We start from the raw sequence: 72,089 nt of genomic DNA on the forward strand, positions 1-72,089 counted from the left end.
TTTGTATGTGTGTGAGTGTATTATGAACAATGTAAGGACAATCTGATGTGAAACCTTTTTTATATACATGACATGGCTTTTAATCAAATTGTAAAGTGTCTTGACACTGGCTGCGTTTACACAGGCAGCCCAGTTCTGAACTTTGTCCACTAATTGGCCTTTTAACCAATCAGATCAACTCTTTTGCCAATCATTTGGCAAAGATCAGAATTGGCTGCCTGTGTAAACTAAATGTAATACTCCTTGTTCTTAGTATTTTAGTTTTTGTCCAACCATTTGTCTGTTAACAAGTGTTTGTTTTTTAAGCTGTTTTTTTATTTTGTGAATTTCCTATTAAACCGACTATTGCGTTTACCCGCTGCAGAAGATGTGATATTTGGAATCGGACTCTAGGTGGGGACATAAATTGTAGGTCTTTAAAAAATATATATATACATGTCTGGTATAACAGACATATAAAGGACATATAAAGGTGGTTTTGCACATCTATTTTTTCAATCAAGGTCATCTTCATCTAGTTAAAATCTAAACTGATTGACTTTTTTTCATGTTGCATCAGTGATCTGCTATATCTAGAATGTGTTTGGCTCTATTGCTCAATGTCTAAAATGCTGCTGTAGTTTAGCATCTGTAGTATCATGACAAATCAATTGAAATGACTACTAATATCTGTGTAAACATAAGTAATGATCACCATAATAATCAGGTGTCAGTAATGCTGTGAATGTCATTAAATCGCTCGCTGGTTGTTTATCGTTTTCAGCATGTTCACCATGTCTTGTTTGTTCATTTTGACTTGTTTGTCAACGTGCCAATAATATGATGCATTCAATGTAAATATCTACATCATCCAAATGGAATAAATATTTTTTTGTTAAATCTCTTGCTGTAGTCTTCTGCTAAAAAAATGTCTCAGTGTTTCATGTAGTTATAGTCAGAGCCATATTTATAGAGTCCTTACTCAAGCCTTGGCCTTAACTGTCCAGTGAAAGTCTCACTTTTAAAAGCACATCTTAACTCATACCCAAATAATAGTGTTTTTGATTCATCCTATACTTGTATWTGTGGCCAAAKCATAAGTGAGAGAAACACTTCAAAAACCCCACCTCAAACKTGTATCTCAAACATACGGTTTCAAAAATGCTTGCTATCTTCTCAGAGGATGCTGTCATGTTTATGGCTTGAGACATGTACTTTTTATTGACCAGTATATACGCCCACACCGTTTTGTTGTTGGGGTATGCCCACAACATTCAAACAGAAAGCTGTTTTTTAAACAGAAACAGCTGCTTTGGTCCTATCTCAATATCAAAAAAAAATGGGTAACAATTAAGTACCTCACTGTGATTGTTTTCAATTAAAATGGTAAAAAAGATATATATAATTATAGCTTCTTAGCAAAGAGCATGTTCTCAAGCAACACATGCACTAGGACAGTCTGGAATTTGTCTGAGTGGAGAGGGGGGAAAACTGAAAATTAGCTGTTGGAACTTTCTTATTGGTCTGTTAACTAATTTACCGCTTGGTGATATCACCAGGCAGGCCAAAACTCCATCCCACCAAAACAGGCTGAAATTTCAGGATGTCTTTTCAAACAGCTCTTAGGGTTCTATTCAATCCGCATTATGGAAATTCAGCTTTACAGCGTAATTGAAATTAAAATGCAATGTTCCCGCTTTAGCAGAGACTGCATTGATGGTAAACACTGCTTATGTTGTCTCAATCCAAAATTACATTTACAGTACCAGTCAAAAGTTTGGACATACCTACTCATTCAGGGGTTTTTCTGAATTTTTGTACTATTTTCTACATTGTAGAATAATAGTGAAGACATCAAAACTATGAAATAACACATATGGAATCATGTAGAAACCAAAAAAAGTGTTAAACAAATCCAAATATACAGTTGAAGTCGGAAGTTTATATGCACTTAGGTTGGAGTCGTTAAATCTCGTTTTTCAACCACTCTCCACAAATTTCTTGTTAAAAAAAACTATAGTTTTGGCAAGTCGGTTAGGACATCTACTTTTGTGCATGACACAAGTAATTTTTCTAACAATTGTTTACAGACAGATTATTTCACTATATATTCACAATATCACAATTCCAGTGGGTCAGAAGTTTACATACAGTCACACTTAGTGTACCTTTTAACAGCTTGGGAAATTCCAGAAAATGTCATCATGTCTTTATAAGCTTCTATAGGCTAATTGACATCATTTGATTCAATTGGAGGTGTACCTGTGGATGTATTTTCAAGGCCTACCCTCAAACTCAGTCTCTCTTTGCTTGACATGCTAGGTAAAATCAAAAGAAAACAGCCAAGACCTCAGCAAAAAAAAATTGTAGACCTCCACAAGACTGGTTCATCCTTGGGAGCAATTTCCAAACGCCTGAAGGTACCACGTTCATCTGTGACAAACAATAGTACGCAAGTATAAACACCATGGGACCATGCAGCCGTCACACCGCTCAGGAAGGAATGCGTTCTGTCTCCTAGAGATTTAACGTACTTTGGTGCGAAAAGTGCAAATCAATCCCAGAACAACAGCAAAGGCCCTTGTGAAGATGCTGGAGGAAACATGTACAAAAAATAATATATCCACAGTACAACGAGTCCTATATCGACATAACCTGAAAGGCATCTCAGCAAGGAAGAAAGCCACTGCCTCAAAACCACCATAAAAAAAGCCAGACTACGGTTTTCAACTGCACATGGGACAACGATCGTACTTTTTGGATAAATGTCCTCTGGTCTGATGAAACAAATAAGAACTGTTTGGCCATAATGGCCATGGTTATGTTTGGAGGAAAAAGGGGGATGCTTGCAAGCCGAAGGGCACCATCCCTACTGTGAAGCACGGGGTGGCAGCATCATGTTGTTGGGGGTGCTTTGCTGCAGGAGGACTGGTGCACTTCACAAAATAGATGGCATCATGAGGTAGGAAAATTATGTGGATATATGAAGCAACATCTCAAGCATCAATCAGGAAGTTAAAGCTTGGTCGCAAATGGGTCTTCCAAATGGACAATGACCCCAAGCATGCTTCCAGAATTGTGGCAAAATGGCTTCAGGACAACAAAGTCAAGGTATTGGAGTGGCCATCACAAAGACCTGACCTCAATCCTATAGAACATTTGTGCGCAGAACTGAAAAAGCGTCGTGAGCAAGGAGGCCACAAACCTGACTCAGTTACACAGCTCTGTCAGGAGGAATGGGCCAAAATTCACCCAACTATTTGTGGTAAGCTTGTGGAAGGCTACCCGAAACGTTTGAACCCAAGTTAAACAATTTAAAGTGATCCACCAAATACTAATTGAGTGTATGTAAACTTCTGACCCACTGGAATGTGATGAAAAGAAATAAAATCTGAAATATAAATTCTCTACTATTATTCTGACATTTCACATTCTTAAAATAAAGTGCGTGATTCCTAACTGACCTAAGTCAGTAAGTCTGACCTAAGTCAGTAAGTCTGACCTAACTGACCTAAAAACTGAGTTTAAATGTATTTTGCTAAGGTGTATGTAAACTTCCGACTTCAACTGTATTTTAAAGTAGCCACCCTTTGCCTTGACAGCTTTGCATACTCTTGGCATTCTCTCAACCAGCTTCATGTGGTAGTCACCTGGAATGCATTTCAATTCGTTTTTTTTACAATCTCTTACACATTAAAAGGGGTACTTGAGGCACACTCAGTGAAACCATTAACTCATGTACCTAATCCTCAGACCAAGTCTGCAAAACTGCAAGCACGTTATCTGCTTTACACTCAGTTTTCATTTTTAAAACACACTTTTTGCTAAACACTAAACACAGTTCTCTACATTAGACACATCWTTCAAAACTAACAGATCCTGTGTTTCGATTGGAAAACACTGCCATTCAAAATGCCACACTCATTTACCGATTACCTATACCCAGTGCTCACGTGTGAAAACACTTATAGCTAATTTCTTCACTTCAGAGAAGAAATTAGAGATTGAGCGCTATAAATAGGCTTCAGGTTGGCGTTCTTGGTTTGGACAACAATGGAGGCAAATTTTGGAGAGAGTAAGAGGGGGATGAGGACAAAGAGGAGGCCTGTGGTGACATAAACGAGGGGGCATGYCAGGGYTGGATACGCCACTCCAGATGCTACYTCCMCCRCTGTTTAGCCAGAGAGAACATCGCTTGTGATGTTGATGAGGTGCTGTGGCCAGACCCACATAGGAGACCGGATGCACCCTAATAGTTTGTTTCTTTATAGTAACAAGCCTATTTCTTTATCTTGTACTGTATTTGTTTTGTCTGTTACTGTTCATCCTGAAATCTGGATGAAAATACAATGTTTTGAGAAAGAAATACATTTTATTTTCCCCCTCTTACATTTCTGTTTATAGTGTAAATATATACTGATATGCATACATACTGTATATATTTGGTGCACATACATGTACGTGTGAGTGCTATGATGAACTGCCGTGGACTCCACTGCACACTGAACATGCAAAAGACACAAGATGGTAGTGTTTTTAMATTTTTCAAATCTGTGTGTAGTTGGCGTGTATAAGAGCTGATCATTTTATGGTTTGTGTGTAGAGTTTTGGTGCAAAAACACAATTTTGAGAAGAGTTAAAATTGTTTGGAATTAAGTGTTTGTTTTGCAAGAGATGTGTGACGTTTTGCATGTTGTGTGTGTGTTTTGGGGTTTTGTGTGTAAAGTCTAGAGAAAAGAAGCCATAGTTTCAGATATCATGTGTAAGCATTGTTCAAAAACTGTAACAGGTGTGCCTTGTTAAAGTTTTTTTTAAATATATATATAATACCATGCTATTGTTTGAGGATAGTGCACAGCAACTGGTTTGATATATTCACCTCTGAGGCTAAATAATGTACTTACATTCAGTAATCTTGCTCTGATTTGTCATCCTGAGGGTCCCAGAGATAAAATGTAGTGTAGTTGTTTGTTTGAAAAAATGTAGGAACTGAGTTCTACGGTTTGACCATACTGCTGTCTCTGGCTCCACACCACCCGCACAGCCATCTAGATGTGTCTTTTCTGTAGGGAAGCTAATGATCCATTATATATGACATTCCTGGGACTGTGTAAACTTTGAATTGTTTATTACCATAGCATTTGTATGTTCTCTATAGTTATGTACTTGTAAATGTATAAATTGACTAATTCGGCACATTTGGGCAAACTCCTGGCAGACTTGATGCAAAATGTTGTGTAATCAGGTAATTCTTCACTGGATCAGTCTGAAACTTTGCACACACCTGCTGCCATCTTTGTGGACAGATTCTAAATTACACCTAGGCTCCTATGTTAGTGTATGTATTTCAAAGATGATGAAACAAAAAATGTTGGGTTTGTATTATCTTTTACCAGATAAAATGTGTTATATTCTCCTATAATTCATTTCTAATTTCCAACAACTTCAAAGTGTTTCCTGTCAAATAGTATCAAGAATATGCATAGCCTTGCGTCAGGTCCTGAGTTACAGGCAGTTAGATTTGGGTATGTCATTTTAGGCGGGGGGAAAAAGGGTCCGACCTGTATGAGGTTTTAAAAGGTGCGATTTGTAGTTTGTCCACAAAATTGTACCCACATTTCTATAGACCTTTTCAACTGTCAAAACAATAACACATTTTATATGCACGCACATCCAAGAGGTTCCCCACATCTGGTGCTGCAGTGCCATAATTGCATTACAAAATCGTGATCTAACCAAAACAACTGAACAAACAAGTTATAGAGTGCCTTCGGAAAATATTCAGACGTAACAAAATCTGAATACTTTCTGAAGGCACTGTATATACTGAACAAAAATATGAGAAGTGTTGGTCCCATGTTTCATGAGTTGAAATAAAAGATCCCAGAAATGTTCAATATGCAATAACAACAAAAATGTTCTCTCAAATTCTGTACACCAATTTGTTTACATCTCTGTTAGTGAGCAYTTCTCCGTTGCCAAGGTAATCCATCCACCTGACAGGTGTGGCATATCAAGAAGTTGATTAAACAGCATGATCATGACACAAGTACACTTTGTTCTGAGGATAATAAAATGCCACTCTAAAATGTGCAGTTTTGTTACAACGCAATGCCACAGATGTCTCAAGTTTTGAGGGAGTGTGCAATTGTCATGCTGCCTGCAGGATTATCCACCAAAGCTGTTGCCAGAGAATTTAATGTTTATTGCTCTACCATAAGCCACCTCCAACGTCGTTTTAGAGAATTTGTCAGTACGTCCAACCGGCCTCACAACCGTAACCATGCCAGCCCAGGACCTTCACCTCAGGATCATCTGCGACCAGCCACCCGGACAGCTGATGAAATTGTGGGTTTGCACATCTGAAGAATTTCTGCACAATCTGTCATAAACCATCTCAGGGAAGTTTATCTGCATGTTCGTCTTCCTCACCAGGGTCTTGACCTGACTGCAGTTTGGCGTCGTAACCCGAAATCAGTGGGCAAATGCTCACCTTCGATGGCCACTGGCACGATGGAGAAGTGTGCTCTTCATGGATGAATCCCGGTTTCAACTGTTCTGGGCAGATGGCAGATGGTGTATGATGTCATGTGGGCGAGCAGTTTCCTGATGTCAATATTATGAACAGAGTGYCCCACGGTGGCAGTGGGGTTATGGTATGGGCAGCCATAARCTACAGACAACGAACACAATTGCTGACCATTGTTGTGGCAATCATCGGCCGCCAACACCTTGTGTTTCAGCATGACAATGCATGGCAACATCTCGCAAGGATCTGTACACAATTCCTGGAAGCTGAAAATGTTCCAGTTCTTTCATGGCCTGCATACTCACCAGACATGTCACCCATTGAGCATGTTTGGAATGGTCTGGATTGACGTGTACGACAGCGTGTTCCAGTTCCAGCCCATATCTAGCAACTTTGCATAGCCTTTGAAGACGAGTGGGACAACCTTACACAGGCCACAATCAACAGCCTGRTCAACTCTATGCAAAGGAGATGTTGCGCTGCATGAAGCAAATGGTGGTCATACCAGATACTKACTGGTTTTCTGATCCACGCCCCTACCTTTTTWWWAAARATATCTGTGACCAACAAATGCATATCTGTATTCCCAGTCATGTGAAATCCATAGATTAGGGCCTAATGCATTTATTTCAATTGACTGATTTCCTTATATGAACTGTAACTCTTTAAAATCTTTGAAATTGTTGCATTTATATTTTTGTTCACTGTAGATACATTCATGATAAACAGGAGGAGAGACTACTTCAAGTCTCAGGTGGATGACATCACACCACAGTGGCTACTACAACTCACCTGCATCTCACCTCTGCTAGTCACACCCCTTTCACCACCTCTTACACCACAGACAGTATAACTCAGCCGCCGACTGTGTGATCTGAGTCAATGTAGAAGAATTAAATACCCACAAAATGAATTCTGTGGGTGCTAGATTGACTCAGTTCACACAGTGCTCTGCTGGCTKCTGAGGTTGATGCAGAGAAGGAGGTCAGTGAGTGTAGCAGAGGGGTGAGTGCTAGGCTCTTTCTCAATTCATCCTTCCTCGATTCCTCTCATCGCCTCCTTCTCAAAACCATTTGGAGAAGGTCAAAGGTGAGGGACCTTGTACCTTCTCCTCCAATACAGTTGCTATACAGTACAGGTGAGGAGATAGGATGCTAGGAATCAAGGAAAGACAAAGTGAGACAAAGCCCTAGTAGCCATCGTGTGGTGATGTCACCCGCCCTAAGATCTAAAGTACTTTTATCCTAGCCCAACCAAGATCATGGTTTTGGTAGGATAATGGACACTGCTTTGTGGGTATGAAGTGCTGTTGTGGACAGGGGTTGCATCCTAGGTCAGCCATACAGGAATACTTACACCTGCACAAAGAGTGTTGGGCCAGTAACTGAAATGTCGCTGGTTTGAATCCCGGAACCGGCAAGGTGGAAAAATCTGCCATTCTACCCTTGAGCAAGGCAGTTAACCCCCAACAACAACTGTTGACCGGGCGCCGTGGAAGCCCCCACACYTCTCTCATTCAGAGGGGTTGGTTTAAATGCGGAAGACACATTTCGGTTGAATGCATTCAGTTGTGCAACTGACTAAGTATCCCCTTTCAAGGACATCAGCTTCTGCTGCAAATCTGTGCAATATCAGACAAAATGAGGGTGAGTGACAACCAAATAAAAGACAAACAGGGAATGTTCAATGACAAAAAAAATAAAACTATACTCAACACTTTATTTCATGTCATACAAAGAACACCTATATAAATGGTTAGTGGGTTTAGACATCCATCTTACTCCAAAACAAGAGATGATTGAATAGTGTCTAATACTTGTTTACGTGCTGCTGTGCGTTTTTTTGCTAACCTTACTTTGCTACCTGCCAACTTTACGGTTTTTACTTTTTAATTGCCGTTTTATATTTGTATTTTTTCCATCAAATTTTTTCATTCAACTTTTTCACCCCGGACGCTTTATCTGGACGTGGTTTCTCAGGACCTCCACCATCCGAAGCTAAGTAGTAACATTAACATTATGACTTCTAATTGCAGTCGCTGTACTCTTAATATACAGGAGAACGATTGCCTTATGGCGAGGATAGCTGTGCTGCAAGCCCAGCTTCAGACGCAATCGTTAGGCAAGGGTAATTTAAGTGTAGGAATATATATTTTACCTCTTGGTGATGTCATTCGGAAACATAATGTTAACTTTCACCGATATGCGGACGACACACAGCTGTACATGTCGATGAAACATGGTGAAGCCCCAATATTGCCCTCCCTGGAAGCCTGTGTTTCAGACATAAGGAAGTGGATGGTGGCAAATGTTCTACTTTTAAACTCGGACAAAACAGAGATGCTAGTTCTAGGTCCCAAGAAACAAAGAGATCTTCTGTTGAATCTGACAATCTTGATGGTTGTACAGTCGTCTCAAATAAAACTGAAGGACCTCGGCGTTACTCTGGACCCTGATCTCAATTTTGATGAACATATCAAGACTGTTTCAAGGACAGCTTTTTTCCATCTACGTAACATTGCAAAAATCAGAAACGTTCTGTCCTAAAATGATGCATAAAAATGAATCCATGCTTTTGCCACTTCTAGGTTAGACTACTGCAATGCTCTACTTTCCGGCTACCCGGATAAAGCACTAAATAAGGTCCTATGATTGAGTGTAGTCTGGCACAGGAGTGTGAAGGTGAACGAACTGCCCTTGCTGTCTCTGCCTGGCCGGTTCCCATCTCTCCACTGGGATTCTCTGCCTCAAACCCTAATACAGGGGCTGAGTCACTGGCTTACTGGTGCTCTTCCATGCCGTCCCTAGGAGGGGTGCACCACTTGAGTGGGTTGAGTCTGATGTGATCTTCCTGTCCGGGTTGGCGCCCCCCCTCCCCCACGGTTCGTGCCGTGGGTGAGATCTTCGTGGGCTATACTCGAACTTGTCTCAGGATAGTAAGTTGGTGGTTGAAGATATCCCTCTAGTGGTGTGGGGGCTGTGCTTTGGCAAAATGGGTGGGGTTATATCCTGCCTGTTTGGCCCTGTCCGGGGGTATCATCGGATGGGGCCACAGTGTCTCCTGACCCCTCCTGTCTCAGCCTCCAGTATTTATGCTGCAATAGTTTGTGTCAGGGGTCTAGGGTCAGTCTGTTATATCTGGAGTATTTCTTCTGTCTTATCTGGTGTTCTGTGTGAATTTAAGTTCTCTCAACTCTCTAGAGACAGCAGGAGCGGTAGAGATACTCTGAATGATCGGCTAAGAAAAGCCAACTGACATTTACTCCTGAGGTGCTGACCTGTTGCACCCTCTACAACCACTGTGATTATTATTATTTGACCCTGCTGGTCATCTATGAACATTTGAACATCTTGGCCATGAAATATGTTAATTAGCCAGCTAACATTGTTGTTTTTAGTAGATCAAGCTAATGTTTGTGTCATTAAAAAAACTAATATTGGATGGCAGTCTATCCTATTTCTATGTATGTAGCTAGCTACCTAGCTAACTACCTAGCTAATATTTTTGGATTTGATTGTAGCTTTGATCAGCATGAAAATTCTAACCTGATGCTACCTGAACCTGACGAGCCATATTAAATACATTTTATGAAGCCTACATTAACGACATTTAGTGAGCTCAAGCCCAAAAAAGCTCAAATGATTGTGCCGTTATCCAATACATGTGAAATAGGCTACTGCATATTACGCACAACAGAAAAACAGAAAAGCCCATAGATGTAGCAAGCTATATGCTCTCTTCAGTGTAGTGTTATGCTTTATGTAAAGAATCCAGAGGCGAATATCACTTTGGGTGACTTTAATGAAAGAACAAGTAACATAACACAGGAGACGGATGCACACGGACCAACTTGCTCAATCCCCTTTTATATGACGTCATGAATATACTTGCACTATAATAAAATAGTTACAATACAACCCATTGGGTAAATAGATTAGACTAGCTCCAGTAGGCTAATCTTTGAGTGTGAACTGTATTACTGTACTGTTTTATACTGTATTATATGGACTGGAATTACGCACATCATTCAAACCATAACAAAGCAGGGAGAGAACATGCGATTCTGGTGCAGCACATGTGGCCTACAGTTAGAAGTAGCCCTATAGGCTAGCAAATTTGATTACATTTTTTAAATATAATAGGGCCTATTTGGATAATTAGTGGGCTGACGCATATATACCTTTCACAATATTTCCCCTAATGTTATTAGTTTACCTCTTTCTCTATTGTTGCTTCATTCCTTCCTCGCGTTCAACAGTTAAATGAAATAAGTTTTGTTGTCCTTATCTTCTTCATTCTAATGACATCCTTGAATAATATAGGACTAGAATTAGACACAGAAGGCTTTCACTTCTCTTCACAAAGATTGAAAGAGCAAACACGCGATGACGGTAGGCGATAGCAGTTATTTATTCAGACCCATAACCATTCAAACTACCTGTGAGTTCTATTGGCTGCTGTATTTAACATTCAGCAAAAAAGAGCTTGCGTCCCTCTTCAAATAGTCTATTGGTTTAGGAAATGCTACAAAAATAATGTGCTATATATATGTTATTCTAGTTGAGCTTTTCCTGCATGGGATTCCAAGAGTTAAGGAGAGGCCAGTGGAGCACAGGTGCTTGCATATTGTGCAAGAGACAGCCTATAYGTTAGAAACGTATTATGCATAACCCATCATTATTTTTGCTAAATATAAGGATAATACTGCATTGAATGTATTACCTGAAAGAGGTAGGCTAGGACATCTATATATAGGGCTATATATTGATCTAGTACGGGATTATCTATTTTGGATGCAATTTGGGAGAGAGAGAGACTGCAGATGCTATTTAAAAAAAATGATAGTCTTTACAATTAAAGAACAAGGTGGCCCAGCGAAAACCAGATGGAGATAGGTAAATTAGACACTCATTAGGTCTTTATATTACTGTAGYATAGGCTGTGCTGCAGCAAATGTARGCCTACAAGAAAAACTTTTACCATGATGAGATGATAGGTCTACATGCATTGTGAACTGCGCTCAGTACTCAGATGGGCTGTCTGTCCCCACCCTGAGCGTTGATTCATCATGCAGAGGCTGTAGAGAAGCCAGATTTAGACATTACATATCATTTAACAGTTCCAATTCATGCAATGCTATTCATATAAATCATTTAWTATAATTTACCTGGTTMTCACAGTTATTTATCCAAGGAAAAGGGAGTGGTTTTGGATGGTATATCCTGGTAAATCTCCGTAACCGGGTTCCAGCCATTCAACCCTAGTACACATCCTGGCGCTGTCACTTCCTGCTGCTAACATTACTATCCATGCAGGCAAAGCAGCCCGCTGAAATGCTTCTTTGGGAAATCTATAAAAACATAGATTTTCAAAAATATATTAATCCGACCATCCCACCCGCAAATACTATGTTAAAAATGCTMATTTTGACCTTGAGAAAACTAGACCTGGGCTCTCCAAACCTGTTTCTGGAGTTTCCTTCTTGTAGGTTTTTGCTCCAACCGTAATCTAGCACACCTGATTCTAATAATTAGCTGGTTAGTAAAATTAATCAGGTTAATTAGAACTGGGGTTGGAGCGAAAACCTACAGGAGAGTAGCTCTCCAGGAACAGGGTTGGAGAGCCCTGAACTAGACTAAATTAGCTAGCTAGCTGTTGTTTACAATTACACTACTTTCCGAATGCACTGTATATTATTTAGGCTAAGGAATGTATTTATGAATCTACCTACATAAAAAAACAGGTTTGGAGAGCTTTCACACCYGAATTAAGTGTGTAAATGGAACTTAATTCCTTTTTTTATGCACTTTTCTCTCTGTGGGTATTCTGACCTTGAACTTAAGAATGGGCCCGATTCATACTTAGGAAATGTATGCCTTTCCTACGCACTCCTCAGTAGTTGGTATTCAGACTTACCTTAAGGGCTTTGCAGGCGTAGTTCCCTTGCACGCTGAATACATTTAATTTAATCGCTGAAAACCCTCCCACTTGCTGGCCAACAGAATTTCTTGTGCCATTTTCATTCAATAGGGTTTTCATTACATTTAACTAAAGCCATACCTTTAAATTTGGTGTAGCTATAAGTAAAATTTTCTCAACAGACTCATTAGAATATATTATTTAGGGTTAGCAAAGTATTTATGAATAATARAAAACAGGTTTGGAGAGCTTTTACGCACTAAATATATTGATTCATCCTGAAAGTTGGCATATGCAATTGTTCAATCCATGAACTATTGGAAGGTAAGTACAATAAGGGTTGAACAGTAGTCCTATAAATCTACCCTAATAATCATGGAAATGTGATGACACCAGTGYGCGAGGTAGGCTTGGGCGATATCCACATTGTCATACTGTTCATTACATTGCCATCCTGAGATTTACCGTATTACCGGCATAGCACAACGCAAAAAAAGCCCATTGGGCCTCTAATACCAAAATCCGAACAAAATTAGCACAAATAATAGGGAAATCACACCAACGCTGTTAGCTAAATGCTAACGAGGGAAGACGAACATAGACTAATTGCAAAGAAACGCAAATACAGCTCAAAGTTATACAAGCATAGCTAGTAGCTACCGAATGTCATTTTCAGTGAGTGTGGACATTTACAAGCGAAAGTAAACAATATAAATTGTGTGAGGGATCCTGAGAGGATTCATGTGAGTAGGCAGATACTAATAGAGAGTGATGGGAAGAATATGTGCTTCAGTAAGGTAGGCATTCATAGCTATGGTTGTCAATTGTACTGCAGAAATCGATCGAAAGTCACATAAAATAGAGGTTGTGGTGGCAGCGGCAGAGAAATACTTGGGATTGCAAGGTTTTACTGCAGAACAGTTGCAGGGGGTGTTGAGCCGTAGTGTTCTGTCCTCCCAGACCGTTGGTCTGGAGTAGGATTGGATAGGGTAAATCGTGGAATGGGGTGGCGTTTATTTTTTTATTAGAGAAGGCTAATAGTTGGCAGGATAATTTTTCCTTTTCCCCAATTTTACAATACTGTATCAATAAGATTTAAAAAATAATAATAATAATTTAAATGTAACCTTTATTTAACTAGGCAAGCCAGTTAAGAACACATTCTTATTTACAATGACAGCCAAACCCCTATGGGACTCCCAATCACGGCCAGTTGTGATACAGCCTGGAATCTAACCAGGGTCTGTAATGACGCCTCTTACACTGAGATGCAGTGCCTTAGGCCGCTTCGCATCTCGGGAGCCTAAATGTTGGTAGACAGTGAATAGCCTCACACTCCAGTACAGTAGGTGGAGGTGCATGTACCTTAAATTGGATGCGATCCGCCAACACAATCCTAAAGAAGAGAAATTGTGCAAATTAATAAAGTTGTGATGCAAACTTTTCTGAAGGAAGAGCAGCATGTGTACATGGTGCACAGAGAAGGGAAACAATTGGCAGCTGTAAAGATAACTCAGATTATATATTTTTTAACTTCTAAAGCACGTCAGCCGTTATATCTGATGGCAAACATCTAGTAGTGAATTGAATACGACACGTGACTGGCTCAACTGTTCTGGGGAACTACGGTAAGCTTMATAATGTTAAATAATTKCACAAGTTGACTGCAGCACAGGAGGTTGGTGGCACCTTAACTGGGGAGGACGGGCACGTGGTTATGGCTGGAGCAGAATAAATGGAAAAGGTATCATCAAACACATTATGAGCAGACCTCCCCTCAGCAGCCTCCACTGGACTGCAGGCATTAACTTAAATACATTTGAATATTTGTAGTTACTTTTTAAAAACTTCAAAGACATAGTTTTGATGGTATTAAACAATGTTTGGGCTTATTCCAAAACATGGTATACCACCAAAGCCAAGCTCCAGGTTTAAACGGCTAAGTATGGTCTGTGTTCCATAATGATTCAAATAGACTACCTATCCCAAATTGTTGCACAACTTGTAATACGTTAGTTAGCCTAATATGATCCACTACTGCTAGCGATCCTCAGGAACAACCACACAAACGTGAGAGGAAAGAAAGGTAAACTAACACAAAMGTGAGAGTTATAAATGTATGTGGGTCTAACTGACGGTGGCTATCAATAGTGGCTAATATTTAACACTTCAAATTGTTTAAAAAATAAATAGTGGAAAGCAGAGGCTGCTGAGGGGAGGACGGCTCATAATAATGGCTGGAATGGCATCAACCACATGGAAACCACGTTTGTCTTCGATTCCATTACAGCCATTATTATGAGCCGTCCTCCTCACAGCAGCCTCCACTGGTGGAAGGCCCAGGCGTTTAATTAAAACATTCTAGAAATCAGAAATGCCGCTATACTGTCATGTGTGCATGGCTACAGAAGCCTATAGGTTGGGTCTCAATTACATCCCTGCAAGTTATAAGAACAGCATTTCATAAACTTCACTGTGGAAAAGGTGATACGCTTCAGTTTGCTGCCAAATGACTGGTTTCACATCTCCAGTGATGATAAGGTTAAATAGATCTAAAATAATTGTCATTTACAATCCCCTTATCCAGATTAACTCATTTACCTAGCTTTTATTAATAGCTCTTATCAATTTGTAAATTACAGGGCATGGAGAATGGTGTTATTTGTCRGAAAAAAGTAATGTTTTTCCACTTGGAACTGACAGGTTACTCGACATTCATTCCTCGTGCATAAAGGTGGTGGAATTCAAGTCAGTCAGAATAAGCATATCTGTAAACACACCTCTGCCACACCTCCATTTCTGCAATCTCCATCCCAAACAAATACCTGGCTGGCACATGCATGCTTAAGTTCAAGGTCAGAATGCGGTAAAATTTAAGTCCCATTTAGGAATTCCCCCCTATGTAAATAGTTAATGATTCATTCATAAAATAATGTAGTGTAATGTATTTTTTCCATAAATAATACACCAAAACACAAACAAACAATAAAGGGGTTTATTCATCATCACTGCCAGCACTATTATCATCACAATCATTTCCATCAATGATAGGGTMTGCTCTGTGTGTATTAAGACAAGAAACAAGTGCACCAATTCATTTTTCCTCAGGTTTGAATGTTTGTAATAACAAAAACATAGCAAAAAAAAATGGTGTGCATATAATATTTATATAAAAAAAGTAAAATAAACCGTTTACATTATCAAAACACAAAATCTCTGAATTTCCCTGTGCTCATTAATATTGATTAAGGTTTCATTTTAAGGACCAACCCTGATTTTAAGCTTTGTTCTAAAAGCAGAAATTAAATGAGGCTGTGAATATTCATTATGTACAAACATCAATATTTTTGAGCACAGGGATACCTTAATGATGAAGGGCCACACCCCATTGGTCTGACGAGTCTTTACTTTTTTCTACTGCGATTGACTGGTCACACTTTTGYCCCTTCTCTCTCTGTCCTGTGATGCGCACCCTCCAAGAAACCATGTTGACAGTTGTGATCAGCGTAAGGAATGTTTGGGAATTTCCTTAGAACTGCGTAAGTCAAAAACATGGATGTCAGGTCAAATGAAAACTTCTAGGTGAAAAGACAGAAAGTAAGAGACAGACAGGACTCACGTTTTTGAGGAACTCCTCAGCGACGATACGGGCCCTGGCGTTGACAGACAGCTTCATCTCACTGATCTCCTTGTCAATCTCTTCCATGAAGTGGATGACAAAGTCCACCAGCTTGTGCTTGTACATCTGCTCTGTGTGGAAGTTGGTGATGAGGAAACTGATGTCATAGCCCTGCGGACAAATGGAAGGAGAGGGGGAGGAGGGGAATGATGAGTAAACACTGAGACCGTTTTGCTCTTTGCACTGCAAAATGTTTTCTATGTAAATATTTTATTTGAAAGTGTGAAAATATGACCGCTTGAGTTCTCTAAGAGGGGAACAAACATTATCCTAATGTTTCAACTCAAACTGTTGGTTGCACCACCAGTCCCTCTCATTTCTCACCTCCACTGGTTTCCTCCTCAGGATGAAGAAGTTCTCTGCTCTCATCATCATGAAGCGCATGAACTTATGGCACAGGATCTTCTCAATCTCATCTGCCTTCAGGGACACAGCAAATCACACAGCAGTCAGACTTAGCACCCACCAATCACAGGCTACAGCTCTAAAAGCCAGCAATCMTACACCAGGTAGTAAAAAACAACTAATCACAGTATACATTTCATGTCTATGACAAACCAGCACACAATCATCCTCACATAACAGGGGGGGAAAAGGGTACAGCTGAGCTTACATCTCTGCACTTCTGTTAGGGTAACGACAATGACGGAGGAAAAGATAGGTGTTCCCTAAATATGAATAAAGCATGAAAGTCACCAAAATCAAGCCTGTCAACTGCACAGAAGGACAAGTTAAACAYGTTGGAATAAGTAGTCTCACTGACCTGCTTGACAGCGATGCTGACTCGGACTGAGTTGATGGAGCCCTCGATAAGAACCTTTTCCTTGTCATTACGACTGATGATGACTGGCTGCAGCAGCAACTCTTTACTGCTCCTGAGGGGGATAGCATACACGTGCAAGGTCAAATACCCCAAAACACACACTATCCCGCACACACAGACAGACACACAGGGACTCACCGGACCTCCACCTCTGGCTTGTTGTGGCGCTCCACCACCTGAGAGGAGAAGTTCTCCAGACAGAGGGCGGCCTGCAGCGTGGCACGCACAGCGTTGAGGTACGGGCGCAGAGTTGCTGTCTGAGGGAGAAAGAGAGGAAGAGGAGAAAGAAAAATTAGAAGATGAGGGGATATCTCCCATACACTTCGCCAAATACCCCTACCACGCTTTACTTAGCTACTATAACAAAGAGGCCCCTTCCCTAAATCCAAGAGGGGGAGTGAACTGGACCGCAGCCTCTGCCTCTCTTACCACCAAATACCGCCTCACTCCACCCTACTATCCTCTAAAACTATTAGCTAAAAAGGCCCTTACCCATGTTCCTACACCACCACCTCTCCTTACAAACTGAGGGCAAAAGTACTGTCAGGGATGCAGGCCTAGACCTGCAGCTAAAATTCTTGGCATACTGTGTCTTCCATAGCAATGGTTCATGGTTGGGCTCATGGTTGGGCTGACAACACGTAGCTCAGCAGTGCGTATTTGATACTGCGGTTTCTAACAGCTCAACACTGGTTTCACCATCACAGAAACTCAAACACAGTCAGTAAAAGTTCAAATAGGCCTAACAACCCAAATGCAAAACAATAATGTTGACTGTGGAACATGAGTGAAGTCACCATTAAATTGATACATCCAGGAGTCCCTCAAATGGAAAAAGAGGAAGTATATTGACCACATGAGTACAGTGCATTCGGAAAGTATTCAGACCACCTTTTTAAAAATGTTAACTAAGCAAGTTCCCCTTTGACTTTTTCCACATTTTGTTTGATTACTGCCTTACTCTAAAATAGATGAAAGCGTTTTCCCCCCCTCAATCTACACATAATGACAAAGCAAAAACAGGTTTTTAGAAATGTTTGCTATGTTTTCCATTGAATAAAGCCTATAATAGATAAGGATGGTGTGTACACATTGGCTCTGGCCTAAGGCCAGTAGAGTGCACTGCCACTACATRCATTTTCAGAATGACAATATCTAGCTACTTCAATCCAGTCTGCATCTGATTTGGGCCGAGAAAAATGTTGATTTTAAATGTTATTTGTCACATGCGACACATGATCCTCACTCATAAGCCCTTCACCAACAATGCAGTTTTTTTTTTAAGTAAGAAAATATTTGCAATTGTTTTTTTTTTATTATAAACTAAAGTCAAATAAACAAGGTTATATACAGGGGGTACCGGTACTGAGTCAACATGTAGGGGTACAGGTTAGTTGAGGTAATATGTACATGTAGGTAGCGCTAAAGTGACTATGCATAGATAATAAACAGCGAGTAGGAGCAGTGTAAAAAAAGAGGGTCAATGCAAATAGTCTGGGTAGCCATTTGATTAACTGTTCAGCAGTCTTATGGCTTGCAGGGTAGAAGCTGTTAAGGAGCCTTTTGGATGTAGACTTGGCGCTCCGGTACTGCGCGGTAACAGAGCGAACAGTCTATGACTTGGCTGGCTAGAGTCTTTGACAATTTTTAGGGCCTTCCTCTGACACCGCCAGATATAGAGATCCTGGATGACAAGAAGCTTGGCCCCAGTGAAGTACTGGGCTGTACGCACTACTCTCTGTAGCACCTTGCRTCGGATGCCAAGCAGTTACCATACCAAGCGGTGATGCAACCAGTCAGGATGCTCTCGATGGTGCAGCTGTAGAACTTTTTGAGAATCTGAGCTCTCGAACCCGCTCCACTACAGCCCCGTTGATGTAAATGGAGGCGGACATTTCAGTGGGCAAGTCTTATTGCAACCCTATGTGTGTGAAGTGCAATTAAGAGAAATATAGACTTTGGACCTACCTACTGCAAAGCAAAATAATTTAGGCAAGATGCAAGTGCATAGCTAGCTAGGTGGTGAGGACAAATGAAAGCAAATGTTGAGACAGGTCCTTGCATACCTCTTAAATACCTAGGCTGGCTGCCTGAGATTAGAGATTTCTGCTAACTAGTTAGCCTCTCCTACCAGCTTGTCTTCGATATATTTTCAACGTGGCATGGGGATCTTTACTCATGGCAATCATTTTTTTCTATACCAGCTTGATAGATGACGTAAAAGAACAGACGTGAGTTCCCTGCTTCATGGTGAAGATACAGATAGCTAGCTAATAGTTACCCGAAAATGTATGTTTATATTTATGCATACATTTGAAAGGATACTTTAGTTTACAGTATTTGGCACCAACTGCCTAACTAGCAAACTAACCTTGTATCTAGCTACATCACTGCCTAAAAACAAATTCTCACTTTTGGGTGGGGATGCTAACTGACGTTAGCTAAGCTAGCTAGCTACCAAACCAAATCTAGCAATAAACATACACATTAACGCAAGCAAGGCTCGACATACTGCTCATCGTATGACTGATGTTAAAATAATGTCGAAATGTCTTTATTTTCATTGTAAAAATGATAGCTACATTCTCTTACCATTTCTCTGTATGCGCTGGGGGAAGACGGAAGTACACTTACTACGGCTCTTCCGTGACCCTCTGCGCTCACTGGAACATACTATGTACAAAACTTCATAGGGGAGCCTATATCGTTAAAACAAAGATTTTTCTATACAATTAATTGTTTGAATGTAGCAGACAAACATATAATACTTGTATTTTATTTTAAAAAGTAATTGTTGGTGGTTTTCATTATTTGGTTACACAAGTTCCCAATTTACATAGGATGAGAACATTTTGATAATATAATTCACAAGTAGCAAAATGTTCATATAAAATAGAATTCTGGATTATTTTGGGTTCTCTCATTCTTCATATGAGAACAGTACTCAATCTAGAAATGGTTAAACTGAATGATAAGGATTTTGTCTCATTGTTCTTATCAATCTAAAACGTGTCTGACTGGTATTTTCTTCCTTATAAGGTAAAAGGATCTCTCCACTATTTTGCCAATAGGGGGGAAATTTACAAAGGTCTGTTTCCATAATCTTAGTGGGTTTTATGGTACAATAATCTGATTCTGTATTATTAACAATTTAATTTTGTGAATCTAAAAGAGCTGCAGTGTGCAAGGTTCTGCTCCAGAGCCAGATTCTGTCCCATTAGATATTTCAAATAAAATGTATTTCTATAGCTCTTTTACATCAGCTGATATATCAAAGTGCTGTACAGAAACCCAGCCTAAAACCCCAAATAGCAAGCAATGCAGGTGTAGAAGCACGGTGGCTAGGAAAAACTCCCTAGAAAGGCCAAAACCTAGGAAGAAACCTAAGCAGGAGGACAGGCTATGAGGGGTGGCCAGTCCTCTTCTGGCTGTGCCGGGTGGAGATTATAACAGAACATGGCCAATATGTTCAAATGTTCATAAATGACCAGCATGGTCAAATAATAATAATCACAGTAGTTGTGGAGGGTGCAACAAGTCAGCACCTCCGGAGTAAATGTCAGTTTGCTTTTCATAGCCGATCATTGAGAGTATCTCTACCGCACCTGCTGTCTCAAGAGAGTTGAACAGCAGGTCTGGGACAGGTAGCACGTCCGGTGAACAGGTCAGGGTTCCATAGCCGCAGGCAGAACAGTTGAAACTGGAGCAGCAGCACGGCCGGTGGACTGGGACAGCAAGGAGTCATCATGCCAGGTAGTCCTGAGGCATGGTCCTAGGGTTCAGGACCTCTGGAGAGAGAAAGAAAGAAAGAGAGAATTGAGAGAGCATACTTAATTCACACAGGACACCGGATAAGACAGGAGAAATACTCCAGATATAACAGACTGACCCTAGACCCCCGACAATAAACTACTGCAGCATAAATACTGGAGGCTGGACAGGAGGGGTCAGGAGACACTGTGGCCCCATCCGATGATACCCCGGACAGGGCCAAACAGGCAGGATATACATCCTGAGACAAGGCCGAGTATAGCCCACAAAGATCTCTCCGCCACGGCACAACCCAAGGGGGGGGCGCCAACCCAGACAGGAAGACCACGTCAGCGACTCAACCCACTCAAGTGATGCACCCCTCCTAGGGACGGCATGGAAGAGCACCAGTAAGCCAGTGACTCAGCCCCTGTAATAGGGTTAGAGGCAGAGAATCCCAGTGGAGAGGGGAACCGGCCAGGCAGAGACAGCAAGGGCGGTTCGTTGCTCCAGAGCCTTTCCGTTCACCTTCACACTCCTGGGCCAGACTACACTCAATTATATGATCTACTGAAGAGATGAGTCTCCAGTAAAGACTTAAAGGTTGAGACCGAGTATGCGTCTCTCACATGGGTAGGCAGACCATTCCATAAAAATGGAGCTCTATAGGAGCTAAGCTGTTTGCTTAGAAATTCTAGGGACAATTAGGAGGCCTGCATCTTGTGACCGTAGCGTACGTGTAGGTATGTATGGCAGGACCAAATCGGAAAGATAGGTAGGAGCAAGCCCATGTAATGCTTTGTAGGTTAGCAGTAAAACCTTGAAATCAGCCCTTGCCTTAAAAGGACGCCAGTGTAGAGAGGCTAGCACTGGAGTAATATGATCAATTTTTTKGGTTCTAGTCAGGATTCTAGCAGCCGTATTTAGCACTAACTGAAGTTTATTTAGTGCTTTATCCGGGTACGTTAGCCGGAAAGTAGAGCATTGCAGTAGTCTAACCTAGAAGTAACAAATGCATGGATTCATTTTTCTGCTTCATTATTTGCATTTGTTGAGTGTGCAAGCCCCATGTGTAAATTRACTAAACTACATATGATCTTGAAAACGATTGTACCGTTACACACTTAAATTGCCCTGTTGTGTAATTTGCTCCTACCCTCAGGCCACCACTAAAGACATGTCATGTGAACTGACAACAGAAGAGAATGAGAGACTCTGAAGATGCAGTGTAGTAATAGAAAAGAAAAAAAATAGAATGACAAACCAAATAAATATGTAGGCTACATGTATGCACTGCGGAGGCCCGTTGGATGCCTGACAAGTTAAGATCAGAACGTTGAAAAAAAATATATAAATGAATGTCTGCGTTGATGTTCATAAAACTCCACAGACCTGATCTTGCACAGTGGAACCCAGAACGATATGTGACCACTTGATTACAGCGACACCATTTTGCCGAGGACACCCAAACCAGAGTAGCCACCACAAAGCCCAAGAGCCTGATCCTTTCTGGAAGTTGCTGTAGCCCCGCGTGGGATATTTAGCCYATATTGGCTATTGGTTGAGACGCAGGGCCAGTTCTAGCTTGGTAGGCTATGTCGGGGTGGAAAAATGGAAATTGGGCCAAGTTGGAGATAATGCATTTAGGTTATAGTTTCTAAAAAATATATATATTAGAGTTTGAGATGCACTAAAAGCTAGATTTGTATGGCTGTTTTAAAACGAATTGCCTGCATACTAATAGCGTAGCATAGCAGGCCTATAGGCTAATGTTAAACCTAACACCTATTGAGATTTTAGGATGGTTAGCTGTATAGTAAAACAATTAATTAATAATAATGTACCAAAACTGAGCCACTGGGCAGGATATACACTTTCAATTAAACAAAATACAAGAAAGATTAACAGTTACCATGTGCTCCAAATCACTCAACAGTTTGCTGCGCCAAATAATTATATCCGTCTGCTAAGACAGTACTAATAAGGGCCCAGTCCATTACATTTGTAATTTTAATGTAATTATTTTTATTATTCCCGATTTTTCAGCAGGCGCTGCAGCACCCCTTCTTCCCACAGCTATGAGACCAACCTGAAAATGAAGCTGAACAATATGGGGAGAAACTCATTGAAATTGCTTGTCTCATTGAAAAACAAATGAGTCCAACATGCATAATTAAAGAATATAAGATACTCAATAGTATTTTGACATTGGTCTAAAGAGACAGTGGAGGAAATTATCCTCACATTCAAATCTAACGCCTTAAATACAAATGTTTCTATGTTTGTCACAAAATGCAAAAAAGACAGTGTTAAGGTATTTATTTACAGAGATTGACAATGACTTCAATACCACCTTTCCTCAAATAGACCTAGTGTTTTAAACCATCAGTTTCTCAGAATTACAAATACACTTTCGCAATGTTGTCAGCCACCTCAAAAATAATGAATAGTCACGATTAGGATTTCCAGGTCATATCCGTAAGGGGAAACCTTTGGGTAAAGGTAAAAACATATTTGTTACAATGTAACATTTTGTAGCAGGGAATCTCTCGGACTGACAAGTGACAACATAAAACTGGGGGCGTTGCCTGTTATTCAAAGCAACACTACACTCATGGTCCCTCTGACAATACGCCACTGAGCCAATCATTGCCTTGCAGAGAATAAACATAGAAAACAACTTTTAGCCTATAATAATCGGTTGATTATGCATTGTATGCCAGTGAAACAAACCATGGAAGAAAAAAAAAACTACAAAAGATGTATAAAAATAAAAGTCTTAAATAAAGTTCTGTATTTGACAGCGACTAGGCTACTTCTTCCTCGGTGACTTGGCTGGTGGCTTGCTGGCCTTCTTCGGCTTCTTGTTCTTCTGTGCAGCGCTCACCTTTTTGACACCCAGCTTCTTCAGTTTASCCGCGGGCTTCTTTGCATCTGGTGCCTTCTTCGGGCTGTTCTTCGCCTTTGGCTTAACGGTTGCCTTCTTGGTAGTCGATGCTTTGGTAGTTTTCGTGGTGGTCTTGGCTGGCTTGGACTGAGTCTTTTTCGGTACCCCTTTCGCGAACTTATCTTCATTGAGCCTGAAGGAACCGTTCGCCCCCATGCCCTTTACTTGGATCAGCGTGTTGTTGAGTACCAGTGCTCGGATGGAATACCGCAGGTAGGTTCGCCCATTCTGCTCATCAAACCAGYTTGCCTTCTTGGCTTCATTATAAATTTTTACCAAAGACGAACCGCTTCGCTCATTCAACTTTTTGACAGCGTCTAGCACAAGAACACTGTATTTGCCAGGCTTATTCTTTTTTTTCTTTTTCTTGGATGGTTTAGGCCTACTTGCCACTGGAGCCTCCTCCGCGTTTATAGTCACCTCCACCTCGCTTTTCACCATGATGTTTACTTTGAAACCAAGGTGAAGTTCTGCAATGCACTGTTATCACCGTCGGGTTTGCTGTGAATGTGGGTGTGTGGTGAATTGGCTTGCCTATATAACTACCAAACGGACGTGATTGGGAACAACAACACAGAGTGCGGAAATGGTATGTTGGAATATGTGCTTTTAGGTTTTTGTTTGGAGGTGATTTTATCGTAATTGGACAGATCATTATTTTATAACCAGCAACTTTTCTGAAGCCTAAGTGATGCATTATGTTCTGTATTGCGCTCACATCGGTCCATGTCGAAATCTCAAAGAAAACAGYGAATGAGCAGAGGGCACTCCACACTCGCAGCTCCAAATAGGAGGGGGGCACCCACTTCAGGATAAAAATACTTGAAAACGGTAAATTATTTGACAAAATACTACTTKCAAATCAACAGTGTAGAGTATGGCCATTCGAAATGGATCAATGATATCCCGATTAAATGAAATACCACTGCAACACAAAACGTTTAATTCATGTAAACTAACACAAACGCCCTCGCGTGGCAGCCTATTGACAAATCGAGATTTATTCCCTATCATGCGCGGCACCAATACTATTAAAAGGATCGGACCCTTTTTTCTCTCAAATTTTCGTCTAAAATGACATACCCAAATCTAACTGCCTATAGCTCAGGACCTGGAGCAAGGATATAAATATTGTTGATACCATTTGAAAGGAAACACTTTGAAGTTTGCGTAAATGTGAAATCAATGCAGGAGAACAACGTTTTTTTTTCATCATCTTTGAAATGCAAGAGAAAGGCCATAATGTACTATTTCAGGTTAGGCGCAATTTAGATTTTGGCCACTAGATGGCAGTGTATGGGCAAAGTTTTAGACTGATTCAATGAACCATTGTATTTCTGTTCAAAATGTTGTCTCAAGACTGCCCAAATATGCCGAATTGGTTTATTAATACATTTGTTCATAACTGTGCACCCTCAAACAATAGCATGGAATTCTTCCACTGTAATAGTTACTGTAAATTGGACAGCAGAGTTATTATAACAAGAATTTAAGCTTTCTGCCCATATCAGATATGTCTATGTCCTGGGAAATTTTCTTGTTACGTCATGCTAATCACATTAGCCTATGTTAGCTCAACTGTCCCTGGGGGGGGGGGGGTGACACACCGATCCTGTAGAGGTTAATTGACCCTGATTATAATGTATCAGCATTCCTAACAAATCCAGTTAATGCACATAATTAGGCAAAATCATTTAAAATGTGGTTCCAATCATACAACTTGTAGAGTAGCATTAGGGAGAAAGTATCCATTAAATAATAAGCCTATAAAGATACGGTAGGGATGACTGGGGATTTTAAAATAACTTTAAAACAAGCTCTCTGTCTCTCACCTATTTTACTTTCCATTTGAGTAACAAAGTGGAGATTGCTAAGCAGTCTTCACAAGTTAATCAAATAAAACATGCTCCCYATGTAAAACGCCATGTCATTCTATCCCATCAACCTTCGCATGCAACCACTCACCAGTTTTAAAACACATGGAAATAAATCAACCATAAACAATGTTTATATTCAACCTTTTTATTATTACTTTTGAAATCCCAAGACTTACTTTCAACAAATTCATTGGCATAACACTGATTATTTTGTTAAGAGTGCAAATCCTTGGACTGTTTCTTTGTAATTGATAGAAAACTCATCCAATTGTTTCCTCATCTTTTTCTTTTTTTAACACTGTCCCTGTTATATATCTACACACAATAGTAGCACACAATCTGTTAGAGTAATATTAAGCACTCTTGCCACCCTGAGCTACCAGCAGACAGAGAAACAGAGACAGAGAATACAGACATAAGTGGACAGATGTAAATAGGGACAGAGCTGTAATTCTAGTTTTGAAACAAGATGGCTGACAAAGGACATACAGCACATAGTAGCAGTAGTTCTAGTAGTATTAAGTAGCAAATAATAATACTATCTTATGGAGAAAGTTCTTGTCTTTCATTGTGTTTGTGTGATCAGCTTTTCTCTTGTCATTGCCTACTTATAAATATTTCCCCTGCAACATGAGGCTACTAAACCAACCAATGCACTCCAGTCCCTACAAAGGGCRTAGTTAGCCTTCTGTTTGTATTTTTTTATAGCATCAACAGGCTTCCTAGGGGTAGTAGAGAAGTATGGTGGGAGCAGTATTGTTGTTTGTGGCTTCTTGTTGGTCTAGCCGACGTTGCTCAAATCAGAGTTTAACATTTAAACCCCCCCCCAAAAAACCCAGTAACAGTGCAAAAAAAGTATAAGCTTCCGATGGCTTAAAACTTAGACAGCCAATAAGAACAAAAATAACGTCTAATTCAGCCGATTATTTGACAAGAGTTAGGTAGGCAATATAGAACTTCAAGTCAAAACAAATTCCTGATAAAYAGAAAATACAGAGGATAAGAAGTCTCAGGACAATGACAAAGATATCTTAATCATGTAAAAAAGCATCAGCCATCACTTCTAGAGTTCCCCACTGCATTCTTAGGACATGGCTCCCTCTGGTCCCCCCGATTTGAGATGCCACAGTTAGACAGACAGGGTGGGTGGGCCAGGTTGTGGGTTCACTCATGATATGGATTCAGGAACAGGCAGGCAGGGGTCTACTAATGTGTTAGAGGTGCATGTGAGGAGTTATATACTCATTGTGTGTGTAACTGGTAACTTAGTGTGATTCTGGTGGGAGGGGGATGTGACATGGGTGCAGACACCAGAGATGCAGTCCTTTCCCTAAGGGGGAGCAGGTGAGGAGAGAGAAGGGTTTTCCAGAAAGCCAGACAGAAGATAGTCCATGTTCCCCCTCAGCAGGTGCAGGCCTCTGCTGAAGTCTTTGCTCTGTCATTCCTGTCTAGCTTGATGGGCTCTGGGAATTCATTATACAGCTCCACCTCAGTCTCCTGATAAGAAGAGGGAAAAAAAGTAATGAGGATGAGAAGATGGAGAAACCAGAATCTAAGTTTTACTCTTCTACTTAAGCCCCCCCCCCAAAAAGGTCAACAAAACCAAAACACCCATTCCCTCTCCTGGACAACCATGGCCCCACCCACCTGTTTGAGGGCGTTGCGTGCAATGGTCTGGAAGGCCTGCTCTACGTTGATGGCCTCCTTGGCACTGGTCTCAAAGTAGGGGATGTTGTTCTTACTCTGACACCATGCCTGAGCCCGCTTGGTCGTCACCTGGGTGTGGATGGAAAGACATTCACAAACATCAGATGAGATCTATGAGGAGACCAGGGTTGGGCTCAATTCCAATTGARGGCAGTCAATTCAGGAAAAAAACTGAAATTCCAATTCAATGATTGAAAAAGGGGCATCTATTTTTAATACTTCGAAACACATACATTAGATAATACCCTGCAACTAAGAAATTATTAATCATATGTATTAAAACACCAGTAGAGATGACATTAGCAACAGTAGCATTAGGTCCAGTAACTTCCATGAGATGTTTTAACACCTATAAAATCTGTCACCCACCTGTCTGTTCTCCAGGTCGATCTTGTTGCCTAGCACCACAAAGGGGAAGTTCTCAGGGTCTCTGGGACTGGCCTGGATCAGGAACTCGTCCCTCCAGCTGTCTAGAGTCTTGAAGGTGTTGGGGGCAGTTACGTCAAATACCAGCACACAGCAGTCTGCCCCGCGGTAGAACGCCACACCCAGAGACTGGAACCTCTCTTGCCCTGCCGTGTCCCAGATCTGACCATGAGGACGGGTGGAGGGAGCGACRAAAGGAAGAGAGAGGGAAACAGTGACAGTTAATCCTCTTGCCTTCTATTGTTGGGCAACATATTTTCTGAACTAAGATCTTAAACTAATCACACTCACTGTGTCATGTATTCAGCCATGTTTGGTTGCCACTTCATGAAGTTAGCATCAGTGCTACCAACAGAGTACTTTATAAAATAACTTTTGATCAAATCACACTGATCACCCATTGGCGTGACAAGTTGTTTGCCTTTCCTTAGTATGTAAATCACAGACCGTATGTCAGACGTCCTTAAAATCTATTCGAATATTGTCGTTAATGAACTTTGGGTCGTCTTCATTTGGGCAATAGCAATTCAGTAAAGTGACTTTTTCTTGTGCCAAGTTTCCTGTTATAAAAACRCCCATTTGGGTCTGTAGCCATTTCTGTAGACTTAAAATGGAACTTTATCAATGAGACTTGATACTCCTCTGGATCTTGAGGAATAGGTGGAGGAGAATGTCAACCCATCCCAAGCTCACCCAAACCCTTCACTTTCTATTGCCAATAGGTGAGTTTCTTGCAAAAAAATAAAATAAATGTTGGCGTTCTTTTTCAAATAAGAAAATTCCTTCATTATTTTGGCTGGTTGCACAATTCCATTGACATTCCATGACACACATGTTAATGCATTCATATCTTAAGTATTATCCACGACACGTGATATTGAGATGGGTCTTTACATATTGACTCCATACATTGTGTTGAAACACTAGAAAACAGCTACAATGAAAATAGCACTTATCAATCCTCAGGCTTCTTATTGGACATGTATTCAAGACATGAAAAATAAAACAAATCCCTCATGTTCCTTTTTCACTTCCTCCCWTTTTCACTTCCTCCCCTTTGATGCTTCCTGGATGAATCTGTCCTGTGCTGTTGCACAGGTGAGAGAGAAACCTTATTGGTGCATCCATTGTAGTCATTCCCTTTAATGCAAGTTAAATGGTCAGTGACTATGTCTCTATGCAATACAAAGAAAGTATATGTACAGTCTTGGCCAGACTTAAATGCGTTCTAGTCAACCACAAATGTCCTACTTTAAGTAAGGCGCGTTATGAAGAACAAAATTCATAATAATACAACTTATGAGTCCATTGGTAAGTCCAATATAGACTCAGCGACCAGTTAATTAGGTACACCACCCAGTTCACGAAAATGGTTCACTCCTACAGACAGTGAGTCATGTGGCCGTAGCTTGCCATATAAAGCAGGCGTCGAGGCATTTAGTTACTGTTTGATTGAACATTAGAATGGGCAAAATGAGTGACCTAAGCGACTTTGAGCATAGTATGATCGTCGGTGCCARGCGTGCCGGTTCCAGTATCTCAAACGTCCGGCCTCCTGGGCTTTTCACGCATGACAGTGTCTAGGGTTTACCAAGAATGGTGCCACAAACAAAAAATATCCAGTCAGCGGCAGTCCTGTGGCCTAAAACAGTTAGTTGACAAGAAGTTGAAGGAGAACGGCAAGAATGGTGCAAGCCAACAGGCGTGCCACAAACAGGCAAATWACAGCGCAGAACAACAGTGGTGTGCCGAAAGGCATCTTGGAACACACAACTCGCCGGTCCTTGTCACGGATGGGCTATTGCAGCAGATGACCACACCAGGTTCCACTCCAATCAACTAAAAACAAGTAGAAGCAGCTCCAGTGGGCATGCGATCACCAACAATAGAGGAGTGAGAAAACGTTGCCTGGTCCGACGAATCCCGGTTCCTGTTCCGTCATGCTGATGGCAGAGTCAGGATTTGGCATGAGTCCATGGCCCCACCCTGCCTGGTGTCAACAGTACATGCTGGTGGTGGAGTAAAGGTGTGGGGAATGTTTTCCTGGCATACATTAAGTCCCTTGATACCAACTGCACAATGTTTCCACACCCCAAATAATTCAGTCTGTTCTGGATGCAAAGGGGGGTCCGACCTGATACTAGATGGGCGTGTCTAATAAACTGGCCACATAATGGARAAATTGATTTATGAATTGAAAAATGTGTTAAGTCAGAAACATGATATCTCATGCAGATTATATATATTTTTAAATCAAATACATAAATCAGTATGTGTAATCTCCGACAATAGATGGTCTGGGTTGCTGCGTGTTCAGCTTAACCATACTCTCCAGCTGTTGGGAATGGGTGAGTGTAAATACTATGTGTCCATGCTAGTCAACTAGTATAATTAGTGTTTTTGAAGTAAATATAGTGATTATTATTAAGGAGTCCTGGCTGGTTCTGCCTTCTGAGATACATGAGACACTTCTAAAAGCAAAGTGAAAGGAATAGGTTATTCCTCCCAGGGCCTAGAACAAGAGGAAAACATAAAGCACTTGCCATCACTGTGTTAATTGAAAATGAAATGAATTTGACTATTTAGGCACCATTACAGTATATTAAGCCATTTCCCCCCCCAACTTTCCAAATAATTCTCCAACTAAATAAATACAAACAGATACAGGCCCATAACCACTGGAGTAGCCTACAGTTCCATTGTACTGAACACAACCACATGTGGGGAGCACTTGTTTTGACCCACTGGGGGACAGAACGGGCRGATCACTAAGAGCAGGGTGGTATAATGACTTGTAATATTAAATCAACATCAGTGCCCCAACCAAAGTGAGTGCGTCCATTTATTCACCTGATTTTCAGAATTTATCAGCTACATGTTCAGTTGACCTAGCTACATTTCTTGTACATTCCACTTTAGGATTCAGTTAATGAATACATTTCAATATAATTGTCCAACAAAGAGCTTGAAATAATAATTGAAAATKTGCATAATTGTGGGCTTTGCGCACATAGCTGCTTATTTGTCTCCCTCTTTTATAAAAGACACGTAATGATAACATGTGCCCACTTTAATAACATTTTTCAATTCAAATATCAATTTCTCAGTTTTGAATTTGGCACCCTGCACTTTCACTGGCTGTTGTCATATCGATCCCGTTAACGGGATCCCAGCCATAAGAAAATKGATATTTTAGTAAAGAAAGGAAATGCCAAACAGATCACCTTACCTCACGGTCGCCATACTGGAAATCCAGGCCTTGACTTCTCCTGTCCTTATAATATTGTCAATTCATCTGTGTGMCTGTTTGGCACTTCTGATGTGTCTTCTCGGCCTGAAAATGTCTGTTGTGCTCCTATGTTATACTGTTAATATGGTGTCAGCCAGGCTGTGCGGTTTATATGGTGACATTATTAATAGATATTGTCGCTATGATAGTGGTCCCGTGGCCATGTTTCTGTACCTGCATTGTGACGAGCCGATCGTCCACCATCACYTCCTTGGTCAGGAAGTCAGCTCCTATTGTAGCTTTGTACTGGTTACTGAACTTCCTATTCACATACTGGTTCATCAGGGAGGTCTTCCCAACTCTGAGAGGGAGATAGAGATGAAGGGGGGGGACAATCAGGGGAGAGAGGTGTTAAAGATAGATTAATAGCTGTTATTCAACATGACTGCATTATTCCATCTATCTATTCAGTCCTAATGGTGAAAGAGAAACCATGACCGATGCCTCAAGACAAAATCAATAAAGAACAGAGAGAGACACCAGACACCATTAAAACCCCATCAGAGGTGCTCTGGTGCACTCTACTGTGGACACACACTGTCCACTGTTCTCCCCTGCAGTGCTGAGCATGCAGTGACACAATGAGAATACAGCAGCATCAGATTAGTGTGAAAGAGAGAGGGGGAGAAAAAGTGAAATAAAAAGTAAACAGTCATAAATCAAATGGAWACATACAGTGCCTTCAGAAAGTATTCACACCCCTTAACTTTTTCCACATTTTGTTGCTTTACAGCCTGATTTGAAAAATTATACTTTTTTTTTTGTCACTGGCCTGCCTATACACAATACCCCATCATGTCAAAGTGGAATTCTGTTTTTTGACATTTTTACAAATTAATTAAAAAATGCAAAGCTGAAATGTCTTGAGTCAATTCAACCCCCTTTGTTATGGCAAGCCTAAATAAGTTCAGGAGTAAAAATGTGTTTAACAAGTCAGATAATAAGTTGCATTTTGACGACCTCATCTCTGTACACCAGACAGACATGCAGATAATTGTAAGGTCCTTCAGTCAAGCAGTGAATTTCAAACACAGACTCAACCAAAGACCAGGGAGGTTTTCCAATGCCTTGCAAAAGAATGGAACCTATTGGTAGATTAAAAAATATAAGCAGACACTGAATATCTCTTTGAGCATGGTGAAGTTATTACACTTTGGATGGTGTATCAATACACCCAGTCACTACAAAGCTACAGGGGTCCTTCCTAACGCAGTTGCCGGAGAGGAAGGAAAACGCTCAGAGATTTCACCATGAGGCCGATAGAGTTTAATGGCTGTGATAGGAGAAAACKGAGGATGGATGAACCACGTTGTAGTTACTCCACAATACTAACCTAATTGGCAGAGTGAAAAGAAGGTTGCCTGTACAGATATTCTAAAACAGTCATCCTGTTTGCAACAAGGCACTAAAGTAATACTGTAAAAAAAAAACGTGTTGAAGCAATTAACCATATGTCCTGAATACAAAGTGTTACATTTGGGGAAAATCTAATACAACACATTACCAAGTACCACTGTCCATATTTTCAAGCATAGTGGTGACTGCATCATGTTATGGGTATGCTTGTAATCATTAAGTACTGGGGAGATCAGGATAGAAAATTAAACAGGATGGAGCTAAGCACAGGCAAAATCCTTGATAAAAACCTGGTTGTCTGCTTTCCAACAGACACTGGGAGACAAATTCACCTTTCAGCAGGACAATAGCCTAATACACAAGGCCACATCTACACTGGARTTGCTTACCAAGAAGACAGTGAATGTTCCTAATAGGCCAAGTTAGAGTTTTGACTTAAATCTGCTTGTAGATTATTCTGACGTTTTTYRTACAATGTACCCAATGACTAATGAAAACTTGCTATGTCCTYATTGAGATTTTACAGACGTGTTCAATACGCCTTATTTATACACTTTTGTAATATTTATGAAATGCATATTGTTATATTTGGTAGCACTTATTTGTTTTTCCTTTGCCTCCAACCCCCTTCGATGTGTAGAACGGATGTGGGTGGGGCCAGGTCTACATAAGGGTGCAAATTTCAAAAAAATCACAARAGCTCTGACGAAGGCCGTGTGGCCGATACGTAAGCTTATTAAATATCGGTGATACTATCAAGAGCAGTGTGCGGTTTCCTCTTTTCTTCGACTTAAATCTGCTTGAACATCTATGGCAATACCTGAAAATGGTTGTCTAGCAATGACCAACAACTAAAATGGACAKAATTTGAAGAATCTTGATAAGAATAAATGGRCAACTGCTGCACAATCCAGGTGTGGACAGCTCTTAGGGACTTACCCAGAAAGACTCACAGCTGTTATCGCTGCCAAAGGTGATTCTAACATGTATTGACTCAGGGGGTTGAATACTTTTTTAATGAAGATAGAGGAAGAAACATTTATTTTGTGTAGATCGTTGACAAAACAAATAACAATTCAATCCATTTTAATCTCACTTTGTAACCCAACAAAATGTGGAAAAAGTCAAGGGGTGTGAATTAGGCTTGGGCGGTATACCGGGGCATTTGGAAATAGCCACGGGATGGTTTTTTCAATACCATTGTAACTAATTCTTTGACGTTTTTCAATACATTTTAATATTTGTAGCTATTTAAGTAAATACCTGCAGTCAACTTGTGCAATACGTTAGGAGATAAAACAGATTACGTTCTTCATTTCCCCGGTCACATTATGAACCTTACCATAGTTTCCCAGAACAGTTGTAAATAGCACAACAGGAGAAAGCGGGATGAGCAGGTGAGTCCAGCTGTGTATTGACAGGGGTCTTATTTTATATTGAAAGTCAGTGTTTTTTTGCTTCAACAGCGTGATCAGGCACGTGCAACTATAYTGTACCTGAGAAAAGTAGCTAAACATCAGTCAGAGTGCAAAATTTGTCTGATGCTGAGCAGAAATAACATTAAGAAGCATTTTACATCTGCGTTTATAAAATGCAGCAAGATATTTCTTATGCATTTAAAAAAAATCCTGTGTGAAAAATGCTGAATTCTGCGTTAAAGCGACCTCTAATTTTAACTTGCTAGTTATCCAAGTAAGTGACTGAATTAATAAGGTGACTGGGCACCGTAYTGTGTCACTTTCTGCCGTCTTTGACAAGTTAAAGCCAWTTGGATGAGTTATTTGTACAGCTGCCACTATCTTGATTTCCTTTCATTTTTTCTCCTCTACATTCTAGGCCCGTATTCTCCTCCGAGCAGAGCAAGCAGGTCCATTGCCCKTGCGACTCCAGACTGCACACAGACACAGCGTTGTACACATGCTGCTCCAGAGGCAGTACTGTTCTTCCTTCAGACAGGCATGCGTCAAAACTTTGTTCATTTGTACAATTTCTCTCGTTCACATTCACTTGTAAAGGTCCAAACTCACCAAAAATGACATTCAGTAGCTCCTACCTAAATATGCATAACTGAGCTGGAGTGCCTGTCTTGGCAATTTGTTTATTTTCGTTTGCACTCTAACATATTTAGCCAACAGCCTCCATGGAAATGCAATATTACTTGTGCTAATTTTGTTAGCATTCTGGTAATAAAAATACCCAATGTTTTTTTCGCGTTTTTTGGTGACCCCTTGTGTACTAAACTAGTAATACCTTATATCCGGGATGAAAGGACGGCATGACGATATGAAAATCTGGATACCGGCGAACCMTAGTGTGAATACTTTCTGAAGGCACTGTAGATGTGTGGGACAACCAACCAACAGCAGTCTGGTTGGCCAGGAAGACTGTAGTAAGCTGTAGTTCTAATGAATCTGGCACACCCAAACTGCATTTTCTGATCAAAGTAGAAGACTAAACACTGTGGTCAAACAGAAAGAGAACACCAATACTCGGTGGCTTACCCAGAATCCCCCAGGATGATGACTTTCAGGAGCACTTTCTTCCTGGATGTCATTCTGTCGTGTCTGAGGAAAGACCACACACAAAAATCAGGGTTGTGTCCCAATAATCTCCCCTTCAAGTGTGTACTCATTCACTACTCCCTACAAATTTAAAAGCCTTTAATTGGTGTAGGCCTAGAGGGAGTTTCCTTATAAATCCTTAAAGGTTACTGAAAAAGCACACTGAGAAAATGACCTTTTCAGTATGACACTCCCGGGATACGTACCATAATGAAGAACGAATGTGGTGCCCCGAGGCAAAATTTGTTTGACACCACTGCCCTACCTAAACCCAAAAGTCATTATTGCAAGTATATTGACTTGATTTTTATCTAGATATCTTATATTCCAATAGTTTCAAACTGATCGTTGGGGTTGAAATCCATAGCTCTGCACAATGAGTGTAAGACAATGCTATAATGTGTGTGAATTAGCAATCTGTGTGTAGAGTCAGGGCTATTGCAATGGGCCAATCAGACTTGAGCTCCATTCATTCCAGTCATGCGTTCCCTAAGCTGCTGGCCAAGTCACGAGTAAGACATCATTAATTCTCTCTCTTAAAACCACACACACACACAGGAAGTGAGTCTGAGGACTAGATCATGTTTCCTGTTACAGAGGCTAGAGAATGACCCAACCATAAAACTCTACTCTTTCCCAATCACTTGCAGGGTGTCCATTCCCAGACTGCAGTTTTAATAAGTGATTGCGATTACACTAACACTACTGCCATACTCTCTCAATGGAGCCATCTAGAAGGCACACACCTGGTGCAGTGTCATTGGAGCAAACCATGTCAGCCCAGCCTAGTCCTATCATAATAAAAAAGCTACCCAATGCTATACTGAAACATTGACGACATGAGTGACCCATTCAAATCCAGTGTATTTATCATGGGAATCAACAACGTAGCAGCCAAACAAACAGTCAGATTAATAGAGCCTGACCGACTTATCAGTTGACTGATATTATCGGCTGATATTAGCCTTTTGCGAATGTATTTGTATCAGCATTTAATCCACCGAAAAGGACTGTTATGAAATGAAGAGAAAACGCTAGGGAAAAATGCAGTTTTTCATTATTGGTCCAGAAGAGAGCTCTCGTTACATGGCTATTAGCCTATCTTTCCTTAGCATGCTACAGCAAGACTGGACACCATCGTCCAAAGCAACTACACCAGTCAGAGAGTGAACTAACTGTTACCGCTTCTACTGTGAGTGCTGAGTAGATAGAAGCTTGACAGCTCAATAAAGTGACAAAAATGCACACTGGCCTTATACGGTTATATGAAGAGTCGTGGTAGGGTGTTGGGTGTCAGGACAAACAATGGATGCTCTGCCCAAATATAAAGCAAATGCTGTGCTAAGAATGTTCAACTCTGTGGTAACGTTAAAGGGATACTTTAGGATGATTGCCTTTTTATGTACTTCCCCAGAGTCAGATGAACTCCTGGATACCATTTTATGTCTTGGTGTCCAGTATGATGGAAGTTAGAGGTAGTTTCATGAGCCAATGCTAAAAAGCATTAGCGCAATGACTGGAAGTCTATGAGGATCTGCTAGCAGATACATCTTGGGACATCCCTACCCCAGAATGGCCCAGTTCCATCTCGCTCTATACTCTCCCACTGCCGGCCACTGGGTTTCCTCTCCTCACCATGGTAAGGAGTGGAAATTCTAACTGGATGCTCCAGATTTAAACATCTGAAACAGCTGGCTGCTTGTTCTATCTGTGTTATGGCTGTGTTCACTCAGGCTGCCCAATTCGGATCTTTTCCCACTAATTGATCTTTTGACCAATCACATCAGATCTTTTCACATCAAATATTTTCCAGAGATGATCTGATTGGTCAAAGGACCAATTAGTGAAAAACGATCAGAATTGGGCTGCCTGTGTAAACGCAGTCATATATGCCTAGATTGTAATGGAACTATTGTAGATCCAACACTCCAACTGATAATAAACAACATGTTTCTTGTAACAACCCCAGTCCTCGCCTTCTAATCTGCAACCCATGACACTATATATTCTAGAAGTCGGAACACATGGGATAAAGATTTTCCCAAGCTCAGGCAGCTGCCGAAAAGGAATTTGTTTTAAAATCGCCTCATTAGTATACGATATACCACGTGCAACATATCTAACAAACAATGCGACACACACACACACACACAAGATAAGTGTGGCTCTTTTTGCTGTCTGACATGCACTAATGTACCCACCACCTGATTCACACACATGCAACGACGGACACACGCCCGCACACAATCTCTCCATTTCTTTGACCCATCCCCTCTCTTTCTCTTAAAACATCGTCCGATTAGTTATCTGTAAGGTCCAGAACATCATACATTTGCGACTCGGTTGTTGCCGGACACGACGCCCATGGTTCGTCCCCGACCTATTGCTAAATTAGTCTGCAAGAGAAGCCGCCCCACTGATGGTCACACATTTCTCACATTTCCCCTGTTGCGTCGGTAAACAAAAGCTTAGTAAGAAATAACGACCTTCATACGTTGCTGTCTTAGCTAGCTAATGTTACATCATATAACTTACCTTCAACTTCCAACACACCAGAACGCTGTTTTCCGACTTGCTGTCTCAGGACAGCCTATTCTTACTGGATTTGAATAAATGTCTCAGGCAAAATAGCTAGCAAGCTAGCCAGATAAAATGTTAATGTTTAGACTTGGTGGCCGTAGCTTGTGTTGCTTATCGCTCTGATATCCAGCTTCCCGATGAGTATTTTCAGACTCTCTCCACAGTAATTTAAATACAAATATCTAGCTATAGTTTCAATTCCGGCTTTGTTGGCTTGTGCCTTTTGCTCTGGGTTCYTTCCTAGACTGATTTTTTCCTCCCCTCTTTCACTTCCTCCAAAACAACTATTGCGTCATTGCTCTAAAACGTTTCACGCACAAACAGGATACACCACGCCCACTTTAATAACTGCATCAGGGATACATCTTTAGCAAGGTTGCAAATACCTTGGCTTTGACTGTACCCAATATGGACAAAGATAGAAGCAATGATGACATGTTTACTCCACGACTGTCCAGATGTAAATTCATACATTTTTGGAAGTTCTCCAAATTACAATACCACATTTCATCTGATATAACATGCCAGTCTAAACAGCACCATTAGCAGTAGGAGATAAGCAGATAACAGACAAAAATAAGTTTAGGGAAGAAACATTTTATTTTAGAAAAAAAAACAGCATACCTGGCATGACTGTCTATTCTCCAAAAAACATTGACCACGTGTTTGATGTTACGCAAAAGCAGACTGGCTCCAAACATACCACACATTTGCCAACTGTATTCTATCTCTATAGGCCATATCCTAATATCTGGTGATTATTCCATTTATTTGATGACGACAGATATTATGGAAAGTAAACCACTAGAGGGCAGTCTTCGTTCATTTCAGACAGAAGCTCTGATTACTTGCGAACTGGTCATGATGAGATGGCGTTATTGAGCAGGCCAAAAACAATCTCCCTTACGGATTTTCTTGTAGGCCTATTGCGACAACTGGATTACGCATCATTACTATTTTGAGATGAACATCAGTTATCGTCATCACCACAGATGTTGAGGAGCTATCTATTCTCTGTTGTCTCTGTCTGTAGCTGAATTATTTGTATAATGTATCTCATGTGTAAAATATATTATTTTTATTAAATTCAAGCGCCACGATAGAAGTCTCAGATTCCTACCCACTGTTCCGTGTCTGGTTTTTGATCTAGAATGCAGCTGCTCTATACTTCATCATCAAAGTGCTGTTGTGTTCAATATCACCCTGATATTTCCTGAGATCCAGGGCTGCCTGAAGCCATTCGGTCCTCCATTATTGTCTGTGCATTCAAAGAAGGGACGCTGGTACAGGACCAATGGACTTTTCGCCATTACTGACTGACAACACGTACTGGAATGTGGATGTGGCTGAAGTGTGCCAATTGTCTGACAGTGAAAGGCCAAAGGGGAATGGTGGTCAGTCCACTGGAAGTGTCTTTGCCCCTTGGCTGTGGGCATTCTGTTAGAGTGTGTCCTTTTGGCACATCCTAATGAGTATGGATGACCCTAGTGTTTATGGAGGAATTCCTGACTGTTCTCCCCTTTTCCCCTTTTGAGTGTCTGTCTAGTCTTTATGACCTGGTAGGAACGCAGTTGATAAACAAACACGCCAATAAACCAAAGGGATTGGGTGAGAAACGTGGGGGTATACAAGAGAGGGTAGTGTTTGAAAATATTTGTCTTCTTGTAGGAAAAAGCGTCACAAATATACACATTTTGTCACACAGACACACACTGACAGGAGAGAGTTAGAGGTGGGCACTGACTGTCAGAGGGAAAGTAAAAGAGGAATAGAGTGAAAGAAAGAGAGAGAGAGAAGAAGAGAGTGAGAAAAGGAGAGAAGGAGGGGAGGAACATGTGACTTGAGCATGAGAGGAGAGTAAAGAAAGGGAAAGTGATTGAACTCTAGAACAAGCTCAATCACTTTCCCTTCTTTACTCTCCTCTCATGCTCAAGTCACATGTTCCTACCCCTCCCCTCCTTCTCTCCTTTTCTCACTCTCTCTTCTCTCTCTCTCTTTCTTTGCACTGGTTTTATGCTGTGGTGTGTGAGAGAGAGAGAGAGAGAGAGAGAGAGAGAGAGAGAGAGAGAGGAGAGAGAGAGAGAGAGGGGGTAGGGACGGAGTGAGCGGGAGGGAAATAAGAATATAGGGCTCGAGTGGCCAGGTGATTGATGGTAGGGGGGTATGGCGACGGTGATTTGGAAACTGGAGAGAGAGAAGAGAGTGAGAGAGAGAGAGAGAGAGAGAGAGAGAGAGAAAGGAGAGAGAGAGAAGAGAGAAGAAGAGAGAAGAGAGAGAGAGAGTAGAGAGAGACGAGGAGTAGGGGTATGGGTCCAAAGAGATGGATAGATTGTGTGAAGGCGTGTGTCCATGCGTGCGTGTGTGTGAATCAGGGGGTGGGTGCATTAGTGCATGTCAGACAGCAAAGAGAGCCGCAGTTATCTAGGAATCTGAGTCAAAGGAACCTCACTAACAGAGACAGGGAGAGAGAGAGAGAGGGGGAGAGTGAGCAAGCGAGAGAGTGCAAGAGAAACAGAGGGAGAGAGAAATAGGAAAGAGAGAAGTGGAGAGGATGAAAGAGGCATGCAGATAGAAACACAGACAGAGAAGAAGAAGTTGAAGTTAACACAGAAATAGAAGAAGGTTATGGGAAAAGTGTGGAGGGACACCATCGAAGGCTTCAAACAAAGCATCAAGCGGAGCAGAAACCCATCAAGAACACCAAAAAATATACAAAAGAAGAGCGTCACTAAAGACGTGTCGGCACCCAAGTCCAAGAGGCTGGCAAGGCAGAACAGCTTTAAGGTGAAAACCGGTGTCAGGGGGGACAGTAAACGGAAATACACAGAGGTGTAGTGTCTGAGAGACTGGATTCTGCCCCGAATTCTGCAGCTTTTCTTTTAGGAGTCTTCCCATGTTTCCATTAGGCTCTCTCGGCGTGCTCCCCCTGCTGTCCCTGTGTGTAGGGGCCATGTTGTCCCCCCCGGATGCACCTCCCGCCTGTCCCCACTGCAAGGACAGTCTGGTGGCCGCTCCACTTGCGAGGACAGGGTCAGGGGGGTGTGAGGGACGCCCCGGGATGGCAGGCTGCAGGGTGGCGGTCGCCCCCCTGGCTGCCTCCGACCCCCCGCTGAGGGTGGAACACAGACATGAAGTTCGACAGGTTCAGCCCGAGGTGAGTGACATCACGCACCAGGTCAATCTGAAGTCATTTCCTGTGCTTTTCCCAGTAGAATGAGTGAGSTATTGATATAACTGACTCCGGTATTGTACACGCCAAACAATGATCATTCTGAGCTGGGTGGCACAGAGGAAGGCCTGGACAATGTTTGTTCTGTAGGGGTGATTAGATACTGCCGGGGTAGAGTCTCTCAGTCTGACACGCCATGTGCCTCTGGTTTGACAGGGGGTAAAGTTTAAGCTGTTGAAAAAGTGACTATGGACATAACATCACTCAGCCAATTGAAATGGAATCGAGCCCAACTCTGTAGCATAGTGGTATAGATAGTGACTGGTGCCTTTAGCAATAGTGTTATGGTATGTGGATAGGGGGCAACAAGTCCCTACTCTCGGGATTAGGGGCACCACATGACAGATGCTTTCCAGGGATAACAATCAAAGAGGGAGTCAAATTAGGCCTGGGTTTATAAATGTCCTCATCATATGGCTCTGCTGAGCTCATGCAATGACAGGTGTTCCACTGACATGGCTAGGAGTGATTGAAGTGTAACTGAGTGATTGAGTCTGTGGCAGTGATCTACTTTGCATGCCTTAGTGTCGGTTTGTGTGTGTGTGATATGACTGTCAATGATGGTGCGTGCTTGTGTGTGTGTGTGTGTGTTTGTGTGAGAGAGAGAGGGAGAGAGAGAGAGCAGTGGGACTATTGTGTATGTGTGTGATGTGAATACTGCTGTATGTGTCTGTCAATCCTGGTGTGTATAACATGCATATGTTATGACTGTAATGCTAAAGTGTTGTCTCTGCAGTCCAGGGATGTGTCGGAGCGTCTGGTCCAGTTGCAGCGCTGTATGAATTCCCTCCAGGAGCCAGGGGTCCCCAGGGGCCGTGTAGGCCAGGGAGGGGACACGCTGGGGGCCATTCTGGCTCTGATGGCTGCAGTACTGACAGAGTGTGACCTACACTGTCACAGCCAAACCCTCAGGGCTATGGCCAGGCGACTGGGTGAGGGGCATGGCAAACACACACACACACACACACTAGTGATGTGCAGTTTTGCAAACGATTCGTTCTTTTTGAACAACTCTTTTTACTGACTTGAGAGTCATGATTCGTTTATCTGAGTGAATCATACATTTTTGTCTTCGTTTGACCTGCTAGCCGCAATGAGTCCTCAGCGGCTCCCTCAGCGGCTCCCATTGAGATAGCGTCTGTAACAACATGGGCAGCGCCAGTGAGGCTACAACCCAAAGGAATCCCCACCCAGTATACTACTTTGACTACATTAAAATGGCGGAAGCATGGTGGAAGCCTTCAATGGCGCTGAACATGCTAAAACGACATTTTGGCCACTAGAGACCTCTATCATTCTTTATGGCGGCTCCAGAGATGTGCTCTGACCAACAACTGTCTGTCATATGTGTAAGAACCGAYGCTGGAGTAGAGAAGCAGGTACGGAGAGAGAACATTTAATATAGCACAGACATGGATCAGGACAGGACTAGCGTCAGAACCGGGTAACACAACGATATACGACAATTAATGCTGAAGCGGGGAAGAGAGCTGGGGAACAGACAGATATAAGGGAGGTAATAACACAGATGATTGAGTCCAGGTGAATCCAATGAATCGCTGATGCGTGTGACGAGGGAAGCAGGCGTGCGTAATTATGGTGGCAGGAGTGCGTAGTGCTGGGCAGCAGGGAGAGCGGGAGCAGGCGTGACAATATGTGTGCAAGAAAATAGATCCTGAGAATAGAGAAGAAAAATATGTTTGGGCTGTTGCAGTTCTAACGCCATTGTGTTTATCACCCTCACGGCAGTCAAGCAATGCATTTCACCAAGAGTCGTTTACAATGTAGTCCGGTTGCGGCCGCTATCAGACCTCATTTCAAATGTATCAACAAATAATCTTATTTGTATACCTAGCAATCAACACATGTACATTGTTTAAAGCACATGTTTAAACGTCTCAGTCACAAACGATGCTTCCAATAAGCCCCTTATGGTAAACAACTTTTGAACGAGAGGCTTGTAGACTCATGTCTTTCGAGTTTTCAGTTCATCGTTCGCCGGTGGGGGGTCCTGCGTGCTCTGGGCATTACTGACTCAAATTAACAAAAACACACACTGATCTTCTCTCTTTCTGTGTCCTCCAGTTCATTCTCTTGATCTCTCTCCACACAAACACTCACATCTGCACACAATGATGGTGTCTTCCTATCTCTTAAGAGGACCCACAAAACATACACCACACACACACACACACACACACACACACACACACACACACACACACACACACACCACACACACAACACACACACACACACACACACACCACACAACACACACCACACAACCACACACACACACACACACAACACACACCAACACTAAACAGAGCCTAAGTAAGGCCTGCCTGTGTCGGTCAGAGGTGAGTGCACAGGAATGCAAGGTTATGTGTGGTATGAGTAGGGCAGATAGATAGCTCACTGCTATCTCACAACCACCATTAACTTCTACAGCAGATCAGAAGGATGAGTCCTCGATCTCACACACAACTTATTCTTTGTCGATGTGTTTAGAGGGGGCAGCGGTTGGAGAGAGGGAGAGAAAGACCTGATACTACTGTTGAGGAGCATCACAACAACCCTCCAACAGGTGAGAGTGGGTGTGTGTGTGTGTGGTGTGTGTGTGTGTGGTGTGTGTGTGTGTGTGGTGTGGTGTGTAGTGTGTGTGTGTGTGTGTGTGTGTGTGTGTGTGTGTGGTGTGTGTGTGTGTGTGTGTGTGTGTGTGTGTGTGTGTGTGTGTGCGTGCGTGCGTGCGTGTACTCTGTGTGTGTGTCTTCTTGCTGTGTGTGTACTCGTGTGTATCTGTGTGTGTATTCTGTGTTTACTCTGAGTTTACTCTGTGTGTGTGTGTACTGTTTGTGTACTCTTGTGTGTGTGTTGTGTGTGTGTACTCTGTTTGTGTATGTGTGTGTGTGTGTGTGTGCGTGCGTGCGTGCGTGTATCTGTGTGTGTGCTCTCTGTGTGGTGTGTACTCTGTGTGTACTCTGTGTGTGTATTCTGTGTTTACTCTGAGTTACTCTGTGTGTGTGTGTACTGTTTGTGTACTCTGTGTGTGTGTGTGTGTGTGTGTACTCTGTTTGTGTATGTGTGTGCGTGTGCGTACAGAATATACAGCTGTAAGAGCAAGAGTGTGTGTTGCAGTGGTCCCCTCAGCGAGGCTGCATCCTCAGGACTGTGCTGAGATCTATCGTTTGGGGATCAAAGAGAACGGAATCTACACCATCCAGCCTGATCCACACAGACCTGCAGTGGAGGTACCTCCTAATACTTACACACACTGAATGCAAACAACCTGTATACTGTATATGTGTTATGTCCCATCTGTAGAGCTTGGAGGGGAACATACAGAGAGATAAAGAGAGTAAAATATAGTATGGAGTTTACAGATTAGAGTAAACTCTCAATGCGTTACATCTCTCACTCCTCACCCCCTTTACTCCCTTTACTATTGGCAACGGTCAGGCAAACTTCATCATTATTCTCTGATGTAAATGTGACCAATGTCTGATGTCCAGGAGTTGTGACCTTTGCATCCTCCTGCCCCAGGCAGAGTGTGACATGGAGACAGCAGGCGGGGGGTGGACAGTGTTCCAGCGTCGGCGAGATGGCTCGGTGGACTTCAACCGAACGTGGCAGGAGTACCGCGAGGGTTTTGGTTCCCCACAGGGAGAATACTGGCTGGGGAACGCAGCGCTGCATGCGCTAACCAACACTGGTCAACACCTGCTGCGTATACAACTGGAGGACTGGCACCAGCAGAAACGCCAAGCCACCTACAACACTTTCAGAGTGGCAGCAGAGGCACAGAGGTAATACAAACACACACATACACCGATGAGCAAACAAGGATACACACAAATTAAAGAGAATATTTGCCACAAAATCAAACTTTGAAAGTATTTGACAAACGACAACAAAAGTGGTATAATGTCGAGATCAGTTCAGGTCCCACGGCATCTGAATGGGAAGATAGGGACGGCCTGAAATCAGACGGTGCCGATCTTTCCCATTCATTTGGGATTAAGGCATGTAGCTGGATCTACACAACAGGTGGAGTAGGACGTGGACTCATTTTAACATTAGACCTCTTTTGAGGTCTGAAAACATCTGACAAACTTCAATTTTGGCGTGAACGTATCTCTTTAACATAGTAGTACATGGTGTTAATGCTGTCTGTCCTTCTCCCAGGTACCGTCTGACAGCACGGGAGTACTCTGGTGATGCGGGCAATGCCCTAAGCTACAGTAAACGCTACAACCATGATGGCCGAGCGTTCAGCACCAACGACCGTGACCACGATCGCTACACATCAGGGAACTGTGCGGAGTACTATGGTGCAGGCTGGTGGTTCGACGCCTGCCTGGCGTCTAACCTGAATGGACTCTTCTACCGCGGGCGCTACAGCGGGCTGACCAATGGCATTTACTGGGGCACCTGGTACATCCTGACAGACAGTCACAGCGGAGAGCGCTACTCCTTTAAGAGTGTGGAGATGAAGACACGCCCACGCAACTTCTAATGAAGACTGACCTGGGAGCTAGTAGATAGACATACCCAAACATAGACATACCCAAACATAGACATACCCAAACATCATTATTTTTCAGGAGATGGCCATAAACAATAACTGGTAATGTTGCATAGTTATAGAAAGGTCTAGATCTCACCTTTCAGTAAAAAAATTGTTATAAATTGCTGAGATATACTCACTTATGAGGACACAAGCTCAATTACATAGTACAAATATTATGAAAATATAAAAAATAATTTATGTTTTTTTCCTATTTAACAAATTTCCCCTTTCTTATAACTGTAAAATAAATGATCATATTTAGTGACAATTTCATATAACTGACGACAGAGACATTTCTCCTAAAAGTCCACTTAGCGGAGCAAAGACACCATTCAAATGTGTGCAGACTCATTACATCTTCAGCGTTAAACACAAAGTGATTTTGTCTGTCTGTGATCAAGAGAATGTGGTCTTGTTTAAATTCTTCGAAATGATTTAGTCTTTTTTCATGTTGAGATCTCTAAATCCGGTTGAGAATATCACAGCGACATGAACCACAATTGTTGGGTACGCTAGACTGTTACTGTTCATATGCCGCCTCCCAGGCTGGGCTCTGTCACTCATAAGCAGAGCGAATCGATTCTTTGTCTGGATAGGCCAGAAAATGTGACACGTTTATGCAAATGACACCCTATGCAAATGTGGGGTCTGATACCTGACACATCAAGTCAGCTCCGTTGAGAGAGTGGTAGCGCCGAGTAGACAGGTGGGGCTTTCTGACAATATAATGCACATTCACCTACGACATTCACAGAACGCTTTGTACCCCAAAATCAGTTGGAACATGTCCCGAACCGCTCAAAGTCCCCTATATAGGGGACTTAACATCTTCAAATTAAAACATAGGCCTACTACACAATAGTCTGAGCCACAGTACTGTATATGCAAATCTAGGGTGGGGAACATTAGCCTGGTCCCAATCTGTTTGTGCTGTCTTGCCAACTCCTATAGTCATGTCACTCCAAACAATATTGGCAAGGCCACACAAACAGATCTGGGACCAGGCTAGGGAAACCCTAATCTGGCTGCAGAGTGTGTGAAGGTTATTGTTACTCAGCTAATGACTGGATGTTTGATTCACTGGATAATGTTGGGATAGTGAGCCATTAAATCAGTTTTTCCAGGTGTAAATATGGTGCTAAATGGAAAACTGGTCAGATGACTCTATCCTTATCAAGTCAAATCAAAATCAAATCAAATGTATTTATAAAGCCCTTTTTACATCAGCCGATGTCACAGCGTGCTGTACAGAAACCCAGCCTAAAACCCCAAGCAGCAAGCAATGCAGATGTAGAAGCACAGTGGCAAGGAACAACTCCCTAGAAAGGCCAGAACCTAGTAAGAAACCTAGAGAGGAACCAGGCTCTGAGGGGTGGCCAGTCCTCTTCTGGCTGTGCTGGGTGGAGATGATAAGAGTACATGGCCATTAAGGCCAGATGGTTCTTCAAAATGTTCAAACGTTCATAGATGACCAGCAGGGTCAAATAATAATCACAGTGGTTGTAGAGGGTGCAACAGGTCAGCACCTCAGGAGTAAATGTCAGTTTGCTTTTCATAGCTGAGCATGTAGAGGTCAAAAGAGAGAGAGAGAGAGAAAGAGAGAGAGAGAGAGAGAGAAAGAGAGAGAGAGAGAGAGAGAGGGGGTTGAAAACAGTAGGTCCAGGACAAGGTAGCGTTTATGATTAAAGTATGTGTTGAAATTGAATTACACCATTAACCAGCAGAATCTGTGACCCTAAAGGCTCATGGGCTCCTCGCCCCTGCTTCATTTGTATTATCCATCATTCAAGTCATATACCATGCAGAATCTTTTTGTTTTATGAGATTAAGACAACTGTAAAGTTTTCATATATATGTTTTGCAAATCTTTCAACAAAAATGTAATGTAGAAATGTGCAATAACAATCATGCCTGTAGAGAAATTACTGTTCAAATAAATTGCTATGACACGTATAACCAATGACTTCATTATTGTGTCTCTGAAAACAGTTTATAGGTGTTATTGACGGTGTTATTGACGGTAAACGCCAGTTGAGTACAGTACTTGACCAAAGAGGACAAGCACCTCTTTTAATTTTTCACCTGTATTTCTAGGTGAACAAGGTGTATAGCTTCAATAACAATCCCAAGTTACACTGTAAAATGTAGACATTCCGAGTTACACGGTGGCTGAGTCTCCTGCCCCCCATCCCCCCTGACTGGTGCCAGCTTCACGCAGAGGGGGGTCAGTTATCAGTTGGGTGATACTCAGACCCTTCCAAACCATGGCCCGATAACATGATAATGTACTAATGTACAACAGAGGGGCAGCCGAAAGCCAACTCAGCACTCTTTACCCACAGGCCTCCAGGCCGCTGTGTTCTGACTCCAGCTGTGGGATTGCTCAGCCAAACCCTAACTGTGCTTCTTTTGAAATTATGCTATGACACTCAACAGAGAACAGCTCAGTTTTGGTACCACCCACACATTACCTGTAACAGCTTTCACGCTGTCCCACACCAAAATCCCACACAATCATGATGGGCATTAGGTGCACGATGAAGCCTACCTTGGTAGCTCGCTCACTCTCTGGCACACAGAGCGAGAAAGAGACACACACACGCAAATGTACACACGCACACATACTGACCTCTGGCTGTCCTCTGGAGTTGGCGTCAGACGGGCGGCTCCCTCTCTGGCTGTGGTTCACAGAGCTTTTCTGGGAGTTTAGAGTGTGTGTGTGAGCACTGTCTGTGTGCAGGTGTGTGCAGGGTGTGTGCGGGGTGTGAGTGTGTGCGTTGGGGATGGTGAGGCTATGTGGTAGTGGTGGGTGAGGGGGTGTGTAAACTGCTGTTCCCATTTTAGCAGCGTTTTCGCGACGAGCTGCCAGTCTGTCCAACAAGCTCTGAGTGGCTAATAATAACACCGGGGGGGGGGGGGGGGGCAAGGCGGAACTCTGATGTAGACAGATGGACAGAGAGCAGGCAGACTCCCAACCTGCCACAGTATTTCACACACACTACCCAAGCACACACACCGACAAGCACAAACACATACTGCCTGCATCAAAGCAAGCACACACGCTGTCCTCAGATAGTAGACACTATATGCAGTAAAGTCAATAACTTGACAAATGACCACACTGTACTTATGAATAAACACTACTTCCAGAAAAGCACACACTCATTCATGCTCATGCACACATGCATGCGCGCGCGCACACATGCACGCGCGCACACACCACACACCACAACACACACACACACACACACACACACACACACACACACACACACACACACACACACACACACACACACACACACACACTCTCTCTCTCTTTGAATGGGAGGTGAATGATGCGCTTGCTTAATAGAAACAAGCCTTTATTAGAGATGAAAAAGCTTCAAGCTGGCTTCTCCCCTCACAGATGTAGTTTGATCATACCGCTTCAGTATCATTATCTCTCTCTTACCACACACACACACACAACACACACACACACACAACACACACCACCACACACACACACACACACACACACCACACAACCACACACACATACACATACACACACACACACACACACACACACACACACACACACACACACACACACACACACACATACACATACACACACACACACACACACACACAAAATGTCCGGGGCATTTCTAACACACTGGCCCATGTTTTCCCTTGAGGCCCCCATTACCCTGCTGAAAAAAACAGCATAGACCTGGTTATGCTGGTCACCAGAGGTCTGTGCACCGCCCTGCAGCTAGACCATGCTGGTCAGACAAGCTTGACCAGCATCAGACCAGCATAGACCAGTTTGAAATTTCTGTTGGTCTATGCAGTTTTTTTTCAGCAGGGTATTAGCCCTTTTGGGCAAAACCCTCAAGTAAGACAGACCGACTGGACAAAAAATGGACCAGGCCATCTGCCATTTGCCCTAACTGACCAGTCCACCCTTCACACACACTTTCCTATAATGTCTCTTTTGTCATATCATTGACTGACATTTTGGGCTTTATTGTAACTTGATGTGGGATAAGAGACAATCTACCCCCTTGTGGTTGGATATATAAAGAGAGAACTGTTGATCACTGCAGCCAGGGTTGAGTTAGAAGGGTTAAAACCAAAGCAGGCATATTGTCCTTTATGTTGTGGTCGTCGAATTGGTGGTCGACCTGCCCGCCCAAAAAAATGTAATACATGTTTGGGATGGGAAAATGCTTTCAGTGTAAACTTAAATCACTAAAACCAAATAGAAAGTATGTAGAAAAGATAATGGCCCTATATATTTTTCCATAATAGCCTAAAATCTTTGAGAACTTACAATCAACAAAATAAAAGCTAGACAATCAGACCCTCATTGATATTGTTATAATGTTTGAGAATACAGCCTTAACCATGTTAAAATACTTAGAATTGTAGGAAATTAGCTTAAAAATCTCATTATTGAGGTTCATTATTAGTGCTAACAAACTCAGATCTGAACATCTTCAGTTAGGATCAAAACCTAAGGCAAGTTCACTGTCACTGACACAATCAACAGCATATAACGTCAAAGTAGATGTAGTGTGATGGAGTTACAGTATTGTTCAAGGGCTATGTTTTGTGGGCCTGCAATCATTTTTTAGGCTCACAGAGTCAAGTTGAACATGGCAAAACTATGCCAGAACACATGGCTGTGGAACACTGCAGAAGAAGATCACTACATTGACGATTAAGAACACTGTCACTCAGTAACTCCTCATACCTGTAAGGATCTTTCTCCCCCTATCCTCCCATCAGTCTTTTTGACATTGGAGGAACCGAGGGCCCAGGGCTGTGTCACCACAGTATCCTGACACAGTGTCTGGAGTTGGGTGATAGTGAGGGTGCTGGAGGGCGAGAGGGGCCCCAGCAGGCTGAGCTGCCCAAGGGCCGGAAGCCCAGCCTGGGCAGCGGTTAGCCAGCAACATCCCCCCTGAGAACCGCCATGCACCCCTGGGGGAAGTGGCACACGTGACCCGTTCCATTTCAACAGCACAGAGTGGAGCACAGAGTACACAGTGTTTTTACGAACAACAACCTGCCTCATCTCACTTAGGCACTGGCACTAGATAGACATTGGGCAACAGTGACCCTGAGAGTCAGCAGACAGGTGCTCTCACAACCCACTCTCCTCTGGTTCTGTGCCAACATTACCATGGCAACCTCAAAGCACTACTGGTGATGTTCAAGAGCGTTATATGACCAAGATAGACTCAGTGTTACTCTTTTTCTGCTTTTCCCGTATTAGATACAACCTTTTGGGAGCACATGGTAGAAGTCTACAATCAGTTGGCCTGTTCAGTTGTGTAAAGTCCAATACCGTAAAATAGAAAGACTGTTATGCAAAGAGATCCAACACAATGAAACTCATCCTGACCCAAACAGGCCCAATCAAAGTGTGGGCCTGGATTTGGAGCATGACTCTATATCCAGCCTTCCATTAGGGCTGTATCCTGACACACTCAGCAGGTCTGAACACACTAACGCTAGAGCAGATCTCAGCACCAGATGGCAGCGTTGCCTGAGGGTTGACGCTTGAAGTTGAGAGACGGTTCTGGAAAAATAATCTCTTTCTGACCTGTACTAAAAAGTTAATCTGGGAACAAACTAGGCAAAAGCCTAAAATATTCACAAGCGAACACACAGAGGCAATGTGCAGCTACGTGCAGAATCACAATGTGTGTAAGCGAGGTCTCCGTCACCAGACAATAGATATTGTGTTTTGTAGGAAAATAAATAGTAAGGTAACATACAGTGCATACAGAAAACCCAAGTGTGTATAAGAAGCACATTGTGGCGGAGCAGAGCGGAGAGGGACAGGGGACGTGATCAGTGCCTCTCTATGGGAATAAGAGGCCGTTCCCACTGCACTGGGATTTGACCTCATCATTACTCTATCCTCTATGGTTCTCTGGCTGTATCATATATCCTACAGTGGAGGATCAGCTTAGCATGATACCATTCTATAGCTATTGGACAGAGATATAAAGAGTATGTGGGGACAGGAGTTTCCAAATCGTTTAGTGCTGTGAGTCATTCCACTCTTGTGACCCTCCAAGTAATCTGTACGGTAGAGTGCAGTTCAACCACAACACACAGTGGGTCCTAATGTGATCTTTAGCAACTGTTGAAAGTATGTGAAATGTATGAATACTGAATAGCCATATGAAAATTATATGACAATAGCTGAGGATGGCATTCCCACATTCACTCCTGTAGGACTAGAGTTTAGACTTGAGCTGAGCTTCTGCTGACCTGAGTCATGCGTTACCTTATCTCAACACTTGAAGCGGCAGATCCTGGCCTAAGGGTCATTTGGGGCACATAGAGTGAGGGGAGAGTAAGAGAGAGTTGTGACATGTGACTCAGAGTCTCTGGGCTGCTGGGCTAGGTCTCGGTCCTTAACTTCCTATGCTGAGGCATAAAGGCTTGGCGCTCAGCTATAGGGGCAGAAGAGGGATTGCAAGGAAAATATTGAAAAAGGGGATAAAGAGAAAAGATAAAAGAGAGCTCAGTAAGTGAGAAGCAGCAGTCTCTTACTTTATCCCTTTATGATCTTTAACGTGTAAAGATCCCTACGAAGGGATGCACTCTGCAATGCACTCTGGACCCAATGTAAGGTGAGGTGAGTGAGTTTGGGGGAGGGTGGGAATGTGTGTCGGCGGTGAGGTGGGGGGGTTAGTAAGGCGGTGGGGTGGTTAAGAGTCCGTTAGGGGCGACCCTCCCTGACCACCAGCCCACTAAGAGGGGACGGGATGTGTCTGCTAATAATACCGGGCCTGCGGCACACCAGAGAAAGACAGGGTTCCGTTTGAAACCGGATCCCACCAAAACAAGTGTATCCTGATGTGGTAAGGAGAGGGGTTAGGGGAGGGAGGGAAGGAAGGAGAAGATAGAGGGCGCCGTGTGGCTGGCCTAACTCTCATTCTTTTTTCTGTTTCTAATGCTCTCTCTGTACTCACAGGTGGATTGAGTGGAAGAGAGGGGAGGTGCGGTGGAGGGGCTTTTTTGTAAGGGACGGTTTGTTGTGTAATTGGTTGGTAACCTCAAGCAACACCTTCTCAAATCAAATGTGTAGGCGTGCAGTGTATCTCCAACCACAAACTCCACACACGTACTGTATATGAAGACAACAGTAGATGCCGTAAATGTTGTGCACACTAATAGAGGGTGAAAGGAAGGAATTTAGTCTGCAGAATGTGCTGATTTGCTCTCCAATAATCCCGTGCTCAACTGTCATCTGTCACCTTTACAAGAGAGAAGAGGAAAGGGTAGGATGAGGATGAGGCAGAATCTAATCCTCATATCAAAGGGATGTCTCCCCTTAATAAAACTGCCCTGAAAGTCACAAACACATACACACAGAGTGTTAAGCTAAGTTTATTAATTTGACCATTTTAAAAAACAAGCACACATAAAAATAGAAAAAGCACTACCTGCACATGAGGAAAGCATGGAGGATAACACACATAAAGTTCTGGGACTTATTTCCAGTGCTTAAATCATGCGAGGATTAAGACAACCAATAAAGTCTGGATTATTTCCATTGTTTAAATCATGGATGATAAGACACAAATAAAGTCTGGGACTTATTCCATTGTTAAAGCATGGAGGATAACACACAATAAAGTCTGGGACTTATTTCCATTGTTAAAGATGGAGGATAAGACACAATAAAGTCTAGACTTATTTCCATTGTTTAAAGCATGGAGGATAACACACAATAAAGTCTGGGACTTATTTCCATTGTTTAAAGCATGGAGGATTAACACTTCACACATAAAGTCTGGGACTTCATCTCTCACATTGTGGTCCTCTTGAGACAGAGATCAAACACGGTTGAACATAGTATGACTGCAAGATAAGAAACAAAGAAGAGAACATCTATTCATCATTTGCAGTTACATCGTAGGCTACATTCATATGGCACAGAAGACATCAAACAGTTTTTTACTTTATTTTTAAAGCCTGCCCAGAGAGGACGCAGTTTTTATGGGCAGAAGCACCTCATTTCACTCTGAGGCTCCGGTACACCAGAAAGTACATTAACCAGCATTACTCCTGAGCCTGTATAAGCACACATTAGCAACACCTGATCTGGTGCTGTGTGTGGCATCCCTACATGGCAAAAGTAATCAGTTAGATATCTGGGCGCAGAACATAGATACTCCTGTAAACCAGACACAGTCTAATCTGGACACCCTATCCTCAACAGGCAGCCAGTTGAGTTCCTGAAAGCACTCCTGCCTATGTGAATTTTTTATTTATTTTTCCATTATTTTACCAGGTAAGTTGACTGAGAACACGTTCTCATTTGCAGCAACGACCTGGGAATAGTTACAGGGGGAGAGGCGGGGATGAAAGAGCCAATTGTAAACTGGGGATTATTAGGTGACCGTGTATGGTTGAGGGCCAGATTGGGAATTTAGCCAGGACACCAGGGTTAACACCCCTACTCTTACGATATAGTGCCATGGGATCTTTAATGACCTCAGAGAGTCAGGACACCCGTTTAACGTCCCATCCGAAAGACAGCACCCTACACAGAGCAGTGTCCCCAATCACTGCCCTGGGGCATTGGGATCTTTGTTTAGACCAGAGGAAAGAGTGCCTCCTACTGGCCCTCCAACACCACTTCCAGCAGCACCTGGTCTCCCATCCAGGGACTGACCAGGACCAACCCTGCTTAGCTTCAGAAGCAAGCCAGCAGTGGTATGCAGGGTGGTATACGTGGACTCACCTTCAATACTACCCTGATCAGCTTATTCTGGGCTATCTGGAGCTTCCCCTTCAGAAGCTTAGATAAGCCCCAAACCAGGAAGTACAAGTGTAGTCAAAATGACATTGAATGAGGGCAGTGGCTAGCACTCTCATGAAGTCCTTATCAAGCAGCTTGGACTTTCTAGCCAAAACTTTAGTCCAGGCATTAACCTTCCCTAGCACTTTAGTGACCATGCTCACACGCCGCAAGCTTCGTTCAAGGATGCATCCCAGGTAGCTAACAGAGATTTCAGTAGTCAGCATCTCACTCCCTAACTTCACTCTGATTTCAGAGGACCTACTCAGTTTAGGTCTGGACCCCAAAATAATTGCCTCCGTTTTATCAAAATACAGAGATAGCTTATTACCTACAACCCATTTGCTAATGTCAGGAAGCTCTGGGCTAAGTATGCGCTCCAACATAGTTTAACTTTTATGAGACACCAGAAGTGTAGAGTCATCCGCATAAAGGAAAAGACGCCATGAACAAGTATCTTTCATATCGTTAATATACAGTAAAAACAGTAGAGGCACAAGCACGCTCCCCTGTAGAACGCCACAACTTACTGGTTTTGCCTGAGTCAGTGAACCATTAACCTCTACCACTTGCTCTTTACCTGTCAAGTAGGACTTTACCCAGCCTAGAGGGATACTGCTTAACAGCAGGACCTCCAGTTTGGATATTAGGAGACAGTGGTTAACTGTATCAAAGGCCTTCTGTAGTTCAAGTTGTACCATTCCACAAAGATTTCCCTCATCAATCTATTTCCTGATGAAGTCAGTCAAATAAAGTATACACTTCAGAGAATCCCAAAAATTGGTCTTCTCACAAACATTTCTGTAGCGTCTGAACGGTTTGGCCCCTCTATGGAAAGGTGAGACTCTCGTGAACATGTACATATCAACTGTTTTGCTCTAGGACGCCGCAGGCCTCAAGGTAGCCTAGTACCAGTTTAAAAATGTATGAAAGTATACACTGAGTGTACAAAACATTAGGAACACCTTCCTAATATTGAGTGGCGCCGCCTTTTGCCCTCAGAACAGCCTCAATTCATCAGGGCATGGACTCTACAAGGTTTCGAAAGCATTCCACAGGGATGCAGGCCCATGTTGACTCCAATGCTTCCCACAGTTGTGTCAAGTTGGCTCAGTTGTGTCAAGTTGGCTGGATATCCTTTGGGTGGTGGACCATTCTTGATACACACAGGAAACTGTTGAGCGTGAAAAACCCAGCAGCGTTGCAGTTCTTGACACACTCAAACCGGAGCGCCTGGCACCTACTGCCATACCCCGTTCAAAGGAACTTAAATCTTTTGTCTTGCCCATTCACCCTCTGAATGGCACACATAATCCATGTCTCAAATGTTTCATGGCTTAAAAATCCTTCTTTAACCTGACTCCTCCCCTTCAGATACACTGATTGAAGTGGATTTAACAGGTGACATCAATAAGGAATCATAGCTTTGATCTGGATTCACCTGGTCAGTCTGTCATGGAAAGAGCATGTGTTCCTAATGTTTTGTGCACTCAGTGTATATGGAAGTAGTTTAGTGCCCCCAAAATATTTATAAAAAATCGGTACATTTTTTAAAATAAAAATAAAGAAATGTATATATTTCCTGATCTTTCTTATATCTCTTCGATATAGGACAGACATTTTAAAACAAACTTCCTTTTGATTTATTTTTGGACTATCTGTTTTTCCATGTACGAATCTATTTAATGTTTAATCAAATAATTTCTGTATACATTTTTTAAATACCTAGATCCTAAAATTCTAAACCAAATAGCTAAATGATCCTTTGTATGAACATCTTAAAACAATGATGTATGTTAGCTTAGTAGACAATCATCCATAGGCCAATCAACACCACCATCTTCAGTGACAGTAGCCCCCTAGCCCCTGCCCCTGTCTTTTCCCACCACCCATGTCTGTGCAGGTGTGTGTGTTGGGGATGGACATAGAGAGAGGTGGAGGATGAAGGCTGTGGTAAAGTAGCACAACAGCCAACTGTGTCTCCCTCAATTGCACCTGCAGGGCTGCGGTGAAAAGAAAACAGACAGACAGACAGACAGACAGACAGACAGACAGACAGACAGACAGACAGACAGACAGAGAGCACAAGTGCACAGACACAAACACAAACGCAGACGGAGAATCACTGACTGACCGCTATCTAGAAGGAGGAGACAAGTGCATCAAAGCTGGGACCGAGAGACTGATAAACAGCTTCWATCTCCGGGCCATCAGACTAGCCGGCCTCCGCCCAGTGCCCTGCCCTGAACCTTAGTCACTGTTACAAGCCGGCTACCACCCGGTACTCTACCGTGCACCTTAGAGACTGCTTTGCTTTTCCCTATGTACGTACAGTGCCGTCGGAAAGTATTCAGGCCCCTTGACTTTTTCCACATTTTGTTACGTCACAGCCTTATTCTAAAATGTATTAAATATTTTTTTTCTCAGAAATCTACACACAATACCCCATAATGATGAAGCAAAATCTGTTTTTTAGACATTTTTGCAAATGTATTAAAAGTAAAAAACAGAAATACCTTATTTATATAAGTAGTCAGACCCTTTGCTATTAGACGCGAAATTGAGCTCAGGTGCATCCTGTTTCCATCGATCACCCTTAAGCTGTTTCTACAACTTGATTGGAGTCCACCTGTGGTAAATTAAATTGATTGGATGTCATTTGGAAAGGCACACACCTGTCTATTATTCTTTATTTTTTTATTTCACCTTTATTTAACCAGGTAGGCTAGTTGAGAACAAGTTCTCATTTGCAACTGCGACCTGGCCAAGATAAAGCATAGCAGTGTGAACAGACAACACAAGATTACACATGGAGTAAACAATAAACAAGTCAATAACATGGTAGAAAAAAAAGAGAATCTATATACAATGTGTGCAAAAGGCATGAGTAGGCAATAAATCGAATAATTACAATTTAGCAGATTAACACTGGAGTGATAAATCATCAATGATCATGTGCAAGAAGAGATACTGGTGTGCAAAAGAGCAGAAAAGTAAATAAATAAAAGCAGTATGGGGGGTGAGGTAGGTAAATTGGGTGGGTAGTTTACAGATGGACTATGTACAGCTGCAGCGATCGGTTAGCTGCTCGGATAGCAGATTTTTAAAGTTGTTGAGGGAGATAAAAGTCTCCAACTTCAGAGATTTTTGCAATTCGTTCCAGTCGCAGGCAGCAGAGAACTGGAAGGAAAGGCGTCCAAATGAGGTTTTGGCTTTAGGGATGATCAGTGAGATACACCTGCTGGAGCGCGTGTTGCGGGTGGGTGTAGCCATCGTGACCAGTGAACTGAGATAAGGCGGCACTTTACCTAGCATAGCCTTGTAGATGACCTGGAGCCAGTGGGTCTGACGACGAACATGTAGCGAGGGCCAGCCGACTAGGGCATACAGGTCGCAGTGGTGGGTCGTATAAGGTGCTTTAGTAACAAAACGAATGGCACTGTGATAAACTGCATCCAGTTTGCTGAGTAGAGTATTGGAAGCTATTTTGTAGATGACATCGCCGAAGTCGAGGATCGGTAGGATAGTCAGTTTTACTAGGGTAAGTTTGGGCGCGTGAGTGAAGGAGGCTTTTGTGCGAATAGAAAGCCGATTCTTGCTTTGATTTTGGATTGGAGATGTTTGATATGAGTCTGGAAGGAGAGTTTGCAGTCTAGCCAGACACCTAGTACTTATAGATGTCCACATATTCTAGGTCGGAACCGTCCAGGGTGGTGATCTAGTCGGGCGTGCGGGTGCAGGCAGCGAACGGTTGAAAAGCATGCATTTGGTTTTACTAGCGTTTAAGAGCAGTTGGAGGCCACGGAAGGATGTTTGTATGGCATTGAAGCTCGTTTGGAGGTTAGATAGCACAGTGTCCAAGGAAGGGCCGGAAGTATATAGAATGGTGTCGTCTGCGTAGAGGTGGATCAGGGAATCGCCCGCAGCAAGAGCAACATCATTGATGTATACAGAGAAAAGAGTCGGCCGAGAATTGAACCCTGTGGTACCCCATAGAGACTGCCAGAGGACCGGACAACATGCCCTCCGATTTGACACACTGAACTCTGTCTGCCAAGTAGTTGGTGAACCAGGCAAGGCAGTCATTAGAAAAACCGAGGCTACTGAGTCTGCCGATAAGAATATGGTGATTGACAGAGTCGAAAGCCTTGGCCAGGTCGATGAAGACGGCTGCACAGTAATGTCTTTTATCGATGGCGGTTATGATATCGTTAGTACCTTGAGCGTGGCTGAGGTGCACCCATGACCGGCTCGGAAACCGGATTGCACAGCGGAGAAGGTACGGTGGGATTCGAGATGGTCAGTGATCTGTTTGTTGACTTGGCTTTCGAAGACCTTAGATAGGCAGGCAGGATGGATATAGGTCTGTAACAGTTTGGGTCCAGGGTGTCTCCCCCTTTGAAGAGGGGGATGACCGCGGCAGCTTTCCAATCCTTGGGGATCTCAGATGTTACGAAGGAGAGGTTGAACAGGCTGGTGATAGGGGGTGCGACAATGGCGGCGGACAGTTTCAGAAATAGGGGGTCCAGATTGTCAAGCCCAGCTGATTTGTATGGGTCCAGGTTTTCCAGCTCTTTCAGAACATCTGCTATCTGGATTTGGGTAAAGGAGAAGCTGGGGAGGCTTGGGCGAGTAGCAGCGGGGGGGGCGGGGCTGTTGGCCAAGGTTGGAGTCGCCAGGAGGAAGGCATGGCCAGCCATTGAGAAATGCTTGTTAAGTCTTCGATTATCATGGATTTATCGGTGGTGACCGTGTTACCTAGCCTCAGTGCAGTGGGCAGCTGGGAGGAGGTGCTCTTGTTCTCCATGGACTTTACAGTATCCCAGAACTTTTTGGAGTTAGAGCTACAGGATGCAAATTTCTGCTTGAAAAAGCTGGCCTTTGCTTTCCTGACTGACTGCGTGTATTGGTTCCTGACTTCCCTGAACAGTTGCATATCGCGGGGCTCTTCGATGCTATTACAGTTCGCCACAGGATTTTTGTGCTGGTCGAGGGCAGTCAGGTCTGGAGTGAACCAAGGGCTATATCTGTTCTTGGTTCTGCATTTTTTGAACGGAGCATGCTTGTCTAATATGGTGAGGAAGTAACATTTAAAGAATGACCAGGCATCCTCAACTGACGGGATGAGGTCAATATCCTTCCAGGGTACCCGGGCCATGTCGATTAGAAAGGCCTGCTCGCAGAAGTGTTTTAGGAGCGTTTGACAGTGATGAGGGGTGGTCGTTTGACCGCGACCCGTGGCGGATACAGGCAATGAGGCAGTGATCGCTGAGATCTTGATTGAAGACAGCAGAGGTGTATTTGGAGGGCAGGTTGGTCAGGATAATGTCTATTAGGGTGCCCATGTTTACGGATTTAGGGTTGTACCTGGTGGGTCCTTGATGATTGTGTGAGATTGAGGGCATCAAGCTTGGATTGTAGGACTGCCGGGGTGTTAAGCATATCCCAGTTTAGGTCACCTAACAGAACAAACTCTGAAGCTAGATGGGGAGCGATCAATTCACAGATGGTGTCCAGGGCACAGCTGGGAGCTGAGGGGGGTCGGTAGCAGGCGGCAACAATGAGAACTTATTTCTGGAGAGATTCATTTTTAAAATTAGAAGTTCGAACTGTTTGGCATAGACCTGGAAAGTATGACAGAACTTTGCAGGCTATCTCTGCAGTAGATTGCAACTCCTCCCCTTTGGCAGTTCTATCTTGACGGAAAGTGTTATAGTTGGGTATGGAAATCTCAGAATTTTTGGTGGCCTTCCTAAGCCAGGATTCGGACACGGCAAGGACATCAGGGTTGGCAGAGTGTGCTAAAGCGGTGAGTAAGGCAAACTTAGGGAGGAGGCTTCTGATGTTGACATGCATGAGGCCAAGGCTTTTTCGATCACAGAAGTCAACAAATGAGGGTGACTGGGGACATGCAGGGCCTGGGTTTATCTCCACATCACCCGAGGAACAGAGGAGTAGTAGGATGAGGGTGCGGCTAAAGGCTATCAAAACTGGTCGCCTAGAGCGTTGGGGACAAAGAATAAAAGGAGCAGATTTATGGCGTGGTAGAATAGATTCTGGGCATAATGTGCAGACAGGGGTATGGTGGGCGTGGGTACAGCGGAGGCAAGCCCAGCACTGGGTGATGATAAGAGAGGTTGTATCTCTGGACATGCTGGTCTCAATGGGTGAGGTCACCGCATGTGTGGGGGGTGGGACCAAGGAGGTATCAGAGGTACGGAGAGTGGAACTACAGGGTCCATTGCAAACCAAAACAATGATAATGATAACTAGCCTGAACAACAGTATGCAAGGCATATTGATATTTGAGAGAGACATACAATAAGGCATAAAGTGATTGCAGGTCTGATTGGGAGAGCTAGCTAAAACAACAGGTAAGATAACAGCAGCAATAACAGGGTGCTAGTCTAACACAGCAACAACAGGTAAAAATGGCGACGACTAGGCAGAGAGGGTCGGATTAACTACACACAGATCCTGAGTTAAAGCACAGAGCCGACAGATAAAACACAAATAAACAGAATGGAGTACCGTGAATTAATGGACAGTCAAGCATGCATCAGCTATGTAGCCAAGTGATCATAGTGTCCAGGGGGCAGCCGTAGATGGAGCAGGGAGGCCTCCACTAAGCTAGCACGCGGCGTTTAAAGTTAGTAGCCCGGGGGGTGGTCTGCTCAGACGGAGGGGTCTGCTCAGACGTGGTCGTGTCGACAGAGAATCCAAGCCAGATGGCGATGGCGAAAGAGAGGTTGTGAATTGTAGAATTGTGTTTGCTAACTGGTGCTAGCTTCGTGGCAGTGGCGCTAGCTGCGCTAGCCGCAAGCTAGCTGTGAGGATCAGAAGCAGTGGCTCAGGGATTACGGCAGGAATCAGCGTTGTTGTCGAGAGACAGTCCGATGCTTGTAAATTGGTGAGTAATATCCAGGCTAATAACAGGGCTGGTGTCTGTGCAGAAGGTAGAAGCTACTAGCAGCGGCAAAAAAAAATGGCTAAATTAGCTTGTAGCTGTATTGTAGCCCAAGAATTCGCTGGTAGACCTCTTCAGCTAGCCGGCAGATGGCCTAGCTCGAGGCTAGCTCAAGGCTAACTGGTGCTTGCTTCGGACAGAGTGTTAGCCAGTAGTAGCCACTCGGTTGCAGCTAGCTAGCTGTGATGATACGGTGTAATTGTCCAGAGCTGCGTCAGGAATCCGGTGATGTGGTAGAGAAAAAGCAGTCCTATATGCTCTGGGTTGATATCGCGCTTGCAGACTGGCAGGTATTGGCCCGGTATTGAAGCTGGCTGTGTCCGAGTTGAGGGTGAAGACCGCAGCAGTGGCTAACTGACTACTAGCTAGTAGCTAGTTATCTGGCTAGCTTCTGATTGGGGTTACGGTTCTAAAGTATAAAAAAAATAGCAGGTCCGTACCACATTGGGTGAGGCGGAGTGTAGGAATGTGTATTCAGTTCCTAGATGGAAAGTGAAATTAAAATATATACGAAATGTATACGAAAAATACGAAGACTATTTACACAGGACAGGACAAAACAAAGACACGTCCGACTGCTACGCCACACTTGGATATAAGGTCCCATAGCTGACAGTGCATGTCAGAGCAAAAACCAAGCCATGAGGTCGAAGGAATTGTCCATAGAGCTCTGAGACAGGATTGTTTTGAGGTACAGATCTGGGGAAGGGTACCAAAACATTTCTGCAGCATTGAAGTTCCCCAAGAATACAGTGGCCTCCATCATTTTTAAATGGAAAAAGTTTAGAACCTCCAAGACTCTTCTTAGAGTTGGCCGCCCGGCCAAACTGAGCAATCGGGGGAGAAGGGCCTTGGTCAGGGAGGTGACGAAGAACCCGATGGTCACTCCGACAGAGCTCTAGAGTTCCTCTGTGGAGATGGGAAAACCTTCCAGAAGGACAACCATCTCTGCAGCACTCCACCAATCAGGCCTTTATGGTAGAGTGGCCAGACGGAAGCCACTCCTCAGTAAATAGGCACATGACAGCCCGCTTGAAGTTTGCCAAAAGGCACCTAAAGACTCTCAGACCATAAGAAACAAGATTATCTGGTCTGACTAACTCCCAAGAAAGCTAAGGTAACTGAGCTAAATGACTATCACCCCGTAGCACTCACTTCCGTTATCATGAAGTGCTTTGAGAGACTAGTCAAGGATCATATCACCTCCACCCTACCTGACACCCTAGACCCACTCCAATTTGCTTACCGCCCCAATAGGTCCACAGACGACACAATCGCAATCACACTGCACACTGCCCTAACCCATCTGGACAAGAGGAATACCTATGTAAGAATGCTGTTCATCAGCCTTTAACACCATAGTACCCTCCAAACTCGTCATTAAGCTCAAGACCCTGGGTCTCGACCCCACCCTGTGTAACTGGGTCCTGGACTTTCTGACGGGCCGCCCCCAGGTGGTGAGTGTAGGAAACAACATCTCCAACCCGCTGATCCTCAACACTGGGGCCCCACAAGGGTGTGTTCTCAGCCCTCTCCTGTACTCCCTGTTCACCCATGACTGCGTGGCAATGCATGCCTCCAACTCGATCATCAAGTTTGCAGACGACACTACAGTGGTAGGCTTGATTAACAACAACGACGAGACACCTACAGGGAGGAGGTGAGGGCCCTCGGAGTGTCAGGAAAATAACCTCACACTCAACGTCAACAAAACAAAGGAGATGATCGTGGACTTCAGGAAACAGCAGAGGGAGCACCCCCCTGTCCACATTGACGGGMCAGTAATGGAGAAAGTGGAAAGTTTTAAGTTCMTCGGCGTACATATCACGGACAAACTAAAATGGTCCACCCACACAGACAACGTGGTGAAGAAGGCACAACAAGGCCAAAAAGATCATCAAGGACAACAACCGCCCGAGCCCCTGCCTGTTCACCCCGCTATCAGCCAGAAGGCGAGGTCAGTACAGGTGCATCAAAGCTGGGACCGAGAGACTGAAAAACAGCTTCTATCTCAAGGCCATCAGACTGTTAAACAGCCATCACTAACATTGAGTGGCTGCTGCCAACATACTGACTCAAATCTCTAGCCACTTTAATAATTAAAAACTGGATATAATAAATGTATCACTAGTCACTTTAAACAATGCCACTTTATATAATGTTTACAGACCCTACATTACTAATCTCATATATATATATACTGTACTCTATACCATCTACTGCATCTTGCCTATGCCATTCGGCCTTCGCTCATCCATATATTTATATGTACATATTCTTATTCATTCCTTTACACTTGTGTGTGTATAAGGTAGTTGTTGTGAAATTGTTACTGCACGGTCGGAACTAGAAGGACAAGAAGGACAAGCATTTTGCTACACTCGCATTAACATCTGCTAACCATGTGTATGTGACCAATAACATTTTATTTTATTTTATTTTATTTGATGAAACCAAGATTGAACTCTTTCTCCTAAACGCCAAGCGTCACGTCTGGAGGAAACCTGGCACCATCCCTAGAGGTGAAGCATGGTGGTGGCAGCATCATGCTGTGGGGATGTTTTTTCAGCGGCAGGGACTGGGAGACTAGTCGGGATCGAGGGAAAGATGAATGGAGCAAAGTACAGAGAGATCCTAGATGAAAACCTGCTCCAAAGAGCTCAGGACCTCAGACTGGGGTGAAGGTTCACCTTCTAACAGGACAACAACACTAAGCACACAGCCAAGACAACACAGGAGTGGCTTTGGGACAAGTCTCTGAATGTCCTTGAGTGGCCAGAGCCCGGACTTGAACCTGATCGAACATCGCGGGAGAGACCTGAAAATAGCTGTGCAGAAAAGCTCTCCATCTAACCTGACAGAGCATGAGAGGATCTRCAGAGAAGATTGGGAGAAACTCCCCAAATACAGGTCTGCCAAGCATGTAGCGTCATACCAAAGAAGACTCAATGCTGTAATCGCTGCCAAAGGTGCTTCAATAAAGTATTGAATAAAGGGTCTGAATACTTATGTAAATGTGTTATTTAAGTTTTTTGTTTATATATGCAAAAAAAAAAAAAAAAAGATGCTTTGTCATTATTGGGTATTGTGTGTAGATTTATGAAGGGGATGTAATCAATTTTAGAATAAGTCTGTAAAGTCAAGGGGTCTGAATACTTTCCGAAGGCATTGTAGTTATTGAACACTGGTCACTTCAATAATGTTTACATACTGTTTTACCCACTTTACACTGTATTCTAGTCATGGCTCATCCTATATAACTACTGCTGTACAGACCTTTTTATATTAATATACTGTCCATACTGCCAAATGGCCAAAACAAAAGTATATTTATTTTCTGGACTCTGACAATGATTGTTCTAAAATGTCAAAAAAAAATGTATTGTTACTTTTGGTTATGTGCCTATTGTTTTGTRTTGCTAGGTATTATTACTGCACTGTTGGAGCTAGAAACACACGCATTTTTCTGTACCTGCGATAACATCTGCAAATCTGTGTATGCGACCAATAAAATGTGATTGATTTGTTTTTGACTGGCTAACTTCCAACAGAGGAGAGGATTCCGGTGTGGAGAGAGTGACATTTCGTGACAAAGAGAAGAGAAACAGGGAGATGATGAAGTAGGTGGATGTGGAAGAGAAATAAATTAACTGTGTGTGTGTGTGTGTGTGTGTGTGTGTGTGTGTGTGTGTGTGGTGTGTTGTGTGTGTGTGTGTGTGTGTGTGTGTGTGTGTGTGTGTGTGTTGATGAGAGAGAGAGAAAAGAGAGAGCATTTGAGTGACTGAATGAATTAACAATGTATGTTTATCATTTAGATGCTAACGTAAAATACCAGATTTAGTTGAACTTGAATCATAATCACACACACACACGCACGACACACGCACACACACACACACACACACACACACACAGACACACAACACACACACACACACCACACGCACACAGCGCACCGCACACGCACACGCACACGCACCCACGAGACAGATCCGCATCTTATTTACTCCCCTGTCGTGTGTGTATATAGAGTGGATGTGACAGGCAGGACCAAGATGTTACTGGTGAATCAGCTTAAAGCAGAGACAGCTCCTCAGAGTAGGATGACGTCTGCTGGGATCTATGTCTCTTGCCATCAACCAGGATCTACAGGACACACACCAGACATACAGATTAACAACATTACACACACACACACAGACCATACGACATAAAGACATACATACATACATACATACATACATACATACATACATAACACAAAAATAAGGGTGTCTCTCTCTCTCTTCTCTTTCTCTTTCTCTTTCTCTTTCTCTCTCTCTCTCTCTCTCTTCTCTCTCTCTCTCTCTCTCTCTCTCTCTCTCTCTACTCTCTCTCACTCTCTACTCTCTCTGTGTCTTTATACCTGCTGTCTTTGCACCTTACTTATCAATGTATCCCTGCACAGAGGAAATGGGAAACTTTGCTACGTTCAGTGGCATGCATTAAGTATTTGGAACGAGGATGATGAGATAAGGAAAATGTAGGGAAATATAGAGAGACAGAGACAGTGTGATCTCTCTCTTTCTCTCTCTCACTCTCTCTCTCTCAGCACTCCACCCTACCGATAAATGCTACCTTTATGGACTCTCCACACTTCCTGTCCAGACACTGGGCTTCAAGTCTGGAACATTATTGCACTGTGTTACAACCAATGGACACGTGCACCCAAACACACACAGACACACACGTGCGCGCTTAGCCCAGTCGTTGGTCTAACATGCCTGTTTTTTTACTACACTAACACTGGCAGTGATAGCAACATGAACACAAGAGTTGCATAGAGGTCTGTGGTAACCAATCGGGGACGGACGGATGGACGGACGGACAGACGGACAGACGGACAGACGGCCAGACGGCCAGACGGCCAGACGGACAGATGAAGGCAAACAGGCTGAGTTCAGTGTTTGGAATTCTCCAAGTCCCTAGATAGGGCCTGTGAAAGCCAGTGTGATTGACCGGTTGTCAGCAACGAGATGCTGTAAACGCTGTCTTCCTGTTGCACTCTGGGCAGGAAGTGAACTCCTGACCTCTAATGAATTAGCACAGCCACTTCTCAGGGCACCACACTGTTATGGGGAAAGGGGGATAGAGAAGGAGGGATAGAGATATTTAAATGTTAAATGAAAAGAGATAGTAGGCTGTATAGAGTGGAAGACGTGTAGTCCAAATTGTATTTATAATCAGAAATGCAACTAAACGAAACCTTTACTAAAATATCCCTGAATCCCTGACTGCAGAACTGTCTGGCCAATTCGTATATAGACAGTCCAATTTCATATAATTCAATCATTCCAAATAGCTTTCCTGTGATTTCGATTTTCAATACGGGAGAGGAGGATGGAAAGGGGAGATAGACAACCAGAGTGAGAAACAGAGAGAGAGGGGGAGTGAGAGAGTGAGAGTAAAGAGAGACGGAGGAGKGAGAATTTCCCCTGGTGTCACCTCTCTAACATTTTACAATAACAAACATGAGGTCCATAACCTGTGTCCCCAAGGGTCATGGACCACACTCCTCCTCCAGTCTCCCCCTCCCTCCCTCCCTCCCTCCCTCCCTCCCTCCCTCCCTCTCTCTGGCCCCAACAGGACGGCCAGAGAGAACTGTTTATTTTCTTGTGCGAGCAGTTAGAAGAGTTAACAGTAGAAGAGTTAGAGCAGTAGAAGAGTTAGAGAGTAGAAAGAGTTTAAGCAGTAGAAGAGTTAGAGCAGTAGAAGAGTTAGAGCAGTAGAGAGTTAGAGCATAGAAGATGTAAGAGCAGTAGAAAGAAGTTAGAGCAGTTAGAAGTGTTAGAGCAGTAGAATGCGTTAGCAACAGTAGAAGAGTTAGAGCAGTAGAGAGTTAGGCAGTAGAAGAGTTAGAGAACGTAGAGAGTTAAGCAGAGAAAGAGTTAGAGCAGTAGAAGAGTTAGAGCAAGTAGAAGAGTTAGAGCAGTAGAAGAGTTAGAAAGTAGAAGAGTTAGAGCAGTAGAAGAAGTTAGAGCAGTAGAAGAGTTAGAGCAGTAGAAGTTAGAGCAGTAGAAGAAGTTTAGAACGTAGATGAGTTAGAGCAGTAGAAGAGTTAGAGCAGTAGAAAGATTAGAGCAGTAGAGAGTTAGAGGCAGTAGAAGAGTTAGAACAGTAGACGAGTTAGAGCAGTAGAAGAGTTAGGCAGTAGAAGAGAGTTAAGCAGTAGAAGAGTTAGAGCAGTAGAAGAGTTAGAGCAGTGAAGAGTTAGAGCAGTAGAGAGTTAGAGCAGTAGAAGAGTTAGAACAGTAGAAGAGTTAGAGCAGTAGAAGAGTTAGAAACAGTAGACGATTAGAGCAGTAGAAGAGTAGAGCAGTAGAAGAGTTAGAGAGTAGAAAAGTTTGAGCAGTAGAAGAGTTAGAGCAGTAGACGAGTAGAGCAGTAGACGAGTTAGAGCAGTAAGAGAGTAGAAGCGTAGAAGAGTTAGGAGCAGTGTTAGAAGAGTCTAGACGAGTTAGAGCAGTAGAAGAGTTAGAGCAGTAGAAGAGTTAGAGCAGTAGAAGATTAGAGCAGTAGAAGAGTTGGTTCGATGTGTTTGTCATGTTTTGTCTGTGATCATCATGTCTTGTCCCTGTGCTTCCCTCTGCTGGTCTTATTAGGTTCTTTCCTCTTTCTCTCTCTCTCTCTCCTCTCCCTCTCTCCCTCTCCCGCTCTCTCTCTCTATCGTTCCGTTCCTGCTCCCAGCTGTTTCTCATTCTCCTAACGACTCTCATTTACTCTTTCACACCTGTCCCTATTTTGCCCTCTGATTAGAGTCCCTATTTCTCCCTCTGTTTTCCGCTTCTGTCCTTGTCGGATTCTTGTTTGATGTTTGCTGTCCTGTGTCCTTGTTCCGCCCTGTCGTGTTCTTGCCTTCTTCAGATGCTGCGTTGAGAGCAGTGTCTATGTCAGCTACGGCCAGTGCCTTCCTGAAGCGACCTGCAGTCTGTGGCGCGTCTCCAGTCGTTCCTCTCTATTGACGAGAGGATTTCAGTTTCCTGTTTTGGATTTACCATTGAAATATCCAGGAGAATCATTTTTGTTTAATACTGAATAAAGACTCTGTTACTATTACGTCGCTTTTGGGTCCTCATTCACCAGCATAACAGAAAGAATCCGACAAGATGGACCAGCGACTATGGATTCTCTCACACACTGGCCGTCGAGTTCCAGGAGCAATGCTCGGCAGACAACGAGCAGGAATTGTTTTGCTGCTCGTCATGCGTTGAGACCCTGGCCGCTCAGTCTCCGATCTCTCTGGACAGTTTCAGAGTCTTCGTCTCGTGCCACCAGCTACTTCCTGGTCTTCCGAGTCTCCGGACCTAGGGTTAATAACCACCATGTTATCTGGGCAGCCCACTGAGTGTCGCTCTTTTTCTCACCCAGTGTGATATTGTGTTCTCTCTCCAGCCCAACACGTACTCAAGTGAGAGAGCTCGGATGCGCTTACGTCATATCACTCCTTACTGGTCGCTCGGGAGTGGGCACAGCTATCTGGGAGGCAAGGGCTGAGTGTTACAAACGATTATCAGACCTTTAAAGGGAGGAGATGATACGGGTTTTTGATCGTTCAGTTTTTGGGAGGAGGCTTCCAGGCCTGGCTTCCTATGTCAAGGTGATGCGATCCATAACGGATTACTCTATAGAGTTTCGCACTCTTGCTGCATCCAGTGACTGGAACGAGCGGCGTTGCTCGCTCGTTTCTGGAGGGACTCACGCTGAGTTAAGGATGAGATTCTCTCCCGGGAGGTTCCTTCCAGCGTGGACTTCTTTGATTGCACTCGCCATCCGCATAGAACGACGGGTAGATCTTCGTCACCGAGCCTCGTGGAAGAGAGCTCGCGTTAACGGTGTTCCCCTCTCGCGATCTCACCATCTCCTCCCACCGGCTCAGAGACTGAGCCATGCAGCTGGGAGGTTTCGCATCTCGACTAAGGAGAGGCGAACGGAGAATAAATAAACCGCCTTTGCTCTATTGGGTTCTGCTGGACATTTGTCATGTCTGTCCAGTAAAAGCAGAGCTCATCAGTAGCGGAGGCTACTGGTGAGCGCTACTACTCAGTCTCTCCATCAAGATCCTGTACTACCTTGTCGGTCCATCACGCTGGACCGGTTCGGCTGCTTCCTGCAGTGCCTTGATAGACTCTGGGCTGAGGTTGTTTATGGACGAAGCATGGGCTCGGAAACATGACATTCCTCTACAGACAGTTAGGGAACGCCCACGCCCATGTTCGCCTTAGATGGTAGTCTCTCCCAGTATCAGATGTGAGACACTACCTTTAACCCTCACAGTATCTGGTAACCACAGTGAGACCATTTCCTTTTTTGATTTTTCGTTCACCTTTCACCTGTTTGTTTTGGGTCATCCCTGGCTAGTATGTCATAATCCTTCTATTAATTGGTCTAGTAATTCTATCCTATCCATGGAACGTTTCTTGTCATGTGAAGTGTTTAATGTTGCTATCCCTCCTGTGTCTCTGTCCCTCTACTCAGGAGGAACCTGTGATTTGACAGGAGTGCCGGAGGAATATCATGATCTGGCACGGTCTTCAGTCGGTCCAGAGCCAGCTCCTTCCTCCTCACCGGTCGTATGATTGTTGTATTGATCTCCTTCCGGGGACCACTCCCTCGGGGTAGAACTAACTACTGTCGGTCCCGAACGTAAGGCTCTCGGGATTATCTGTCTGTTTCTCTCGACGCCGGTACCGTGGTGCCTTCTTCCTCTCCCGCCGGAGCGGGTTTTTTCTTTTGTTAAGAAGAAGGACGGTACTCTGCGCCCCTGCGTGGATTATCGAGGGCTGAAAGACATAACGGTTAAGAATCGTATCCGCTTCCCCTTATGTCGTCAGCCTTCGGATTTTGCAGGGGAGCCAGTGCTTTACTAAGTTGGACCTTCGTAACGACTTACCATCTCGTACGCATCAGAGAGGGGGACGAGTGGAACGGCGTTTAAACACTCCGTTAGGGCATTTTGATAACCGGGTCTGCCGTTCGGTCTCGCTAATGCTCCAGCTGCTTTCAGGCATTAGTTTAATGATGTACTGAGAGCCATGCTGAACATTTTTGTTTTCGTTTACCTTGACGATACCTGATTTTTTCACCGTCACTCGAGATTCATTGTTCAGCACGTTCGACGTGTACTCCAGCGCCTTTTAGAGATTGTCTCTACGTGAAGGCTGAGAAGTGCGCCTTTCATGTCTCCTCTGTCACATTTCTCGGTTCTGTTATTTCCGCTGAAGGCATTCAGATGGATCCGCTAGAGGTCCAGCTGTCAGCGATTGGCCCGTCCTAAGTCACGTGTCGAGTTGCAGCGCTTTCTCGGTTTCGCTAATTCTATCGGCGTTTCATTCGTAATTTCGTCAAGTGGCTGCCCCTCTCACAGCTCTGACTTCTGTCAAGACTTGCTTTAAGTGGTCGCGGTTCCGCCCAGGGAGCTTTTGATCTCCTCAAGAGCGTTTTACATCCGCCCTATCCTTGTTACTCCTGACGTCACTAACAATTCATTGTCGAGGTTGACGCTTCAGAGGAGTGGGCGTGGGAGCCATTCGTCTCAGCGCTTCCATTTCTGAGATAAGGTTCATCCTTCGCGCTTACTTTTTCTCATCGCCTGTCGCCATCGGGCGCAACTATGATGTGGGTAACCGCGAACTGCTCGCCCATCCGCTTAGCCATAGGCGAATGCGACAGTGGTTGGAGGGGGCGACCGTCCTTTTGTCGTTTGGACTGACCATAAAACCTTGAGTACATCCGTTCTGCCCAAACGAACTTAATGCACGTCAAGCTCGTGGGCGTTGTTTTTCGCTCGTTCGAGTTCGTGATTTCCTATCGCCCGGAAATAAGAAACCCAAGCCTGACGCCTTATCCCGTCTCTTTAGTTTCTTCTGTGGCTTCCACCGACCCGAGGGATTCTCCCTGAAGGGCGTGGTGTCGGGTTGACTGTTCTGGGGAATGAGAACAGGTGAAGCAAGCACTCACTCACACTGCGTCGCGCGCGCTTGTCCTAGTAACCTTCTGTTCGTTCCTGTCTCTACTCGTCTGGCTGTTCTTCATGTGGGCTCACTCTGCCAAGTTAGCTGGCCACCCGGCGTTCGGGGTACGCTTGCTTCTATTCGCCAGCGGTTTTGGTGGCCTACTCAGGAGCGGGACACGCGTCGTTTCGTGGCTGCTTGTTCGGACTGCGCGCAGACTAAGTCAGGTAACTCTCCTCCTGCGGTCGTCTCAGACCGCTCCCTTCCTTCTCGAATGGTCTCACATCGCCTTAGACTTATTACCGGTCTGCCTTCGTGCGGGGAAGACTGTGATTCTTACGGTTATCGATAGGTTCTCTAAGGCGGCACATTTCATTCCCTCGCTAAGCTTCCTTCCGCTAGGAGACGGCACAAATCATATTGAGAATGTGTTAGAATTCATGCCCTCCCGTTAGAACGCCGTTTCAGACAGAGGTCGCAATTCACGTCACAGTTTGGAGGGAGTGTCTGTTTGATTGGTGCTTCCGTCAGTCTCTCTTCCGGGTTTCATCCCCAGTCTAACGGTCAAGCAGAAAGGGCCAATCAGTCGATTGGTCGCATATACGCAGCCTTTCTGTTTCGAAACCCTGCGTCTTGGCAGAACAGCTCCCCTGGGCTGAGTACGCTCACAACTCGCTTCCTCTCTGCTACGTCTATCTCCGTTTCAGAGTAGTCTTGGGTACCAGCCTTCCTCTGTTCTCGTCCCAGCTCCGCCGAGTCCAGCGTTCCCTCCGCTCAGGTTTTGTCCAACGTTGTGAGCGCACCTGAGGAGGTCAGGTCTGCACTTTGCCGTACAGGGCGCAGACTGTGAGAGCCGCCAAAAACGTAGGTATTAAGAGTCCTAGGTATTGTCGCGGTCAGAGAGTGTGCTTTCCACTCGTAACCTTCCCCTTACGACAGTTTCTCGCAAGTTGACTCCGCGGTTCCATTGGTCCGTTCCGTGTCTCTCAGGTCGTCAATCCTGTCGCTGTGCGACTGCTTCTTCCGCAACATCTTCGTCGCGTCACCCTGTCTTCCATGTCTCTTGTGTCAAGCCTTTCTTCGCGCCC

The 72,089-nt window shown here is 43.5% G+C and overlaps 3 protein-coding genes and 1 pseudogene across 3 annotated transcripts; 1 reads left to right on the forward strand and 3 right to left on the reverse strand.

The window, feature by feature from the left end:
• Positions 1-15,408: 15,408 nt before the first annotated feature.
• On the reverse strand, positions 15,409-19,609 carry LOC111966567 (actin-related protein 2/3 complex subunit 4). The gene is made up of 6 exons (XM_023991321.2): positions 19,522-19,609; positions 17,068-17,186; positions 16,870-16,981; positions 16,431-16,526; positions 16,047-16,217; positions 15,409-15,962 (listed from the first exon to the last, which is right to left on the reverse strand). Exons 1-6 carry the CDS (start codon positions 19,522-19,524, stop codon positions 15,957-15,959), a joined length of 507 nt encoding a protein of 168 aa, XP_023847089.1. The 5' UTR covers positions 19,525-19,609; the 3' UTR covers positions 15,409-15,956.
• A 3,374-nt stretch (positions 19,610-22,983) lies between these two features.
• On the reverse strand, positions 22,984-24,211 carry h1-10 (H1.10 linker histone). Its single transcript, XM_023991332.2, has one exon. The coding sequence runs from the start codon at positions 24,065-24,067 to the stop codon at positions 23,492-23,494; it is 576 nt and encodes a 191-aa protein (XP_023847100.1). The 5' UTR covers positions 24,068-24,211; the 3' UTR covers positions 22,984-23,491.
• Positions 24,212-26,325: 2,114 nt separating this feature from the next.
• Positions 26,326-37,711, reverse strand: LOC111966581 (ras-related protein rab7). Its single transcript, XM_023991346.2, has 6 exons — positions 37,378-37,711; positions 34,783-34,845; positions 31,100-31,226; positions 27,580-27,798; positions 27,151-27,279; positions 26,326-27,000 (listed from the first exon to the last, which is right to left on the reverse strand). The coding sequence occupies exons 2-6, from the start codon at positions 34,833-34,835 to the stop codon at positions 26,905-26,907; spliced, it is 624 nt and encodes a 207-aa protein (XP_023847114.1). The 5' UTR covers positions 34,836-34,845; positions 37,378-37,711; the 3' UTR covers positions 26,326-26,904.
• A 2,096-nt stretch (positions 37,712-39,807) lies between these two features.
• On the forward strand, positions 39,808-47,160 carry LOC111974917 (fibroleukin-like; annotated as a pseudogene).
• The last annotated feature ends 24,929 nt before the right edge of the window (positions 47,161-72,089 follow it).

The sequence above is a fragment of the Salvelinus sp. IW2-2015 genome, linkage group LG1, assembly GCF_002910315.2.
Source record: "Salvelinus sp. IW2-2015 linkage group LG1, ASM291031v2, whole genome shotgun sequence".
Taxonomy (NCBI): Eukaryota; Metazoa; Chordata; class Actinopteri; order Salmoniformes; family Salmonidae; genus Salvelinus; species Salvelinus sp. IW2-2015.

Coding starts and splice junctions, on each gene's coding strand:
- LOC111966567 (XM_023991321.2), bottom strand. Junction 16,982..17,067: donor AAGCCAGAGGTGGAGGTCCG/GTGAGTCCCTGT, acceptor TATCCCCCTCAG/GAGCAGTAAAGAGTTGCTGC. Junction 16,218..16,430: donor TGAGGAGGAAACCAGTGGAG/GTGAGAAATGAG, acceptor ATTTGTCCGCAG/GGCTATGACATCAGTTTCCT.